This window comes from Pseudophryne corroboree, chromosome 1 (assembly GCF_028390025.1).
Source record: "Pseudophryne corroboree isolate aPseCor3 chromosome 1, aPseCor3.hap2, whole genome shotgun sequence".
Classification (NCBI taxonomy): domain Eukaryota; kingdom Metazoa; phylum Chordata; class Amphibia; order Anura; family Myobatrachidae; genus Pseudophryne; species Pseudophryne corroboree.
The window spans coordinates 487,092,405-487,164,493 of record NC_086444.1 but is presented as its reverse complement, the minus strand read 5'-3'; the positions used below and the strand labels follow the sequence as shown (position 1 = coordinate 487,164,493).

Sequence of the window (72,089 nt, the reverse complement as noted above, 5' to 3'; positions counted from 1 at the left end):
GGCGAAAGTATGTGTCTTGGTGTGAGACCAAAAATGCACCTACGGAAGATTTTCATTTGGGTCGTCTTCTCCACTTCCTACAGACAGGAGTGGATATGGGCCTGAAATTAGGCTCGGTTAAGGTACAGATTTTGGCCCTCTCGATTTTCTTTCAGAAGGAATTGGCTTCTCTTCCAGAAGTCCAGACGTTTGTGAAGGGAGTTCTGCACATACAGCCCCCTTTTGTGCCTCCAGTGGCACCATGGGACCTGAACGTGGTGTTGCAGTTCCTAAAATCACACTGGTTTGAACCGCTTAACAAGGTTGAGTTGAAATTTCTTACCTGGAAGGTGGTAATGTTGTTGGCCTTAGCATCAGCAAGGCGAGTGTCAGAATTGGCGGCTCTATCACACAAGAGCCCCTACTTGATTTTTCATGTGGATCGAGCTGAATTGAGGACACGTCCGCAATTTTTGCCTAAAGTGGTTTCATCGTTCCATATGAATCAACCTATTGTGGTGCCTGTGGCTACTGGTGACCTGGAGGATTCCAGATCCCTGGACGTAGTCGAGGCCTTAAAAATTTATGTAGCCAGGACGGCTAAAATTAGGAAAACAGAGGCTCTGTTTGTCCTGTATGCGGCCGATAAGATTGGCGCGCCTGCTTCAAAGCAGACTATTGCTCGCTGGATCTGTAATACGATTCAGCAGGCTCACTCTACGGCTGGATTGCCGGTACCAAATTCGGTTAAGGCCCATTCCACTAGGAAGGTGGGCTCTTCTTGGGCGGCTGCCCGAGGCGTCTCGGTTTTACAACTTTGCCGAGCGGCGACGTGGTCGGGGTCAAACACTTTTGCTAAATTCTACAAGTTTGATACCCTGGCTGATGAGGACCTAGCGTTTGCTCAGTCGGTGCTGCAGAGTCATCCGCACTCTCCCGCCCGATTGGATGCTTTGGTATAAACCCCATGGTCCTTACGGAGTCCCCAGCATCCTCTGGGACGTAAGAGAAAATAAGATTTTAAACCTACCGGTAAATCTATTTCTCCTAGTCCGTAGAGGATGCTGGGCGCCCGTCCCAGTGCGGAAACTCTGCAAGACTTGTATATAGTTGTTGCTTACATAAGGGTTATGTCACAGTTGACATCGGTCTTGGACCGTTACTGTTGTTTTTTGTTCATACTGTTAACTGGTTATGTAGGTTCCAGGTTACATGGTATGATTGGTGTGGGCTGGTGTGAATCTTGCCCTTGGATTGCTAAATCCTGCCTTGTATTGTCCATCTCCTCTGGGCACAGTTCTCTAACTGAGGTCTGGAGGAGGGGCATAGAGGGAGGAGCCAGTGCACACCCATAGTCAAAGTTCTTTTTAGGTGCCCTATCTCCTGCGGAGCCCGTCTATACCCCATGGTCCTTACGGAGTCCCCAGCATCCTCTACGGACTAGGAGAAATAGATTTACCGGTAGGTTTAAAATCTTATTGTTTGCCAGGTTGCAATACGTTAAGTTATTGCACATTTTATGTTTGCACTTCTCTATAATGTGAATCTATACAACGTCGGGTAAGAATCTCATTCAAAAGTAAAAGCACGGAGCGCTTGTAATGATGATAATATGCTATTGGGTCAGCATTTGGCCCAATAGCATATTATCATTATTACAAGCGCTCCGTGCTTTTACTTTTAAATATTACCATATCTATATGGAGCTGCTTTAGGAGAGCGCAGCACACTCTTTTGAATAAAGAATCTCATTCAGAAATGTGTATTTGTTTTGTTCTCTTTGGTGGTTATAGAATGTTGTGTTATTATAGCTCATGCCATACAAAGGAAATAGTCTCATTATTAATAAGGAGATCTGTTTAGAACCTCATGTACGTATATCATTCCCAGAGGGCTCTGTCAATTAGAGAAGGAGATGCACAAAGTTACCCTATATTGTGTAATCAGTTATTATCAATTAGAGCAATAACCCATATACTCTTGTCATTCGTAAATATGAATCTGCAAGTTTACTAAAGAAGTGACACTACAGTAAGTTAGTGTCATTATTCATTGTAAATAAAGTTTTGTCAGTAACAATTCTAACTGATCATAAACAGATACAGAATGTGAATGAGAGACTACAGTAAATTGGAGATTTGGCTGTCATTCCATTTGAATCATCTTCAAATGAAGCTACAAGATTACTTGGGCATATATAATGACTCTTAGTAGTGTATATTCTATAATGGAAACTTACCAATTCCTGAGACATATATACAGTTAGACTCTGTATGTAATAAAATAGTAACACTCAGTAATAAAATGTGCAGTAAATATATGCTTGATGAGGAAATGAGGTATCATCCATACAAAGAAAAAAACATCTATAATAATTAGTGTAATGTTGGTATTAATAATAATGTAGTATTGTTTATTTATTAACGGTTTCTTATATAGCGATGCAAATTCCGTTGCGCTTTACAACTTACAATTAGAAGACAAAACTGTGTAAAAACAAACAGTCATCAAGGTAGTAGGGCCCTGCTCGCAAGCTTACAATCTATGGGTTGATTTGTTGTTATTACAGAATGCCCTCATATGGATACATCTGAAATTGCTCAGACCTGTACAAAAGGTCACACGCAACTAGTGATGAGACAATTTGTATGAGGAGGACCTCTCTCATGTGAAATGAAGAATGTAATTAAAGCAGACCATAAGTGTGTGGACTTTGTAAGGGTAAGGCTCATGGAAAGTGTGTTGGTTTGATAAAGTGCTGATGACATAAACATCGTAAATATTAGTGAAGGTACTTAAATCAGTGGTTCTCAAACTTTCTTGAATCACAGCACCCTAGAGTCTAAGAATTTTTTTACACGGCACCCCGATGATAAAAGTTTTCCTATTGATAAATTTGGAAAAAAATATAAAATTAAGTAAATTGTGCCTGTCTGTCATCCTTAGGGTCAGTTATGTTGAGGTGCACAGTTGTGCTTCTGATTGTCCACATGTTTTATGACTGTAAGCCACTAGCACTGGTTTTGTCTATCATTTTGACCATACATAAATTGACTTGGTCGAGGACCACCAACTAAACACACCCCTGCAAGAGCCACTCGGTACCCCAGGGTGCCTAGGCACACAGTTTGGGAACTAATGGCTTAAATGATATATAAACTTGACATATGAGAAAGAGAGTTCAATAAAATAAGAGTAGTTTGGTATCATTGGAGAGTAAGGTAATTCAAAATAATGATTATTCAATATCTGTTCCCCTTGATACAAATTGTTAATGCACTAATGTCAAAATTTCCATGGATGGTGCTAGGCCTACATATGTACAAAAGATGGAGAAAATCCTTATATAATGGAGCACTCAGAGAAAGTGATACAAATATTATTTTAATATTGAGAGTATTAAAGCTGCACATTTTTAAAAGAAACAAGTGGTGAAAATCGAGTTTGAGATAATCCAGTTAATCTTTTTAAAATATGAGTTTTCTGGCTGTTCTGTTTATATACTTTGGTGAGTATTCCCATTCTTTGGTTCCAGGTATGTATTACAATATTCACCTAAAGTTCTAATTACTACCCCAAATGCAGGTGTTAAGGCAGGAATGTTATATCTAGTGATGTGCACCGGAAATTTTTCGGGTTTTGTGTTTTGGTTTTGGATTCGGTTCCGCGGCCGTGTTTTGGATTCGGACGCGTTTTGGCAAAACCTCCTGAAAATTTTTTGTCGGATTCGGGTGTGTTTTGGATTCGGGTGTTTTTTACAAAAAACCCTCAAAAACAGCTTAAATCATAGAATTTGGGGGTCATTTTGATCCCATAGTATTATTAACCTCAATAACCATAAATTCCACTCATTTTCAGTCTATTCTGAACACCTCACAATATTATTTTTAGTCCTAAAATTTGCACCGAGGTTGCTGGATGACTAAGCTAAGCGACCCAAGTGGCCGACACAAACACCTGGCCCATTTAGGACTGGCACTGCAGTGTCAGGCAGGATGGCACTTCAAAAAAATAGTCCCCAAACAGCACATGATGCAAAGAAAAAAAGAGGTGCACCAAGTTCGCTGGATGGCTAAGCTAAGCGACACAAGTGGCCGACACAAACACCTGGCCCATCTAGGAGTGGCACTGCAGTGTCAAGCAGGATGGCACTTCAAAAAAATAGTCCCCAAACAGCACATGATGCAAAGAAAAAAAGAGGCGCAATGAGTTAGCTGTGTGACTAAGCTAAGCGACCCAAGTGGCCGACACAAACACCTGGCCCATCTAGGAGTGGCACTGCAGTGTCAGACAGGATAAAACTAACAGAAATAGTTCCGCAACAGGTTATTGATACAGACAATAACCAAAGTAGGTTCTTGGTCTGTGACCGACTTTAAACAAATAATGTACACTAAGTGTATTAATTACCAGTCGGTGGTGCTCCCAGAGTCAGTGAATTTCAAGCAAAAGAACGGAGAGGAGAAAGACTCTTTGTTGGGGCACTCTTTGTCAAATATTAGACATTTAAAACATAACTTTTAATAATTATATTAAAAATAAAGTGACACAGTTATTAAAGATATGTTTGCAGATAGTGATACATATCAATTATGCTTATCTTAAAAAATTATTAATTAACAAATGTAAAGATAGTGAGCGCCTTGGTGAAAATTATTAGTAATCAATAAATAATTAATTTGAACTGGGAAAAGGTCTGTCTATAATATATGACAGATTATTTTTCTGATCCCAGAAAGAAAAGGATACCTTGGTTTAGTTACCTCCGTGTTTGTGAATGCTTACCATGAAAAGGAGAGTATGTGTGATATGGCAGATTTGAATGTTGCCTATGTGGGTTCTTGAACACCTTCTGCTCTATGTTTAGGCAGACGTGTACCCGGGAAGGCTTTTGCTTAATAAGTATAGTGTCATTCGGCTTTCTACTATGAATAGAAGTCTGAAAGTCCGAATAGTTACTGATTTGGTATGAAATTATACTGATCACACAAATCGTATAATAAGGTAAACAAAGAAGAAATTAATTGGGTATATATGTGATTGTCACTACTGAATTTTTAAGATACAGAAAAGACAGAGTGAAGAAAAAGGTGGAATAATTTAAGGGGGTGTCTTACTTCTGCTGTTCAGCTGGGTTGTTTACTGCACCTGGTGTTCACTGCTGGTCCCCCACACAGTTACTGACCTGGCCTGCCACAGATTTGCTTCCAAGATCGACCGGGATCAGGCGTATCCTGTGGAGTATGGCCGTAATCTGCTGAATGAGAGAGTATGACTACCAAAGTGCTTCTGCTGTCCAGTTTAGTGGATGAGAGAGCATGAAATTTAAAGGCTGTGTATCAGAAGGAGCACATTGGCTGTATAACAGAAAGAACATATATCAGAAAGAGCATAGGACAATCTTCAATAATATTAGCCTATACAGGTTTGATACCAAAAAAAGGAGAAATCCTTACTCCACCTTGTAAATAAGATTTTTTTACTTTTTACTGAAAAAAGAGTTTTTTTTCCCGTCCCTAGTGCAGAGCAACCTTCTGTGCACTGTTGTAACCAAATTTAAATATCAAATTAAATTGTAAAAAAAAGTAACAGGAAATCAACAAAACAAACACACACTGATTTTCTATTTAAAAGAAACAGGATAAAGTATTATGTAAATTGCTGCTTTGAGAATAAAGACTGGTGATATGTTTAGATTGCATAGATATAACCATCACAGTTTTGCTCCTCTAACAAATTAAAGCACATGAACAAAAGGAGGTCCCTAGATAGAAAAAAAAAAAAAAAAAAAAAAGGAAAATGAAAAAATGAAATGATAATAAAAAGGATATGGTATATCTTGTTGCCCTAAATGGGCTCTTACTAAACCGTAGTATTCCTTCTCTGGGAGTGGGCTGCGCAGTCCCACTAGATCCCACTGAACCAAACGGACCGTTTCACCATAGAATAGGCTTGTTCACTGGTGATTAGCGTGGCTCATAATAAGGGCATATATAAGGTAAAACAAATTACCTAAGTGGCTGCCGGTGATTAGAGGGAATGCGCCGTGTGTAGCCGGCGGTTCCGGAAATGACGTTGAGGCTAGGACTGGAGTCATGGGAACGCAATGCGTTCCAGGGACGCTATGCGTTCCACAGCTTTGGCGGAAGTGACGTTGGAACGCTATGCGTTCCACAGCTTTGCGTTTCACAGCCATTACATTCGGCTGTTTGTAAAGAGAAAGCTCCCCGTGGCGTCTGACGTATGACGTATGTTGGGGGGCGGGGAGACTGAGGCTGGCGGTGGTTATAGAGACATAGATGCTGCTGGCTGATTGTATTAGGAAAGGGGGAATGACTCTTTCGGTCTATGATCATGGAGGTGTGGTCATTAGAATAAGCAGAAGCTAATGAAGATATGGGGAGAAATTTAATGATAATGCCCAGCCTGATGTTAATTACAAATACATATCAATGGTCTGTACTAAAGTATAGGCATACTGAGGAATATTAGTGTTAAGATACAGACAAATAGAAAAATGAATAAGAGAAGAATAAGGAGGATGTATAGTGATATATACTCCTTCTAAAATAAGAGATATGATATATATTGTAGCAGACACAAAAGTAAAAATGAGATTAAAAAAAAAATTATTAAAAATGGTCATAGTGTATTAAAAGAACAAGGTTTGTGAGAGCAAAATTTAAAAAAAAAAAAAAGAAAAAAAAAATTATTAAAAATTGGGAATAAAGGTGATAATAATAAAAATGATGCTCAATAATGTATAAGAATAATAATAGGAAACTAAGAACTAAATTTATTTATTTATTATATTATTGATTGATGCTTACGAGAAGGATAGCCTAATGTGTATATATGGGGCTGTATTAGGGAATAAAATAAACAATTGATGAGTGATAATAATAAAGAATTATTAATTAGATGAAAAGGTGAAAAGAGTGAAAGCGTGAGTACAATACGAGTGAGAAAGAAGAAATAACTCTAAGTGGAAAAATTGGACTAATATCTGAAAAGGGATAATTAATAAATGTGCTGAGAGTGTTGCCCAAAGTGAGAACTGTTAGTATATATTAAGTATAGACTGGTGATCAAGAAAAAAGAGGGGATGAGGAATTGTTAATAAATGTCCTGTGAGTGTGTGTTATGTCCTAAAAGAAAAAGGGGAGGTGAGGAGTGATTGATGAGTGTCAAGGGGGTGTGTGTAAAGTCCTAAGGCACCTTGCTGCGCTTGGTGCCTAAGGGTCCTGAATGATTTGAAAGACAGGGGGCCCAGGGTTTGAAATGGTGTAACGTGAGGAAGAGATGTGTGATGGGACCTGAGTCCGCTGACAACAAAGATAGAGAGAAATATCAAGATTTTTAATTAATATTTAGAATTGTTGCTTATATATAAATTAATTATAAATTAATATAGTGCTCTAACTCAATAGTGAATATATTCTCATAAAAAATATATATGTATATAAAAAATATATGTAATCTGAATAATTTATATGGTATAAAAGAATAATAAATAAATAAATAAATAAATAAATAGATAGATAGATAAAGTGATGCCAAGAGAGATATAACAGAAGAAACCAAAAAGTATGAGACTGTTGAGGTTTGTATGAATATTATTGATATATTTATATAAAGATCCCATAATTGATGTATTCATTGAGACCGTGGGGTGTCAAACTGTTGAGGTTATAGGTCCATTCTGATTCTCTTTTAAGAAGTTCCCGGGTTAAGTCTCCTCCTCTTATCCCTAGTTTGATTTGTTCTAGACCAAAGGCTGTCATTTCCCTGGGGTTGCTCTTGTGATGGTGGTGGAAATGTCTGGCCACTGATGTTAATTTCCTCATTTTGGCTAGATCCGTGGCACTGTTCCTTATGGTGCCAGCATGCTCTAGGATGCGAAGTTTCAATTTTCTGGTTGTCATCCCTACGTAGCGAAGTCCACATGTACAGACAAGGCAATAGACCACCCCTGTTGAGTTGCAGTTGAGAAATTGGTTAATATTTCTTGTGTTCCCATATCTGTCTCTGACACTGGTGGTTTTTATCATATGAGTGCATGCTTTGCATTCTCCGCATGGATAGGATCCATTGATAGCCGGTGGTCGTGTAGGATGGCTGAAGAAATGACTTGAAACTAGATGATCTTTTAAATTACTTGAGCGTCTCCAGCTCATGGAGGGTTTGGTCTCGAGATTTTTCGACAGATCATCATCTAGAAAGAGTACGGGCCAATGTTTTTCAATGGAGTCTCTGATTTCCTTCCATTCTCTGCAGAATGTTCCTACAAATCTCAATTTGTTGTCCGATGTTGGTTTCTCTCCTTTCTGTCTGCTGGAAAAAATTAAGGAATTCCTTGTAGTTGATAAAGTTTGTTGTTTTGCTCTTTTGATAGACCTACCGCTGTATCCTCTTTCTTTAAGTCTCGATGAAAGGTCATCACATTTTTCCTTGAAGATGGTGGTGTCCGAACAGTTTCGCCTTAGGCGTAAAAACTCCCCTTTGGGGATGTTTTCAACTGTCGGTGGAAAATGAGCACTAGTTTGATGGAGTACACTGTTAGAGGCTGTGGCTTTGCGGTATAGTTTTGTGTGCACCTGTCCTGTCACGTCTTTGTACACAGTGAGATCCAGAAAGGGAATAGAGGATTCACTTATGTGGTGGGTTAGTTTTAAATTCAAGTTATTATGATTTAATATATCGATGAATTTATACGCCTGATCCCGGTCGATCTTGGAAGCAAATCTGTGGCAGGCCTGGTCAGTAACTGTGTGGGGGACCAGCAGTGAACACCAGGTGCAGTAAACAACCCAGCTGAACAGCAGAAGTAAGACACCCCCTTAAATTATTCCACCTTTTTCTTCACTCTGTCTTTTCTGTATCTTAAAAATTCAGTAGTGACAATCACATATATACCCAATTAATTTCTTCTTTGTTTACCTTATTATACGATTTGTGTGATCAGTATAATTTCATACCAAATCAGTAACTATTCGGACTTTCAGACTTCTATTCATAGTAGAAAGCCGAATGACACTATACTTATTAAGCAAAAGCCTTCCCGGGTACACGTCTGCCTAAACATAGAGCAGAAGGTGTTCAAGAACCCACATAGGCAACATTCAAATCTGCCATATCACACATACTCTCCTTTTCATGGTAAGCATTCACAAACACGGAGGTAACTAAACCAAGGTATCCTTTTCTTTCTGGGATCAGAAAAATAATCTGTCATATATTATAGACAGACCTTTTCCCAGTTCAAATTAATTATTTATTGATTACTAATAATTTTCACCAAGGCGCTCACTATCTTTACATTTGTTAATTAATAATTTTTTAAGATAAGCATAATTGATATGTATCACTATTTGCAAACATATCTTTAATAACTGTGTCACTTTATTTTTAATATAATTATTAAAAGTTATGTTTTAAGTGTCAGACAGGATGGCAGATTTAAAAAATAGTCCCCAAACAGCACATGATGCAAAGAAAAAGAGGCGCAATGAGGTAGCTGTGTGACTAAGCTAAGTGACCCAAGTGGCCGACACAAACACCTGGCCCATCTAGGAGTGGCACTGCGGTGTCAGACAGGATGGCAGATTTAAAAAAAAGTCCCCAAACAGCACATGATGCAAAGAAAAAAATAGGTGCACCAAGGTCGCTGGATGGCTAAGCTAAGCATCACAAGTGGCCGACACAAACACCTGGCCCATCTAGGAGTGGCACTGCAGTGTCAGGCAGGATGGCACTTCAAAAAAATAGTCCCCAAACAGCACATGATGCAAAGAAAAATGAAAGAAAAAGAGGTGCAAGATGGAATTGTCCTTGGGCCCTCCCACCCACTCTTATGTTGTATAAACAGGACATGCACACTTTAACGAACCCATAATTTCAGCGACAGGGTCTGTCACACGACTGTGACTGAAATGACTGGTTGGTTTGGGCCCCCACCAAAAAAGAAGCAATCAATCTCTCCTTGCACAAACTGGCTCTACAGAGGCAAGATGTCCACCTCCTCCTCATCGTCCGATTCCTCACCCCTTTCACTGTGTACATCCCCCTCCTCACAGATTATTAATTTGTCCCCACTGGAATCCACCATCTCAGGTCCCTGTGTACTTTCTGGAGGCAATTGCTGCTGGTGAATGTCTCCATGGAGGAATTGATTATAATATATTTTGATGAACATCATCTTCTCCACATTTTCTGGAAGTAACCTCGTACGCCGATTGCTGACAAGGTGAGCGGTTGCACTAAACACTCTTTCGGAGTACACACTGGAGGGGGGGCAACTTAGGTAAAATAAAGCCAGTTTGTGCAAGGGCCTCCAAATTGCCTCTTTTTCCTGCCAGTATACGTACGGACTGTCTGACGTGCCTACTTGGATGAGGTCACTCATATAATCCTCCACCATTCTTTCAATGGTGACAGAATCATATGCAGTGACAGTAGACGACATGTCAGTAATCGTTGGCAGGTCCTTCAGTCCGGACCAGATATCAGCACTCGCTCCAGACTGCCCTGCATCACCGCCAGCGGGTGGGCTCGGAATTCTTAGCCTTTTCCTCGCACCCCCAGTTGTGGGAGAATGTGAAGGAGGAGCTGTTGACGGGTCACGTTCCGCTTGACATGACAATTTTCTCACCAGCAGGTCTTTGAACCTCTGCAGACTTGTGTCTGCCGGAAGAGAGATACAACGTAGGTTTTTAAATCTAGGATCGAGTACAGTGGCCAAAATGTAGTGCTCTGATTTCAACAGATTGACCACCCATGAATCCTGGTTAAGCAAATTAAGGGCTCCATCCACAAGCATGCCTAGCGGAATCGCTCTGTTTTAGCTCCTCCTTCAATGTATCCAGCTTCTTCTGCAAAAGCCTGATTAGGGGAATGACCTGACTCAGGCTGGCAGTGTCTGAACTGACTTCATGTGTGGCAAGTTCAAAGGGTTGCAGAACCTTGCACAACGTTGAAATCATTCTCCACTGTGCTTGAGTCAGGTGCATTCCCCCTCCTTTGCCTATATCGTAGGCAGATGTATAGGCTTGAATGGCCTTTTGCTGCTCCTCCATCCTCTGAAGCATATAGAGGGTTGAATTCCACCTCGTTACCACCTCTTGCTTCAGATGATGGCAGGGCAGGTTCAGGACTGTTTGCTGGTGCTCCAGTCTTCGGCACGCGGTGGCTGAATGCCGAAAGTGGCCCGCAATTCTTCGGGCCACCGACAGCATCTCTTGCACGCCCCTGTCGTTTTTTAAATAATTCTGCACCACCAAATTCAATGTATGTGCAAAACATGGGACGTGCTGGAATTTGCCCAGATGTAATGCACGCACAATATTGGTGGCGTTGTCCAATGTCGCAAATCCCCAGGAGAGTCCAATTGGGGTAAGCCATTCTGCGATGATGTTCCTCAGTTTCCGTAAGAGGTTGTCAGCTGTGTGCCTCTTATGGAAAGCGGTGATACAAAGCGTAGCCTGCCTAGGAACGAGTTGGCGTTTGCGAGATGCTGCAACTGGTGCCGCCGCTGCTGTTCTTGCTGCGGGAGGCAATACATCTACCCAGTGGACTGTCACAGTCATATAGTCCTGAATCTGCCCTGCTCCACTTGTCCACATGTCCGTGGTTAAGTGGACATTGGGTACAACTGCATTTTTTAGGACACTGGTGACTCTTTTTCTGACGTCTGTGTACATTTTCGGTATCGCCTGCCTAGAGAAATGGAACCTAGATGGTATTTGGTACCGGGGACACAGTACCTCCATCAAGTCTGTAGTTGCCTGTGAATTAACGGTGGATACCGGAAACACGTTTCTCACCACCCAGGCTGCCAAGGCCTGAGTTATCCGCTTTGCAGCAGGATGACTGCTGTGATATTTCATCTTCCTCGCAAAGGACTGTTGGACAGTCAATTGCTTACTGGAAGTAGTACAAGTGGTCTTCCGACTTCCCCTCTGGGATGACGATCGACTCCCAGCAGCAACAACAGCAGCGCCAGCAGCAGTAGGCTTTACACTCAAGGATGCATCGGAGGAATCCCAGGCAGGAGAGGACTCGTCAGACTTGACAGTGACATGGCCTGCAGGACTATTGGCTTTCCTGTGTAAGGAGGAAATTGACACTGAGGGAGTTGGTGGTGTGGTTTGCAGGAGCTTGGTTACAAGAGGAAGGGATTTAGTGGTCAGTGGACTGCTTCCGCTGTCATCCAAAGTTTTTGAACTTGTCACTGACTTCTGATGAATGCGGTCTAGGTGACGTATAAGGGAGGATGTTCCTAGGTGGTTAACGTCCTTACCCCTGCTTATTACAGCTTGACAAAGGAAACACACGGCTTGACACCAGTTGTCCGCATTTCTGTTGAAATAATTCCACACCGAAGAGGTGATTTTTTTTGTATTTTGACCAGGCATGTCAATGGCCATATTCGTCCCACGGACAACAGGTGTCTCCCCAGGTGCCTGACTTAAACAAACCACCTCACCATCAGAATCCTCCTTGTCAATTTCCTCCCCAGCGCCAGCAACACCCATATCCTCATCCTGGTGTACTTCAACAGTGACATCTTCAATTTGACTATCAGGAACTGGACTGCGGGTGCTCCTTCCAGCACTTGCAGGGGGCGTGCAAATGGTGGAAGGCGCAACCTCTTCCCGTCCAGTGTTGGGAAGGTCAGGCATCGCAACTGTAAAAGCCTAATATATATCCTATATTAAACACTCTAAAAGGTTAATGAACACAGTACGCAATTGGCGTATGGAATACCGTAAGAGTACGCACGTAGCGTAACAAACGCTTAGCCGTGGACGAGACGCACGAGCGGCACGTTCGCTCACGGCTTAAAACGTAAAGGCAAGCACGCTATAGGCTGCCGGTTACCGTAATGATACGCTATCAGCGTAGCGGACGCTCGAGACCACGAGGAGATCACGAGCGGCGCTGACGCTCACAGAGTTAAACCTTTGTAACAGTGATAAGGTGTAAATGCAACACAGTGTAACCTTGTTAGTTTAAAAGCTGTATGAGCGACTCTTACAGCTCTGAGAACCCTTTTAGCAATATAATAAACACTCAAATACCGGTCTAAGGGTCTAACACCTTTTAAGGGAATGAATGAACGTTTAATCGCAAAAGGATACACAATACAAGTTATACACTACCAAACTAACATAAAATACCTAACCAAGTTACTACACGTTAAAAATACAACAAAGACACAATTACATTTAAAGGGGGAAAGGAGAGAGAGAATGGCTTACAACAAATAGGAGATAAATATGGTTGCAGAGAACTTACGCACAAGGGGAACAATCGCAAGCGCCTTTCTGGATATCCAGCTCCCGATTATCAGTGATGAGAACCGTTGAGAAGAGTAGAGAGCTGGCCCAGATCGGCTTGTCTTTATATACACTTACACACAGTACAGTACAATGGTCCCTACATTCTTATTGTTCATTGGACACAGGAATTCGTCTCTGCATTATAACAAAAGGTCATAGGTTGGTTCATACAGGTGGGCTGTGACTATTTCAAACTGCTCAGGTGGGAGGGAAACTGGGTTTCCCGCCGCATGGGTAATAAAGTGCAAATATAGTAAATGTCCATAAACTTCTTATGTCCATAACTATACGCACGAGCGAGTAATCCGCTTCAAACCAACACCGGAATATTGCTAATTATATTCTCTTCCGATGGATACTAAACACCACTGTGTAACCCCTGTTTGACTCTTCGTATCAAATAAAGAGGAATCTCTTTGTCCCCGAACATGCTATATTAACTAAACTTTCAGATTCTATCAAAGGGACCATAATCTACAAAATACATCATATGACTAAAATATGTTACGATTGAGTCGCCCGCTAGACGCACACAAACTCTACCGTAAATGCGCATACCGCGCGCCTGCGAGTGCACGCGACCGCGAGTGTACGCACGCACGGGAGAGCTCATGCTCGTGCAGCGGGCACACGCATGAGGTGCATATATGGCAATGTGCAGCGTGATATTTTTCTGACTTTGACAGTCCACCCTTTGGCAGTCACCAATAACTGCCACTTCCTAAAACAGTTCAAAAAGAGAAAAATATATGTCATGTATAATACATTTCTATGATTGGGTAGGGGAGAAGGGGAGAAGGTGGGAAAACGGTATGACCTAGTGAGATAGTAGAAGCATGTATGTATGAGTCCATGTTTGAGGGGTCATGTATCATCGTGCCATACGTGTTTTAAATCAAGCTTCGAGGTATTGCGAAGTATACATTTGAATTCCTTCTTATCCCGTGGTACGGGTCTGTGGATGGGCTGTCAAACTTTACTGAGCTCTTTTCGGCTTTTGGTTGCAACAAAATGGGGGAGCACATTTTAGTTGATGATACATGAATGGGGGGGATATGTGAGTGCTGATATCTGTGCCTATATTCCCTATCGACTATGTGTGTTATTACCTGAAGGTTGTAGAGATGAAGATAAGGAGCAATTATGGTAAATGCAGTCATAAACTATGTGAGTTTAATATACATTTGCCGATTGGGGTCTTGTCTTGTGTCTTGTCTTGTCTAGTCTCGATGTACATGTTGACTGTAGTCTCCCGATGCTTTTGCTATAAACGGTGTGCAAAAAGCTTTTTCAATGTCCATAAACTTACAAAAAGTGTTGGGCTAGCGTAAAGTTAAAGTTACTAGGGATATGGGGGTCTATGGCATAGTCCATCAGTTGTCTGTGTAAAAGGTTGTCAAATTCTTCTTCCAAGCGGATGTCTTTGTACCTTGGAGGAAAACAAAGGAGAAACGGGTGAAAGAAACGGACCGTGGAATCACATTTTCATCACAACATTGTCTCAATGATTGGGTCGTAAATCAAATCAGTCGTTGTTATTACAGTATCTTCACTACTTAAACTCATCACTCGGGCGCTACGTTTACACTTTGTTAAAACCCGAACGCATCTAAATATCAGACCGACCAATATGATGACACCCAGAATACACAAAAGAAATTTCCCTACATCCATGATAATTCCTTGAGTCCATTCTCCTAAACCAGAGAACCAATTTCGTGGGTTCAACCCTGACACCCAACCGGTCAGCTCATTACCCACAGCGGCAAGGGTGAGATTGTGTTTCCTTCGGAACTCCCATTTTAATTGCAAAATGTCATCCATCTTTTGGTCTATGACCTCGGTCGGGTCCTCGGTGCTGTTTGTAATATACGTGCAGCACTTTATTCCATACTGAGTCGCTAGGGTAACACAATACCCGCCTGTCACAGCTGTGAGATAATTGAGAATCATCCTATGCTGAACCAGTTCTGTTTTATAAGCTTGAAGCTCCCTTCCGGTATACCTGAATGTGTCATCATACATTTCAGTAATATTGTCTAATAAATTTGCAAGCGCAGATATATATTTATAATTTATCACTCCTCTGGCGGTGCGAGTGATATCTAACGCGATTAGGAATTGAATCCCGGTGGATTCATGGATCAGGTCAGAGGCCGGATGCTCTGTTCTTTCTATCAGGTGCCGTTTAACGATGTGCTCGTAATGAGTGTGAGTATAAGGAGCTTGGGCACTGCGGTGAATATCCCTCATTTTAGTGTGGGATACGGTCATTACCTCAGGCAGTACTTTTCCAAAATAACATAACCCTTCTGAGTTTGGGGCAAGCCACTTATACGCCTTCCTCCCGCATATGAAATATGCATCATCGGGGAGAACATATGGGACGGAGTAGGACATAACCATATTACACATTTTCCATATGAAATCTCCTAACCCTAATTCTCCCATCTGTTTAGTACACGTATCAGTTTGTACGATATGTGCACAGTATCCTGGTGATACTTCTCCAACTCTCATGATCCTACTTCCTAGGGTATACCTATATCGGAAATATTTTCCACTACCGGCTATGTGGCGTATAAGTTCTGTATCTGTAGGCATTCTATCGGCTCTGTATGAAAAGGTCATGGTTTGGTTATTCCATGACACTTCCCAATTTCCCGGCTTTCGGGGATTGGAAATGTTAAAACATACTAGGGATCTATCCACATGATATTGGTGGAGCTTCAAACTAGGAGGACTGGAGATATTAAACCTCCTGTCCACCGGCCTCCCACCACTTAGCTCAAGTACCTCCCCTATAGTTAAAGGGAAGGGCACTAATCCTGATTTGCTATGGCCTTGAGGTACTTGAGAGCATACCCAACAATCTGTCTGATTTAACACTTTACCCACTAAGGAGTGATAGTCACTCAATGGATGCCGGTCCATGTGGATATTAAAACTGGATTGGCATTTCTTGATACACCCATCCTCAACTACACTGTCACAGAGTCTACAGATACAGTTCTCTTCAGCAATCAATCCTTCACAATTTCTTCTATTGTCAATGCTACCAGATCGTTTTCTGATACTCGCCTTTATTCGGTGATTATGTTGTTCTTGGAAATCTACGCCTCCATCTCTGTCATCAGAACCCATTCCAGAACCTCTCTCGACCTCCATGGTACTCTCGCCGGAACAGACTGCTCTGGTCAACATCATGGTCAACAGGAAAATCCGGATCACAGTCTCTTGGGGCAAGTCCATCTTATAGGAGGAAATGGAGAAGAATGAGAAGGGGGAAAGAAATAATTGAGGGAGATGGGATGGGAAGTGGAGAAAAACAATAAAAGGGAACAGGGAATCGACAACTGCCTCCGATCTTTGTTATTTTCAATGCTCAGGTGCCGTCTCAGTCCTCCTGAAACAGACACTCCAGTGATACAACTTCCTCTACCGTCTGTTCTTTATCACGGGACCTCTCTGGATCAGCAACCTTCTTACAATGGGACGAATGAACCCAAGTCTCTCTCTCGGCAACCTTCAATGCTGTCGTGCTAATCAATAAGACTTGGTATGGTCCTTCCCATCTGTCAATAAGGCAACCTGAGCGTAGAAAATTCCGTATCATTACATAATCCCCAGGTTCAATGTCATGACAATTACTATCTGGCAGATCAGGAATCACTAACTTCAAATTATCATTCTGATTCCTTAGTTGTTTACTCATCTTAACCAAATATTTTACAGTCACTTCATTGTTACACTTCAAATCATCCTGAGGGTTAATCATAACATGCGGTTGTCGACCGAACAGAATTTCAAAAGGGGACAGATTAAGAGGGGATCTGGGAGTGGTTCTGATGCTGTATAATACAATGGGCAAAGCTTCTGGCCATGTCAATCCTGTTTCTGCCATAACTTTGCTCAATTTATTTTTAATAGTGCTGTTCACTCTTTCTACCTTCGCACTCGCCTGGGGGCGGTACGGAGTGTGCAGCTTACTATCAATTCCCATCAACTTACACATTCCTTGAAAAACATCACCTGTAAAATGGGTACCCCTATCACTTTCAATTATTCTAGGGATACCGTATCTACACACAAATTCCTGCACAATTTTCTTAGCAGTAAACATAGCGGTGTTTGTGGCCGCAGGAAATGCTTCGACCCAATTTGAAAACACATCTATACAAACTAGTACATACTTCAAATTTCGACAAGGGGGTAATTGTATGAAATCAATTTGTATTACCTGAAAAGGGCCGCCTGTAGGTGGGATATGAGATGGTTCTGTTGGTATTGCCTTTCCGATATTCTTCCTCAAGCAGGTGAGGCATGTCATTGCCCTTTTTCCCGCATGGGAAGAAAATCCTGGGGCGCACCAATATGCTCTTACCAACTTGCACATCCCTTCCTTGCCTAGATGAGTCAGCCCATGTGCTGCTTCCGCTAAACTTGGAAGGTATGCTCTGGGTGCCACTGGTTTACCCTGCCCATCTGTCCAGAGTCCTGAGGACTCCTGGCCATATCCTTTTGCCCTCCAAACTGCCTTTTCCTGTGTGGAACACAAATTTTGCATTTCACACAATTTCTGTGTGTTGACGGTATTAAATACCATCAGTTGTGTGGTGTCTGTCTGTCTGGGGGTACCAGCTGCTAACTTAGCAGCTTCGTCTGCTCGGCTGTTACCAAGTGATACCGGGTCTTGGCTATATGTATGTGCTTTACACTTGATAACAGCCACTCTGTCTGGTTCCTGTATCGCTGTTAGAAGCCTTTTGATGTGGGCTGCATGCGCTACCGGTGTACCAGCTGCCGTCATGAAGTTTCTGAGGCGCCATAGGGCTCCGAAATCATGGACTACCCCGAAGGCGTATCTAGAGTCGGTATAGATATTGGCTGTTTTGCCCTTAGCCAATTCACATGCTCTGGTTAGGGCAACAAGTTCAGCAACCTGGGCTGAGTGAGGTGGGCCTAGCGGTTCTGCTTCTATGGTGCCTTGGTCATCTACGACTGCGTATCCAGTACACAAGTCTCCCGAGTCCGTCTGTCTGTGACAACTACCGTCAGTGTAGAAAGTAAGATCTACATCTTCCAGTGGGTTGTCACTGATGTCAGGCCTTGCCGTGAAATTTTGGGTCAAATATTCCATACAATCATGTGAGTCAGTGTCTGTACCAAATCCTCCTTCACCATCACTCTCATCCCCCACCCTTTGTGCCTGACCAGGCACACCTGGGAGATACGTTGCTGGATTTAGTGCACTGCATCTCTTTATGGTGATGTTTACAGGGGCCATTAGTGCTAATTCCCACCTTGTAAACCGTGCAGATGAGACATGTCGGGTTTGGGCAGAATTTAGTAAGGCTGACACTGCATGAGGTGTATGGATTGTGAGGTTGTGTACTAGCACTACATCTTCGCTTTTCGTTACTAGCAATGCTATCGCAGCGACACTTCGCAAGCATGTGGGGAGGGATCGCGCTACCGTATCTAGCTGAGCGCTGTAGTATGCTACCGGCCTGCTGGCATCACCGTGCTTTTGGGTTAGGACGCCTGCCGCGCACCCAGCACTTTCTGTTCCGTACAGCTCAAAGGGTTTCCCATAGTCTGGCATACCTAATGCTGGTGCCTGCGTTAGGCACTGTTTAAGTCTCTCAAATGCCGTCTCGGATTCGTCTGTATGCGAAATCCGATCAGGTTTGTTTGATGAGACCATCTCCTGCAAAGGTAATGCTAGAATGGAAAAACCTGGGATCCAGTTACGGCAATACCCACACATTCCTAAAAATGTTCTGATCTGTTGCTGAGTTTGTGGCAGGGTCATGTCTCGAATTGCTTGAATTCTATCAGCGGTCAGGTGTCTCAGTCCTTGTGTCAGACAGTGTCCCAGATATTTTACTTTAGTCTGGCATAATTGCAACTTGTCTTTGGAAACCTTGTGTCCTGTGTCTGAAAGATGAAACAGGAGCTGTTTCGTATCTTTCAGGGACGCTTCCAGTGAATCTGAACACAGTAGTAAATCATCCACGTACTGGATCAATACTCATCTACTCCCTGGTTGGAAAGACTGTAAACAATCATGCAAAGCCTGTGAAAATATACTTGGACTGTCTATGAAACCTTGTGGTAATCGAGTCCATGTGTATTGGACTCCTCTGTATGTGAATGCAAACAAATATTGGCTGTCAGGGTGCAGAGGTACCGAGAAGAAGGCGGAGCAAAGGTCAATAACAGTGAAAAATTTCGCAGTGGGAGGGATTTGCATAAGGATGACAGCTGGATTTGGCACTACGGGGAACTGACTCTCAACTATTTTGTTAATCCCCCTTAGATCCTGCACTAGCCTGTAACCCCTCCCCCCACTCTTTTTCACAGGGAAGATGGGACTATTGGCAGTGCTGGATGTTCTTACCAGAATGCCCTGTTGTAGCAAGCGCTCTATTACGGGGTATACTCCTAACTCCACCTCTGGCTTCAGAGGGTATTGTGGGATTTTTGGAGCTATCCTACCATCTTTTACTTGCACAACGACTGGAGCTACGTTTGCCATTAATCCAGTGTCTTGTCCATCTTTAGTCCAAAGTGACTCTGGTATTTGGGATGTCATTTCTTCTACCTGGGATGAACTCCTATTTATCATAACGGTATGTGACATTAATTTTGATGGGGAGTCTAGCATGTCTCGTACTTCCTGAGCGTGATTCTCAGGTATGTCTAAGAATACACCTTCAGGAGTACAATAAATGACGCACCCCATTTTACACAATAAATCTCTTCCCAGGAGATTAGTCGGTGCCGATGCAGCCAGCAAAAAGGAATGCTTGGTATGCAAGGGCCCTATTGTAATCTCTGCTGGTTTGCTAACAGGGTAGTGCTGTACTACTCCCGTTACTCCCATGGCTGGAATTGTCTTACCAGTGGTTCTCATGCCCACTGTCGAATTTATCACTGATTTGGCCGCCCCCGTATCTACAAGGAAATTTAATGATTTACCAGCTACATCAATTGTGATCTCGGGTTCACTTACAAGACTTGCAATCAATTTAACTGGCTGCAGATTACAGGTGTGGCCACACCCCTATTGGGTATGGTGCCCTCCCTGAATCGCGCTGGCAGCAATTACTTGTGGTGGGGGTAGATGGGAACTATCAGAGATTTGCCAGTCTCTTCTTGGGGGATACCTTTTTGTTTCCCCTGCATGTGGCTCATAGCTCCGCCCTTTCGGTCCTTGATCCCAATGTCTCGTATCTGGTCGTTGTCTAGGGGATTGATATGATTGTTGTATTTGTCTTGCTTTACAATCACGTGACATGTGTCCCTCTCTGTGACAAGTATAACATTTTATACCTCTTGACTTACCCACAGGGGTCACAGTTCTGGGCTGAGGTGGCCGGGTAGTGAGTGCCTGTATGCTTACAGCCATTAATCTATCACTCTGTGACTCCCTGTGTCTGATGATATTTTCCGATCATGCCCAGCAGCAGCCTCTCCCAATGCATCCACCGACATACCTCTCCAATCAGGCCTAGTGGTTTGTATTCTATTTCTGAAAACCTCCTTTAGACCGTCCATTAATACTGAAACAGCTACTTCCCTGTGGTGTACATTAGTTTTAATGTCATCTATACCAGTGTACCTAGCCATATCCTGCAGAGCCCGGTGAAAATACTCTGGTGTGGATTCACCTTCTTTTTGTTTTATGGTAAAGATTTTATTCCACTTTACAACTGCAGGAAAATATACCCCTAACTGTAAGTTGATTCTCTTTACATTATCCTGATTCTACTCGTCTGTTAGTGGTACTTCCTCATCTAACTTGCAATCAGCGATAAACTTTAACGGATCAACACTGGGGGGTAAACATGCCCTCAAAACTGTCCTCCAATCTTTGTTATTTGGCTCTGCAGAATTTCCTAGCTCCCTAATATACTTTTGACATGCAACTAAATCTTTCCTAGGATCAGGGAATTCAGACATCATTGATCTTAATTCTGCTCGGGAAAAGGGACAGTGCATGGCAATGTTCCTGACAGGAGTTGCTCCTGAAGCTTCAGTTTTCCCATTTGTCACTGCTATTACCCTAACGGGATTAAGTCCAATAACATCATTCTGAGTAGATTCTACAACATGTGGTGAAATGGTTTCAGCATAGTGTATGGTGCCGTACTTACCAGTCGATACGACCTCACCTGTCCCTCCGCTAGGGGCCTTTGATACTAATCTTACGGGTTGGGTCGTGCCCACTGCTGTTTCTGATATGGTGGCTGCTAGGGAGAGTGCTGATATTGTTGTGGGCTTATCCTCTTGGTCACAATCCTGGGGAAAGTTCAAAACAGGGTACAACTTGCATGGATTAGTGTTAGCATTAATTACTTTGGTTACATTATCCTTAACTTCTACACATTTAACATAACCCTGAGTGCCATTCTCTGCAACCAATTTCTCTCCAGGTATGTACGGTGGTGGGGGTGCAGTGGCTATCAGTTTCCTGATAGGGTTAGATCCAGTGGCTTGCGCCAACCCCCTTTGTATTTCACCTTCCTGTTGCCACAATGTTAAATAATCATAATGTTTAATACGCCTTTTTGAACATTCAATCAGGCAAACTCTTCTCCTTAAATTCTGTAACACTTCTGGGTTAAAACTACCTACCCGGGGAAACTTTTCCCCGTCATGCACAGTCATCCTTTCCCATTCATTGCACAACATTTCTGTGTGATGACCATATTTCTCACACATGATATACCTTGCCGACCCGATTGGTCGGTTTACCAAATCAACCTGAACCTGGGTTGATCGCCCCTTACCTGAACAACTGTCCCCCATCTCTGCAGGTGCTGCTTTCACTACCTCTGACTTCAAATCAGGGTCTTCGGCAACCCTTACAAAAACCAAGATGCTCGGGGTAAAGCTGCGGTGGGGGTTTTGCAACGAGGTCCGCCCACTTAACTCCGCCCACGCTGGCCAATACGGTGACCAAAGTTCCCAGAGGTTCCGTACCCAACCTAGGGCACCTAAGTACGTCTACTTGCTCGACGTGTGGGAGTGTCTTACCCTCCCCAGCAAGTATCAGTCGCTGGAATGTCCCTGAGTGATCAGGCTACTTCCCTTAAAATAAAAAAAATTACACAAATCACGTTAACAATGTGCAAGTAGCGTTCTTCTGAATTCAAGACACGCTAATGCACACAATCACATGCGGTACAATCGTATCTGCACATAAGCAACTAATCTTATGTGCGGAACGATCAGTGGAATCGAAAATTTCGGCTGCGAATTCCTTCAGCAATGAGCTTCTTTGGCCTATATGGGTCTCGCACCAACCCTCTTCGGTTGTGCTCTCTACTTTTAGTCTGCTGTACCTGAACCTCCTGGTCCTTGACCTCCTGGTCTGTTATGTACAGCAGACTCTACTGCTCATAAATATGTCGAGATTAACAAGGGACGCCTCCCAAGCCACCCTACGCTATCACTCTCGCTGGTGTACCTCTTTCTACTGGCCTATGGTTCCCACTTCCGTAATAAAAGAAAAATCTTATATATACACACTCTTACATTCGAACACTCTTATTTCTGTACAGAATTCCTTTCATTCAGTAATAGTCTAACCCAGAAGAATTACAACAGAGAAAGTCTTTTTCTTTTAACTTTAAACTTTTGGATTTGAGATAGATTTGTGTTGTTTTCGCGTTACTTCCTTTAACTATTAATAACAACAAATGTCTCAACACGTTATCACTAGTGTGTGGCAATCAGGAGAATGAGGTGCGGACAAATAATGCTAAACACGAAATACAGGTGTGTGTGCTTATGCGTGCGTCGCAAAACAGAAACTAAACAGGTTTTAAAAGACAATAACGTACTGTTCCTACCTTTTGGTTCCGGATTCCTTCAGCACTCCTTACTAAGCGAAGCAGACGCTTATCTGGTCAGCACTAAGAGGAATATTACCTCCCGCCTTTTGCTGACCGATAATGTCTGCTGAAATTACCTAGTGCAGATATGTGAAGAGCGGGCGAGTCCCCAATTGTAAAAGCCTAATATATATCCTATATTAAACACTCTAAAAGGTTAATGAACACAGTACGCAATTGGCGTATGGAATACCGTAAGAGTACGCACGTAGCGTAACAAACGCTTAGCCGTGGACGAGACGCACGAGCGGCACGTTCACTCACGGCTTAAAACGTAAAGGCAAGCACGCTATAGGCTGCCGGTTACCGTAATGATACGCTATCAGCGTAGCGGACGCTCGAGACCACGAGGAGATCACGAGCGGCGCTGACGCTCACAGAGTTAAACCTTTGTAACAGTGATAACTTAAGGTGTAAATGCAACACAGTGTAACCTTGTTAGTTTTAAAGCTGTATGAGCGACTCTTACAGCTCTGAGAACCCTTTTAGCAATATAATAAACACTCAAATACCGGTCTAAGGGTCTAACACCTTTTAAGGGAATGAATGAACGTTCAATCGCAAAAGGATACACAATACAAGTTATACACTACCAAACTAACACAAAATACCTAACCAAGTTACTACACGTTAAAAATACAACAAAGACACAATTACATTTAAAGGGGGAAAGGAGAGAGAGAATGGCTTACAACAAATAGGAGATAAATATGGTTGCAGAGAACTTACGCACAAGGGGAACAATCGCAAGCGCCTTTCTGGATATCCAGCTCCCGATTATCAGTGATGAGAACCGTTGAGAAGAGTAGAGAGCTGGCCCAGATCGGCTTGTCTTTATATACACTTACACACAGTACAGTACAATGGTCCCTACATTCTTATTGTTCATTGGACACAGGAATTCGTCTCTGCATTATAACAAAAGGTCATAGGTTGGTTCATACAGGTGGGCTGTGACTATTTCAAACTGCTCAGGTGGGAGGGAAACTGGGTTTCCCGCCGCATGGGTAATAAAGTGCAAATATAGTAAATGTCCATAAACTTCTTATGTCCATAACTATACGCACGAGCGAGTAATCCGCTTCAAACCAACACCGGAATATTGCTAATTATATTCTCTTCCGATGGATACTAAACACCACTGTGTAACCCCTGTCTGACCCTTCGTATCAAACAAAGAGGAATCTCTTTGTCCCCGAACATGCTATATTAACTAAACTTTCAGATTCTATCAAAGGGACCATAATCTACAAAATACATCATATGACTAAAATATGTTACGATTGAGTCGCCCGCTAGACGCACACAAACTCTACCGTAAATACGCATACCGCGCGCCTGCGAGTATACGCACGCACGGGAGAGCTCATGCTCGTGCAGCGGGCACACGCATGAGGTGCATATATGGCAATGTGCAGCGTGATATTTTTCTGACTTTGACACAACCGACACAATTGGACTCTCCTTGGGGATTTGTGATTTAGAAGAACGCACAGTTCTTTGCTGTGCTTTTGCCATCTTAACTCTTTTAAGTTTTCTAGCAGGAGGATGAGTGCTTCCATCCTCAGGTGAAGCTGAACCACTAGCCTTGAACATAGGCCAGGGCCTCAGCCGTTCCTTGCCACTCCGTGTCATAAATGGCACATTGGCAAGTTTACGCTTCTCCTCAGACGATTTTGATTTAGCTTTTTGGGTCATTTTACTGAGCTTTATTTTTTTGGATTTTACATGCTCTCTACTATGACATTGGGCATCGGCCTTGGCAGACGACGTTGATGGCATTTCATCGTCTCGGCCATGACTAGTGGCAGCAGCTTCAGCACGAGGTGGAAGTGGATCTTGATCTTTCCCTATTTTACCCTCCACATTTTTGTTCTCCATTTTTTAATGTGTGGAATTATATGCCAGTATCAATAGCAATGGCCTACTGCTATATATACTGCGCACAACTGAAATGCACCACAGGTATGGATGGATAGTATACTTGACGACACAGAGGTAGGTAGAGCAGTGGCCTTCTGTACCGTACTGCTATATATTATATACTGGTGGTCAGCAAACTGTGCAAAACTGAAATGCACCACAGGTATGGATGGATAGTATACTTGAGGACACAGAGGTAGGTAGAGCAGTGGCCTTCTGTACCGTACTGCTATATATTATATACTGGTGGTCAGCAAAATTATGCACTGTACTCCTACTATATACTACAATGCAGCACAGATATGTCAGGCAGAGAACGTATAATACTGGTGGTCACTGGTCAGCAAAACTCTGCACTGTACTCCTCCTATATAATACTGGTGGTCCCCAGTCCCCACAATAAAGCAGTGTGAGCACAGATATATGCAGCACACTGAGCACAGATATGGAGCGTTTTTCAGGCAGAGAACGTATAATACTGGTGGTCACTGGTCAGCAAAACTCTGCACTGTACTCCTCCTATATAATACTGGTGGTCCCCAGTCCCCACAATAAAGCAGTGTGAGCACAGATATATGCAGCACACTGAGCACAGATATGGAGCATTTTTCAGGCAGAGAACGTATAATACTGGTGGTCACTGGTCAGCAAAACTCTGCACTGTACTCCTCCTATATAATACTGGTGGTCCCCAGTCCCCACAATAAAGCAGTGTGAGCACAGATATATGCAGCACACTGAGCACAGATATGGAGCGTTTTTCAGGCAGAGAACGTATAATACTGGTGATCACTGGTCAGCAAAACTCTGCACTGTACTCCTCCTATATAATACTGGTGGTCCCCAGTCCCCACAATAAAGCAGTGTGAGCACAGATATATGCAGCACACTGAGCACAGATATGGAGCGTTTTTCAGGCAGAGAACGTATAATACTGGTGGTCACTGGTCAGCAAAACTCTGCACTGTACTCCTCCTATATAATACTGGTGGTCGCCAGTCCCCACAATAAAGCAGTGTGAGCACAGATATATGCAGCACACTGAGCACAGATATGGAGCATTTTTCAGGCAGAGAACGTATAATACTGGTGGTCACTGGTCAGCAAAACTCTGCACTGTACTCCTCCTATATAATACTGGTGGTCCCCAGTCCCCACAATAAAGCAGTGTGAGCACAGATATATGCAGCACACTGAGCACAGATATGGAGCGTTTTTCAGGCAGAGAACGTATAATACTGGTGGTCACTGGTCAGCAAAACTCTGCACTGTACTCCTCCTATATAATACTGGTGGTCCCCAGTCCCCACAATAAAGCAGTGTGAGCACAGATATATGCAGCACACTGAGCACAGATATGGAGCGTTTTTCAGGCAGAGAACGTATAATACTGGTGGTCACTGGTCAGCAAAACTCTGCACTGTACTCCTCCTATATAATACTGCTGGTCCCCAGTCCCCACAATAAAGCAGTGAGCACAGATATTTGCAGCCACCTGAATAAAACTGAGAGGACGCCAGCCACGTCCTCTCACTATCATTTCCAATGCACGAGTGAAAAATGGCGGCGACGCGCGGCTCCTTATATAGAATACGAATCTCGCGAGAATCCGATCGCGGGATGATGACGTTCGGGCGCGCTCGGGTTAACCGAGAAAGGCGGGAAGGTTCGAATCTGCCTCGGACCCGTGTAAAAAGGGTGAAGTTCGGGGGGGTTTGGATTCCGAGGATCTGAACCCGCTCATCACTAGTTATATCACCTTTAAAACCGGCACAAGCTGATTGTAAACTTGGCAATGTGTGTAATTTACTGCATGGCAGCCTTGAGACATCTCAATCTTAGTGTGTGACCAGCTTGTGGACCAGCAGTCAATAGAAAGAGATGGCGGAGGGCTTTTGGATTTGGCACCGCCCACCTAAAAATTATGGTGTGTGGTCTGGCAGCCAGTAGTAAGCAGCTGTGGCGAGTAGACCACATCTCACTTCATAATAAATCTGCCCACTCACAGTGTCTGATGTCAGATGCCACAGAACAAAAGAAACAGTTTGTCGGCGGTTGTCAGAGTAAGAGGACGTCCCATGAAGAGCTCTGGCAGCCGCGGAAGAGGCCGGGCGACGACTGAATGAAGCAAAGACGAAGCGGTGCCTATGTCCAGGATGGGGTAGTGGGCAGAAGACAGAAGCTAAGAACAGGAGAGTGCTGATAGTGGGGGAAGCATACGAGCTAGTTCCCCACTGCAGCTTCTCCCATCAAACTGGTAGGTGGCCTTGGCCACCAGTAATTAACCCCTAACTAGACCACAAGGTATTGATCACTAGGGGTAGTTAGGTCTCAGACCTGTGTGGTATTTAGGCAGTCCACAAGCCTGAGCATCATATATAAAGTTGGGCAGTACGGATGGTGTAATGGTTAGCATTACTGCCTCACAGCACTGAGGTCATGGGTTCGATTCCCACCATGGCCCTATCTGTGTGGAGTTTGTATATTCTCCCCGTACTTGAGTGGGTTTCCTCCGGGTACTCCGGTTTCCTCCCACAATCCAAAAATATACTGGTAGGTTAATTGGCTCCCAACAAAAAATTAACCCTAGCATGAATGTGTGTGTGTGTGTGTGTGTGTGTGTGTGTGTGTGTGTGTGTACATGTACATGTGAAAGGGAATATAGATTGTAAGCTCCACTGGGGCAGGGACTGATGTGAATGGGCAAATATTCTCTGTACAGCGCTGCGGAATATGTGTGTGCTACATAAATAACTGGTAATAAATAAATAATAAAGTTGACCTGGGCATTAGGCCCAGGTCACTAAGCTGTCCGTTGGGGAATGCGCTCACGCACCCCTAGATCCCAGTGAGATACTAAAAGCATCTCAGGGCTGTGATCACCTCTGACTGATTGACAGTTTTGGGGGTGGGCCGCGGTGGCTCCGTGACGTCACACGCTGCCACTGCGACCCAGGACACTGCAAGTAGCGGCCTGCCAGTGTGCAGGAGTTGCGCTGGCAGGGAGCTACTCAGCAGGTACGATACTTTTGCACCCTCGTGGGGTTATGGCCAGACATGTGCTGTTCTATGCTGGGCGTCCCCCTGCATGTCTGAGAAACTGATCGTAGATGTGCTAAATTTAGCATATCTACGATCATATCTGAACTACCCCCTTAATTTAGTACAAATATGTTGCAAGTGTTCATTTCAAAGAATAATTACTATTCAAGGTCATTGTAAAATCAAAAGCAAAGCAAAACCTTCCATTTTAGTAATTAGAGATTTGCAACAATTTCAAAACTGCTTCACAAAATAGTCACCTAATACCAGTATGTAATTTTGTCAGATGGCAAAGCGAACTTAGGGCCTAATTCAGACCTGATTGCAACAGCAAACTTTTTCTCTAATGGGAAAAACCATGGTGGTCATTCCGAGTTGTTCGCTCGGTAATTTTCTTCGCATCGCAGCGAATTTCCGCTAATTGCGCATGCGCAATGTTCGCACTGCGACTGCGCCAAGTAAATTTGCTATGCAGTTAGGAATTTTACGGCATTACGAGGTTTTTTCTTCGTTCTGGTGATCGTAATGTGATTGACAGGAAGTGGGTGTTTCTGGGCGGAAACTGGCCGTTTTATGGGTGTGTGTGAAAAAACGCTGCCGTTTCTGGGAAAAACGCGGGAGTGTCTGAAGAAACGGGGGAGTGTCTGGGCGAACACTGGGTGTGTTTGTGACGTCAAACCAGGAACGAAACTGACTGAACTGATCGCAGTTGCCGAGTAAGTGTGGAGCTACTCAGAAACTGCTAAGAAGTGTCTATTCGCAATTCTGCTAATCTTTCGTTCGCAATTTTACTATGCTAAGATTCACTCCCAGTAGGCAGTGGCTTAGCGTGTGCAATGCTGCTAAAAGCAGCTTGCGAGCGAACAACTCGGAATGAGGGCCATGTGCACTACAGGTGGAGCAGATATAACATGTGCAGAGAGTTAGATTTGGGTGGGGTGTGTTCAAACTGAAATCTAAATTGCAGTGTAAAAATAAAGCAGCCAATATTTACCCTGCACAGAAACAGTATAACCCACCCAAATCTAACTCTCAATGCACATGTTACATTTACCCCACCTGCAGTGCACATGGTTTTGCCCATTGGAGAAAGATTTTGCTTTTACGATCAGGTCTGAATTAGGCCCTTAATTTTGCTGCTGCTAAGTGATCTGTTCCACCACAAAAATCTGATTGCGGGAAACTTTGCAGCATTTTCTCTCTGCAATGCTAATAAGACACCATAATTAAATTGCAAAAAAAACGTACTGTAAGTAAAGGTATGTTCATACAAACATCTTTTAGCATGTTATTATATTATTATGCCACCTTTTTAATTATTATTATTATTATTATTATCCTTTATTTATATGGCGCCACAAGGGTTCCGCAGCGCACAATTACAGAGTACATAAACAAATAATCAAACATGAAAACAGCAACTTACAGTTGACGACAATATAGGACAAGTACAGGGTAAATAAACATAGTTACATCAGCAGATGACACTGGAATAAGTATCAGGTGGCAGAAGACTGCTGGATTTGGTGCAGCTGAAGATTATTAAAGTAAGAAAAGGGTAAGCACATGAGGGAAGAGGGCCCTGCTCGTGAGAGCTTACATTCTAAAGGGGAGGGGTAGACAGACAGGGGTGAGACAGATGGGGTACATAGAGAGCGTGGAACAGAGGTTTAGGATGAGATTTGGCTGGGTTTGGTGAAGAAGTGGGTCTTGAGAGCCCGTTTGAAGTTTTGTAGAGAGGTGGAGAGTCTGAGGGGGAGAGGTAGGGAATTCCAGAGAAGTGGAGCAGCACGTGAAAAATCTTGGAGGTAGGAGTGGGAGGAAGTAATCCGTAGGCAGGAGAGTCGGCGAGCATTAGCAGAGCGAAGAGGACGGGTGGGAGTGTAAAGCGAGATAAGATCAGAGATGTAGATGGGAGAGGAGTGGGTGAGGGCTTTGTAAGCAAGTGTGAGAAGCTTGAAATGGATTCTGAAAGGGAAGGGGAGCCAGTGAAGGTCTAGTAAGAGAGGAGAGGCGGACGTAGTGCGTTTGGTGAGGAAAATGAGCCGGCTAGCAGCATTGAGGATAGATTGGAGTGGAGAGAGGTATTTGTCAGGAATGCCAGTCAGGAGGAGATTACAGTAGTCCAGTCTGGAGATGACCAGTGAGTGGATAAGTCTTAGTAGCATCCTGGGTCAGAAAGGGTCTGATCCTGGAAATATTTTTTAGATGAAAACGGCAGGTTTGTGAGAGGTGCTGAATGTGTGGTTTGAAGGAGAGGGAGAAGTCAAGGATTACTCCAAGACAGCGCACTTGGGGGGTAGAGGAGATAGTAGTGCCATCAATAGATAATGAGATTGTAGGAGGTGAGGTTATGCGGGAGGGAGGGAAGATGATCAGCTCAGTCTTAGACATGTTAAGTTTAAGAAAGCGCTGGGACATCCAGGAGGAGATAGCAGAGAGACAGTTGGAGATATGAGTGAGGAGAGCAGGGGAGAGGTCTGGAGAGGAAAGATAGATTTGAGTGTCATCAGCATAGAGATGATATTGGAAACCAAAAGAACTAATGAGCTTACCTAGTGAGGACGTATAGAGAGAGAAGAGAAGAGGACCAAGGACAGAACCTTGGGGTACCCCTACAGTTAGTGGAAGTGAGGGGGAGGTGGAGTCATGAGAGGAGACAGAGAATGAACGGTCAGAAAGGTAGGACGTTTTTAATACATTTTCATTCCCAGTTCTTTAATACCTGGCTTTGCTGACCCAAATAATTAGTGTTATTTTTAACTTCCTAACTGCATTACACATTTTAATTAGATACAAAACAGATATAAAAAAAAATGATTACACACAACCTTTCATTGTACAGTTACAAGACGCTACTTTATTCGACACAACCAATCAGTTCTAATTGAATCTGTGCTTAAATCGTTATGTTCTTTCATCATTGTGGTGATTCTATTTTATGTACATGATCGGTAGCAATTCCACATCTATCACTTTAAGTATTGGCCAAACTGTCAAATTATCCTGTGTTGTCTGACATTACTACTTGGGTCTACTGAAAATCCTACTCTATCCTCTCTAAATGTAATGGCTTCCAGATTACTGTAGGTAGGTTCAGGAGAAATGTGAGGAAAAATTGCTTCACAGAAAGGGTAGTGGACAAGTTGAATAGCCTCCCATCAGAGGTGGTAGAGACTAATACAGTAGAGCAATTTAAACATGCATGGGATAGATATAAGGATATCCTTACAAAGAATCAAATATGGTTTGAGGTAACAATAAGGTTGAAAAAGGGGCAGACTAGATGGGCCAAGTGGTTCTTATCTGCCGCCACATTCTATGTTTCTATTAAGATTAGCATACTCATCTCCCAAAAATGTCTGCACTGCTTTTAGCTTTCTGATTATTTTTTGTGTCTCCCCATTACTCTATCCCCACCTACCTGTACTTCAAATTGGGAACATGTGTATGAGAACAAAAAGGACCCTAAAATGTCCTACTAAAATAGAATATGATATCAAGTATCATGTAAGCTTAGGCAATCAAATTATCCATTTATTCAAATAACATTTCTAAGCACCGCATAATCCGTAAACAGCAAAAAAAAATACAAGAGCATAAAGTATTTCATGGTGTAGGACAATGCAGTCACAGGGGGCCTCATTCATCATCACATGCTATGTCGATATTCATGCTAAGGGCTGATGTTTTTTCTCCTGTCCATGTGTCCGTGCTTGTAATTCACATTATAGTGCATGGCATCAGCAATGTAATTCCTTAACAGTAAATGGGATGTGACGAGTGAGGTACCATGAGGTCAGTGGCTGGGGAAGCACTGGTTAGTATCAGAGCCAGATTTATACACACATATATAATTTGGTGGTGAGTTTTAACTATAAAAATGATTAGACTTTTACAAAGATATTTATAAGTTATTTTATAAAACTTAATTTTTTTATCAAAAAGTTATAGATGAAAAAACTTAAAGGAGTAGCATTAGTAGAAAATTAATTGAAAGTGTTACATATAGTTCTAAATGACATATTCCAGTGTGCTACCCCAAAGAAGCCCAGCTCCACCAGTCCAGGGAGCACCGCTTCCCAAACCATACTTGCTTAACTTTTTAGTCTCCTCTCCGGGAGAAGCCCAGAGCGGAGAAGCAGCAGGATACTTTGGGGGGTGGGGCTGAACTGTGATGTCATTAGGCCCTGCCCCAAAGATGAGGAGATATCCACTATTCACGGATCCATGGGTAGGGGGCAAGTCTAAATGACGTAATTAGCCCCGCCCTTTCACACGACTGCTGAGAGTGACGGGAATCCACGGGGTGCGGCAGAGTCACCTACCCTTCCAGGGCTGCAGTGGACTACCCAAAAAAATTGGGAGCCTCCTGCAGATTCCAGGAGGGTAGGCAAGTATGCCCCAAACTCATCCCCAATACTAATAACAGCATATAATTGCTTAATATACAGTAGGACCACATGGTAATGGCACATACACAAATATACCTTATTGGGAGCAAGCTTACCTGGAGACATGCCTATGTTCTAATATGGCACTACAGGAACCAGCACACCCTCCAAATGCTGGTCCCATCCATGTCCCCCAGAGCAGCAACAAGAAATTTGGTAACTGCTCCCCGGACTTAGACTTAGCATTAGGGACTCCCAGTACTCAGAGACGCTGTGAAGTTGGCCTGGGGGATTACCATATTTTTGCAAATATATGCAAATGAGATCTCTGATTTATCTACCACCACTTAGGTTTCATATCCTGTTGCTGATGTCATCCTCAGTGCTGGGGGATACTTGTTTTTTTGTTTCATGAAGATGTTGTGTCTTATGGGAATCACTGAAAGCGGTTGTGTACAAAGACACTGAACCGCTCACATAGGAGGCCATACTTGGACAAGAAACTGCACCTGCCCTATGTCAGTTTTGAACCCTAGCCAACACCCCCCCGAGTGCTAGCCCTAAATGTCACCCCTGGAAGGGTTAGGGGAGGGGAAGAGGGGGTAGTAGTACATACCAGTCCTGTGCCTGGCTAGTCTTTGTAATGCTGGAGAAGTGAAACCATTTTTCCTAAAAAAAAATCCCACGCACCCAATTGAATAGCAAAAATCTTACACCTACATATAAACCCAGCATGTGCAAATTTTTTGCTGTTCTCACACCGAATTTAATATGCAACATGGTGTCACCCCCCCCTTTTCCCCCTTGGACCTCCTCCCATATACTGTAAGACCATAGAGAATACTTAGCAATGTTTTTCATACTGTTTCTCAGAAATCGTACTTCCCATACTGTATATCACTGAATGTAATGGCAATAGTAGTGGCATAAAAAAACTAGCAAAATTAAAATTATATATTTTAAATTAAAATATTGCTGTATATACACAGCCTAAATCTATTTATATTTACACACACTCATGTGATTAAAGTGAAACTTTTGTAAGACAACAATAGAATTTGAAGTAAGAATATTTATGAACTACATCAAAATTATGATGCAGCATGTACTAATCATAATTTGACCTTTGTTGCGCAATGTGCCAAGTGTACAGTGGCTCAGGTAGCAAACTGACACACACACGCACACAGTCATGCAATGACATAATAGGTTAACTCAAAGTGCTCTTCATGTCGACTCCTCCAGTCTCCACTAACAAGCACTGGCAGGATCAGTACGAGGTCCCAGCAGTCAGGAGACAGATGCCGGTAGCCCGACAGCTGTGATCCCAGCAGTGAGCACAGCGTGTCCGCTCGCCACGCTTCGGGATCGGTGGCGACCGGGTGGTGCCGTGGACCACCACCCAAGAGGGGTAACCAGCCAGTGGTCAGGACTCCGACCGCCGGTACTTCAGCTGGTGTCAGAATTCCTGCGTCGGTATCCTGACCGCTGGGATCCCGACAGGCAGTCAATTGACTGCTTCCCGCACTGGCAGCCTCATTGAATCACATATTTGATGCTGCAAGGGTTTGGCAGACACAACAGTGGTAGGTGTCAGCAGTGTGCAAATAGAGGTTAGTCCACGCTGCAGATGACTTAATCAGGGAATTGTTTTTTTAACCACGTAGAAATAGGTAGCAAGTAACACAGGGTTAACAGTAATACGGCAGGTACAGGATGCAGAGATATCTCAGTTGCAGGCAGGGTATGCTGGACATTTTGATGCGCCAGTGTATGTGCGCACTCTATGTTGGTTTACGCACAGGAGCGGTTCTTGCCCGGGGCGCCGTGGCCTGGGGGCGCGGCCGCAGTCACCACACAGGTGCCCGCCGCCTACCCGCACCCTACTCCCCGGCTGCAGCAGACGCCGTGGGCTGTGTGGGCGTCCGCTGCAGCTGGCGCACCTGTCAGAAGCTAGAGGTCATTATTGACCTCTAGTGTATGTGCGGCGCTGCTATGGGAGAATCGTCATGACGTCTCTCCCATAGAGTGGAGCCGCGGGCGGCCAGACGGAGCAGCAGCAGCAGCGGTCGGGAAGCAGGAGTAGGGCAGTGGTAAGTATTGTGGGGGATTTTTGTGTGTGTTTGTAAGTTGCTACTAAGGGGCACAGCAACAGGGGGCACAACTACTAGGGCACAGCAACAGGGGGCACAACTACTGGTCGCACAGCAACGGGCACAACTACTGGGTGGCACAGCAACAGAGGGCACAGCGACAGGGGCACAACTACTGGGGCAAATCTACTGGGGACATAGCTATAGGGAGCACAACTACTGGGGCAAATCTACAGGGGGCAAATCTACTGGGGACACAGCTAACGGGGGCATAGCTACAGGGGGCAAATCTACTGGGGGCACAACTACTTGGGGCAAATCTGGGGGCACAGCTACTGGGGGCATAACTGTGGCCACGCCCCTCCCCTATGAAGCCACGCCCCTTTTTACCACCGGGTGCGCCACTGAAAACTTTTGCACTGGGCGCCACAAGGTGTAGAACCGGCCCTGTTTACGCACAGTGGTGGCAGCGGGCTTTATATTATATGCTGCAAAGGTGGCACAGTAGAGTTAAGGGTCTTACTACTTATCTACACTTGGGGACACTCAGTGCATCCGTACCCGTGGCACTAAGGTGCTCCAGTAACAGGGGCAGTGCAGAGTGTGCCTCTAATACCAGGAGCGAGCCAGGGACCCAATAGCACAGGGGTACTGGGACCACAATCCAAGCTGTTCACTGCAGTCTCAGCAACTCCTCAAGGAGTGGGTGTTGAGTGCTGCACTATGATGTTATCATGCAGCGCCCACTGCCAGCTTCCGCCATTTTGGTGTCACCCCTCAGATGGTATCACCCGGTACGGTCTGCACCCCCTATTGACGCCACTGCTTAGGGCTAGGGTTTTGACTTTAGGCTGTAGTTAGTGCCTTACAGTAACTTACAATTGGGTTGTACTTTGTTCATGCTTACCTACTTTTATGGTCTTCTCTCTGGAAGACCCCTCTATACGGAGCTAGACAAGGGGGGATGCGGGAGATTCGGCCACTCTTCGTAGGTTCCAGGGACGGGCCTAAAATCTGGAGTAGGCAAGTACTGTATGGCTTAGTTACAAGGGTAAGACCTTGTGTAGGACTAAGTTTTGAGCTAACTTTGCAATCAAACCATATCCAAAACACACTAAGCTAGGCACAGAAATGTTTCCAATATGAGCAATTATAAACAGGGCGGCACTTGATATACCGGTTGTTGGGATCCCGGCACTCAGCATACCGGCGCCGGAATCCCGACTGCCGGTATACCAACAACTAATCTTCCTCTTGGGGTCTCCACGACACCCTTGGAGGGAGAATAAATAGCGTGCCACCATCCCCGCAGTGTGGCGAGCACAGCAAACCAGCAGGCGGCTCTTTTGCACTCGCACTGCTGCCGGCTTTCCGGCGGTCGGGATCCCGTCGCCGGTATGCTGGGCGCCAGGACCCCTAGAGCCAGCAATTTATACCACACCCTTATAAACATTTTCTCCTGTTTGCCTCCGCAGTTACAGTATTAGCCAAATACAATCAACGTCAAACACTTGTGATACGTTTTAATGGTATGATTTCATTTAGTATTTCTCCAATTCAGACACATTTTATTAATTTCGCCTGTATATCTTGCAGATGCCTATTCAGATTATAGAAAGTGTTCTGTACATAACACTTGTTCATCTATTTCATGTTTTCAATGAAACTACATTGCTTTGACATTGCTGCCCCCTAGTGGTTCTCTTAAAACTTACAGTCTACTGACAAATTTGTGCTGGACAATGCACACTTTAATGGATAGCAATTTTAAAGGAAGCAAAAAGCCAAATACATATTATTTTATGACTGTTATCTTTATAAATCAAACGTTTTTTAAAGTTAAAAGTGCTGCTTAGGCCATTTGGCTAATATCTAGTCTGTCCAATTAAAAGATTTCAGCGCAGTATCACATCCTCATTCTGTGGCTCTTTTCATTAATAGCTCAAGGTCAGATTTGATTTGCAGCTTGAATGACAATGGCAGAAAATCATTTTGAATTGATTGGTATAAAGGATGAACAATGCAGAGTAAACCTCACAGGGGGAAAAAAACAGTTCCCAAATATCTAATACACAACTGGAAAACTTACAAGCAAAGACAAGGGAAAAATGTAGATTAAAACTGTATAGTATTTGTAAAATAATTCTAGAGCAAAGAGACTGAAAGGCTAAAGAGAAAAAAAGGAGGATTTAATAGAGTTACAATTTAAAATGCATTACCCTTACAGCAGAGTGTCCTTAGCTGCCAAACCATGTGTTTGATTATTTCTGGTTGCATTGTGTTATTAATGGCCAGGAGTATACTCATAAATAACAATCTGAAGCCACCTGTGCTGTGCAGTTCTCATCAGCCACAGTAAATGTGCAAACACAACCTTGTTAAAACTCAGATGGGAAACTGAGACACAGGATTGGAAGCAAATAGCCCTTAACCGACCATGATAAAGTGATGTTATCGGAGTATGCAATTTGAAAAATAACATGAAAAATGAGGACCAATTCAAACTTGCTTGTTAAGGACTCCATATTCTCCAGGCTGCTTAAATAAACTGTTTATACTTGTAAAGAAAGAAAAGCAGCATTACAATGGATCAACTGCATTTCTTTATTTAGCTTGTTTTTGCTGCGCTGCATACAGTTTCCTTGTAAAAGAAATTAGTGGTTTGTACAACAATAAGGTACTTTTGCTAAATTTTTGTGTGCTTACATGCTAACTTAATTCCTTGTCAAAGTAAGATAACACTCTACATCTGCTTTTCACACTTATTTTCAAACTGCAAACGCCTGGGATGAGCTAATTCACTGTAATGTGTGTTTTTTGCAGCCCTGCAGTCAGATAGTCACCGCCTACAGGGGGAGGGGAAAAGCCTGTGCAAGTGTGCGTTCGCTTCTCTTGTAGAGCTGAACATCAGTTTGTGCAGTCTCTGCTCAGCCCAGGACTTACTCAGCCGCTGTGATGGATTCCGGGTGATCGGGGCCGGAGCTGACATCACACACCCTCACTCCAAACGCCTGAGCCTGCCTGCGTTTTTCTGGACACTCCTGCAAAACAGTCAGTTTGACACCCACAAACGGCCACTTCCTGTCAATCACCTTGCGATCGCCAGTGGCAAACGTAGGATTTTTACAGGGAGGTATCCAAAAAAAAATTATATATATTCTTTCTGTTTGTTCACCTTGACAAAGGGGCGGTTGCGCCCCGAAACGTTGGAATGCAATTTTGGACACATTAAAGCACATGATGGTTTCATAGTCCTGACGTTTGTCCAGTCTCTGAGTGCCGCTGATTGGAGGTTGCTACCACATGGATAGATATATATCTGGACGGAGCGGAGGCTGCTTCTCCACGTGGGGGTGAGTCTATTTAAATGTTGTACCACTGTTTTATATTCATGTCTTGATAAAGGGGAGCACGGTCCCCGAAACGTTGACTTTACATACTTTGGTGTATGTGTGTCTTTTTTTGCTGAAAGTCCGGAGTGACAATTCTGCTGCTTGCATATATATATATATATATATATACAAAATAAATTATATATATATATATATATATATATATATATAATGTGTGTGTTCCCTGAAGAAGGGTAATAAACGTTGGATATGGCTTCTTGAAAGATTTTTACACATAATTCCCAGACCGTGGAGTGCCATCATTGCTTTATATATACACGAGTACATATATATATATATATATATATACAACAATACCCTTAATTCGCGCTGTACCAAGGATAGGGCAGCACCTCTTGAAAAGTCTCCCTGCTAGTGGGAGACAATAGATAAAATATAACACAAATATTCAGAGTGCGCACAGATACAATGGCATAATTAAAATTGAAATAATTACTCAAAGTAAAATCCAACCAGCATAACCGGAATGATAGAAAGATTATTTTTAATACACGTTAAAATTTGTCATACACGTTGTTCCATAAGCACAATACACATTTATGCAGAAACAGTGTATGCTATATATATCTCATAAAACCCAACGCGTTTCGTCCATTATGGACTTCATCAGGGGTATAAGTCACAGCTGGTAGGGTAAATAGAGGAGAGAAGAGGAGAAAAAAGAGCAAATGAGATACATCAAAACAGTAACATATCTTCATCAACCAGTTCACTTCATAGATTCATTTCACAATATATCAAAAAACAAGAGGGATATGGGAAATACCTCATGGTGTGACATTAAAGTTGATAAACGTATCTTTACAATCAAGAGAACTAGATGTTGAGGAAAGAGGGATATTCTCAAATCTATTCTTAGGTATATAATATCATACTTACTGGAATAATGCTTTAGCAAATTTCCTACAAGATGATCTCACTGTGAAGAGTGTTAAAACGTGATATATATCTCTAATGGAGAGAGAGTGTTAATTAGATTTAATCAAGCTAACTATATACCAGCTAGAGGGTTGATTATTACTTACATAATGATACTAAAAACTCTCGTGAACTTCTAATCAGCTGCTCCTTAATTGTGGTTCCTTGTAGGTACTTTCTATGGAACACACAGATTTTTTGCTACTGATAAGGATTTAACCCATTGCAGCCAAATTTTGTATTTAAGGTATATTCAGATACTTACATTTAATTATGGGGCAAATGACCAATTAGATTGTGTCCTCCAAGATTAATGAAAGTTCACAAGGGATCTAAATAGATTAAATAATGTTCATGGTAATTTCTAACAATAATATTATAATCGGACAGTGGACTGGGATAGTGAATCTACTTACTTTAAAGTCAAGCCAATAACACCAAACAAAATGTCCAGTGAGGAAAGCAGCTGTAATAAATAGAAATAATCAGATCTTTACCTCACAATCAATTAGGTGAGAGGTTGATCAATTTAATTTAAGGTCGTAAAGTAGTACTTACACTAAAAGGTTCTGGATGTGTGTCAGCCTCCTCTCCTGGATGGTAAGTGAACTGGAGAGGCTATATCTGGCCTATTTATACCTAGGAGTGAATTACCTCACTTCCTATGCTCTAATGATTGGTTGATCGAATAGATCTAAATAAGTGTATATCCAAGGTGTAGCATGGGAAATCTACCCTATGCTCTGTACAGCATGAAATTGTCATCCATATAGGTCTTAAAAAATGACCTTAATGTTCATATAACAACTTAAATAGCAGGCTTTCGTCCTGCGTTCCACCTAGATCATGGTGGAACGCATGGACTTCCGCCTAGTGCGTACTTCCTGTAACTGAGATGAATGTATATAACATCATCAGTTAACCTAATGGGATTGATTAAGCCCAGAGAGGGGGAATGTATGTTAAGCCCAGGGAGAGACGTATTGGGGCTGGGAAGTTTTAAGATCTCATTCGGCACGTCTGCCGCGGATCTCCCCGCTTTGCGTTCCAACCGCATCACCTGTGGAGCGCACCGCGTCATTACCGGATGTTGTCATGCGTTCCACCCATAAGCGATACTGGAACGCATATCTACCTACTCAGTTTGCACGTTAATGCTGGGCTCAATGGTGTATTCCATTATCGGACAAATCAAACGCACTGCAGATGGAAAAATTATGTAATTTATAGTTGTTATTTTGCGAATAGGACCCTATTTCCTCAATACCTTTACAAGGGTTCACAATTTACACACAGTATGACATCCATACAATACAGTGCAATATTATGGATACCACCAATACTACATATGACTTTATAAAGAGAATAATAATATATGATCAGACATAAGTTGTAATATACAGTCGAATAGACAGACCCTCTATAATAAGTATAGCAATATGATAAAGATGTGCCATAATTGTGTAATATCATATATCAGCATGGCCAAAAATATGTTTTAAAAATTGTTAGATAGATAATCTAGTATACGATAGGGAAACTTTATAATGATAACAGTATATACCCTAGGTGAACGTTTTCATATCTTAAATAGGACACCTAGGTCTGTTCTAGGTCAATATAAGATCAGAACCATTCATACCACGATGTTTACATATCAAAATGACTGTTGATCTCTAACAACCTAAAAAAGAGACTATATCAATGTTTTCATTGAGACCTAACGGATAAAGAGTGTTCAGTGTATAAATCCAATAGGATTCTTGCTTTGCTAGTGTTAAGTCTCTATCACCTCCTCGTCTGTCAATTTTGATGTGTTCTAAGACGGTGAAGGTTAGACCTGTTACTGATGAATTATGGACCTCGGCGAAATGCCGGGGTAAACTATGCGACATCATTTTGTTTTTAATGTTTCGTAGATGTTCCTGGATCCTAATTTTTATTTTTCGTTTAGTCTTCCCTATATATGAGAGGCCGCATGGACAAGTTATTTTATATATTACGTATTCCGTAATGCAGGTGACCCGATCTTTCAAAACGTGGAATCTACCATTGTCCATTCTCAATTTGACGGAGGCCTTTTGCATATGTTTACAACAAATACACTGATTGCATGGAAAACATCCCCCTTTATTACTTAAAAATTGATCAGGCAATGGGTTCTGAGATTTTTCCATTTTTAAAGAGCTCGGTGCTATTAAGCTTTTGAGGTTCCGCGCTTTTTTGAAAATTAACACAGGTTTGTCTGGCAGTGTGGGTCCTAAAATCGGATCCTTCTGTAATATATTCCAATGTTTGGTCACAATTTTTTTAACTTTGATAGCATCTTTACTAAATTGAGTGACAAAAGATCTAGATTTGTCAACACCAATGGAGGAAGTGGGTTGTTTGACACTAATAAGTTCAGTCCTAGATCTTTTCGATGCCTTTGATCTTGCTTCGTTCAGGCGTTTCCTATTATAACCTCGTTCTAAAAATCTATTAAATATAATAGTAGATTGTTCCCAATAGTCTGAGATGTTACTACAATTTTTTCTCAGTCTGACAAATTGGGAATAAGGTACCCCATTCTTCCAAATAGAGTGGTGACAGCTGTCTTGAGGTATATAACTATTGGCGTCCACTGACTTAAAAAAAGTCTTAGTGGTCACCCCTCCTATGCTGCATCCTTTCAGTTCTAAATCAAGATAATCTATTGTTATGGGGTCTGTTTTAAATGTGAACTTAAGGTTATAATCGTTCTTATTTAGATGATCCATAAAATTCTCGATACTTTTCACATCTCCCTGCCAGATGAAGATCAAATCATCTATATATCTTCTATACAGCCTTATAAAAGTGTTTTCAAACTCTGTGTCATACACATATTCGCTTTCCCACTTGCCCATTAATAAGTTAGCATACGATGGGGCGAATTTAGTCCCCATCGCTGTGCCTTGTTTCTGCAATAGGTAAGTACCATCAAATGGTGCTGCCCTATCCTTGGTACAGCGCGAATTAAGGGTATTGTTGTATATTGTTTGAGTTTTTTGCTAGTTACCCTAGATTTGCTGCAGTACATTATGCCTGTTTTTAAGAATAGACTCAATAGATCACAGAGGATCAAACAAATGTTCACAGAGGATGAGGATTTAGTCCTTATGGAGGAGAATGAGGAGGATTATTATGAGCATTTGAATCTAATGGAAAGACTCTCCACTAAGGAGATCAAGGGGTGGTTTGATGTAATCACACTTGAGAAATATGTTGAAGTAGAGAGAGTCCCAAGAGGTCTGAGACTATCAAAAACACCTACCCTAGGAATTAATAACGAGAATTTCATGTCAGAGTGGAATACGGTCCTCACAGACTGCTCCATGAAATTAATGGGTCTAATTATCAAAGAACGAAAAAGGGAACTGATAAAATTAGATGAGGAGATCACTAAAGTAGAATCCCTTATGGTGAAATTTGAAACAAGTGATGAATATAAAAAAGATGTAGAGGATTTATTATCGAAGCTAGATAAACTAGAAAATGAAATTGTAACCAGGAAACAAAGAAAATATGTGAGAGATAAAAATGACTATAAAAATGGGAACGTATATAATTGGTCTAAAATAGATACTCAGCCAGCAAGAGGTAGACAGCAAGAATATATAAGAAAAGACTGGCAGGAGACAAATTACAAACAAAGAGGGAGACAAACTAGAAATGACTGGCAAGAAGTGAGTTATAAACAACAAAGGAGACAAATTTATCGATCTCCATATGGGAATAAAAGATTTCCCAATTACTATCAAAACTACAGGGAAAGAATACCTTCATACCCTCGTAGACAACAGGATAGATACCAATCCAATGATGAAAGATATTATGATAATATACCATTACATTCAAATAGATTCGATAGGCTAAGATCACCCCCTCCCCCTACCCACAGGACCGTTCGGGATTACTCGCCCCGCTGGTCCGAACAGAATCGTTATTTTTTGGGGGAACGTACCAATCCACACCATCGATTAAAACAGAAGTCAGTAGAGCCAGCCAAGAGCGAGGCCCCACAGGGTACAAAAAGAGGATTGCGAGAGGAAGAAGAGGAAGAAGAGGTAATAGAGGAAGTAGAAAACACCCCGAAAAAGTTAAAAGCGTACCTACCACTTCAGAAACAGGAATCATCAACTTATCAACGAAGGAACTTTCTATTGCCGAAAAATCGGTACTAGCAAAGGGCCTAAAATTTGCTCCGAATGAGAAAACGGACAAATTTAACCTGTTTATTGATTTAAATCGATATGTTAGGAACTTAACGGTACAAAGACACTTTTTAAAAAATCCCGTCCCCAAATTATCCTACGAGCCCAAAGAAAAACCTCTCGTCTCTCTTCCCTCAAAATTCTATCCCGTGGAGTCCCGCGGGAGCCATGTGGATATCTTTTATGAGTCCGTCAGAGATGACTTTAGGAAAATGAAAACCTATAACCCTAAATATAATAACAATATTACCCCATTAGAAAGAAATGCTATTAAGAATCTAGCAAAAGATTCAAGCATAATTATTAAATCGGCCGATAAAGGGGGTGCGGTAGTGTTACAAGATAGAACCTTGTATCTAAAAGAATCATATAATATACTGGATGATGAAACAACATATGTCAAATTAGATAAAGATCCGACTGCTGAATTTCAAAACTCATTGTATGAACTCTTGAATAATGCCAAAAGGAACAACTTAATCTGCAAAGAAGAGTTTGACTACCTTTATAAAAAATCTCCCACTATGCCTCTATTCTATCAATTACCGAAAGTTCACAAAAATAGAGAGTTACCACCAGGACGTCCTATTATTGCAGGAGTAAACTCCCTGACATCAAATCTTTCGCATTATATAGACTTGAAGTTGCAACCTTATGTCCTGTTGAATAAATCTCATATTAAAGATTCTACAAGTCTTCTGAGACTTGTTGAGGATTATGATTGGTCTACCGATAATAGATGGCTAACAGTGGATGTAAAAGCGCTCTACTCTTCTATCCCACACGATAAGGGGATAGAAGCAGTTAGACATGTCTTGGAACAAGATCCCAATAATACCCCTTTGGAGATTGCATTTATTGTGGACTGTATTAGGTTCATCTTGGATCACAACTTTTTTGAATTTGATGGTACTTACCTATTGCAGAAACAAGGCACAGCGATGGGGACTAAATTCGCCCCATCGTATGCTAACTTATTAATGGGCAAGTGGGAAAGCGAATATGTGTATGACACAGAGTTTGAAAACACTTTTATAAGGCTGTATAGAAGATATATAGATGATTTGATCTTCATCTGGCAGGGAGATGTGAAAAGTATCGAGAATTTTATGGATCATCTAAATAAGAACGATTATAACCTTAAGTTCACATTTAAAACAGACCCCATAACAATGGATTATCTTGATTTAGAACTGAAAGGATGCAGCATAGGAGGGGTGACCACTAAGACTTTTTTTAAGTCAGTGGACGCCAATAGTTATATACCTCAAGACAGCTGTCACCACTCTATTTGGAAGAATGGGGTACCTTATTCCCAATTTGTCAGACTGAGAAAAAATTGTAGTAACATCTCAGACTATTGGGAACAATCTACTATTATATTTAATAGATTTTTAGAACGAGGTTATAATAGGAAACGCCTGAACGAAGCAAGATCAAAGGCATCGAAAAGATCTAGGACTGAACTTATTAGTGTCAAACAACCCACTTCCTCCATTGGTGTTGACAAATCTAGATCTTTTGTCACTCAATTTAGTAAAGATGCTATCAAAGTTAAAAAAATTGTGACCAAACATTGGAATATATTACAGAAGGATCCGATTTTAGGACCCACACTGCCAGACAAACCTGTGTTAATTTTCAAAAAAGCGCGGAACCTCAAAAGCTTAATAGCACCGAGCTCTTTAAAAATGGAAAAATCTCAGAACCCATTGCCTGATCAATTTTTAAGTAATAAAGGGGGATGTTTTCCATGCAATCAGTGTATTTGTTGTAAACATATGCAAAAGGCCTCCGTCAAATTGAGAATGGACAATGGTAGATTCCACGTTTTGAAAGATCGGGTCACCTGCATTACGGAATACGTAATATATAAAATAACTTGTCCATGCGGCCTCTCATATATAGGGAAGACTAAACGAAAAATAAAAATTAGGATCCAGGAACATCTACGAAACATTAAAAACAAAATGATGTCGCATAGTTTACCCCGGCATTTCGCCGAGGTCCATAATTCATCAGTAACAGGTCTAACCTTCACCGTCTTAGAACACATCAAAATTGACAGACGAGGAGGTGATAGAGACTTAACACTAGCAAAGCAAGAATCCTATTGGATTTATACACTGAACACTCTTTATCCGTTAGGTCTCAATGAAAACATTGATATAGTCTCTTTTTTAGGTTGTTAGAGATCAACAGTCATTTTGATATGTAAACATCGTGGTATGAATGGTTCTGATCTTATATTGACCTAGAACAGACCTAGGTGTCCTATTTAAGATATGAAAACGTTCACCTAGGGTATATACTGTTATCATTATAAAGTTTCCCTATCGTATACTAGATTATCTATCTAACAATTTTTAAAACATATTTTTGGCCATGCTGATATATGATATTACACAATTATGGCACATCTTTATCATATTGCTATACTTATTATAGAGGGTCTGTCTATTCGACTGTATATTACAACTTATGTCTGATCATATATTATTATTCTCTTTATAAAGTCATATGTAGTATTGGTGGTATCCATAATATTGCACTGTATTGTATGGATGTCATACTGTGTGTAAATTGTGAACCCTTGTAAAGGTATTGAGGAAATAGGGTCCTATTCGCAAAATAACAACTATAAATTACATAATTTTTCCATCTGCAGTGCGTTTGATTTGTCCGATAATGGAATACACCATTGAGCCCAGCATTAACGTGCAAACTGAGTAGGTAGATATGCGTTCCAGTATCGCTTATGGGTGGAACGCATGACAACATCCGGTAATGACGCGGTGCGCTCCACAGGTGATGCGGTTGGAACGCAAAGCGGGGAGATCCGCGGCAGACGTGCCGAATGAGATCTTAAAACTTCCCAGCCCCAATACGTCTCTCCCTGGGCTTAACATACATTCCCCCTCTCTGGGCTTAATCAATCCCATTAGGTTAACTGATGATGTTATATACATTCATCTCAGTTACAGGAAGTACGCACTAGGCGGAAGTCCATGCGTTCCACCATGATCTAGGTGGAACGCAGGACGAAAGCCTGCTATTTAAGTTGTTATATGAACATTAAGGTCATTTTTTAAGACCTATATGGATGACAATTTCATGCTGTACAGAGCATAGGGTAGATTTCCCATGCTACACCTTGGATATACACTTATTTAGATCTATTCGATCAACCAATCATTAGAGCATAGGAAGTGAGGTAATTCACTCCTAGGTATAAATAGGCCAGATATAGCCTCTCCAGTTCACTTACCATCCAGGAGAGGAGGCTGACACACATCCAGAACCTTTTAGTGTAAGTACTACTTTACGACCTTAAATTAAATTGATCAACCTCTCACCTAATTGATTGTGAGGTAAAGATCTGATTATTTCTATTTATTACAGCTGCTTTCCTCACTGGACATTTTGTTTGGTGTTATTGGCTTGACTTTAAAGTAAGTAGATTCACTATCCCAGTCCACTGTCCGATTATAATATTATTGTTAGAAATTACCATGAACATTATTTAATCTATTTAGATCCCTTGTGAACTTTCATTAATCTTGGAGGACACAATCTAATTGGTCATTTGCCCCATAATTAAATGTAAGTATCTGAATATACCTTAAATACAAAATTTGGCTGCAATGGGTTAAATCCTTATCAGTAGCAAAAAATCTGTGTGTTCCATAGAAAGTACCTACAAGGAACCACAATTAAGGAGCAGCTGATTAGAAGTTCACGAGAGTTTTTAGTATCATTATGTAAGTAATAATCAACCCTCTAGCTGGTATATAGTTAGCTTGATTAAATCTAATTAACACTCTCTCTCCATTAGAGATATATATCACGTTTTAACACTCTTCACAGTGAGATCATCTTGTAGGAAATTTGCTAAAGCATTATTCCAGTAAGTATGATATTATATACCTAAGAATAGATTTGAGAATATCCCTCTTTCCTCAACATCTAGTTCTCTTGATTGTAAAGATACGTTTATCAACTTTAATGTCACACCATGAGGTATTTCCCATATCCCTCTTGTTTTTTGATATATTGTGAAATGAATCTATGAAGTGAACTGGTTGATGAAGATATGTTACTGTTTTGATGTATCTCATTTGCTCTTTTTTCTCCTCTTCTCTCCTCTATTTACCCTACCAGCTGTGACTTATACCCCTGATGAAGTCCATAATGGACGAAACGCGTTGGGTTTTATGAGATATATATAGCATACACTGTTTCTGCATAAATGTGTATTGTGCTTATGGAACAACGTGTATGACAAATTTTAACGTGTATTAAAAATAATCTTTCTATCATTCCGGTTATGCTGGTTGGATTTTACTTTGAGTAATTATTTAAATTTTAATTATGCCATTGTATCTGTGCGCACTCTGAATATTTGTGTTATATATATATATATATATATATATATATATACATATATATGTGTATATATATACAGCTATATAGATATAGCGCACATGTATGTCTAACACACAGACATACAGCTGTATATTTGGTACACATGTATGTCACAAACATACACACATAGCAATATATGGCACACATGTATGTCATACATACATACACACACACACACACAGTTACAGTATATAGCACACATGTATGTCACAAACATACACACAGTTACAGTATATAGCACACATGTGTCATACACATACAAACAGTTACAGTATATAGCACACATGTGTCACACACACACACACAGTTACAGTTTATAGCACACATGTATGTGTCTCACATACACACACACACACACTATATAGCACACATGTATGACACACACACACTTACAGTATATACAGTAGCACACATGTATGTCTCACACACACACACACACACACACACACACAGTTACAGCATATAGCACACTTTCACTGTTACACACACAGCTTTTTCACAATAAAATAAAATAAAACAGCCATGTAAAGCAAGAAAATAGTAAATAAGCCACCATCATTTATGAAAGCACCCCCCTACCTACCCATATACCCAGGCATGCAAGTCAGACACACTCCTGCAGTTGGAATATAACAACTGACCCAGCCAACGTCAAAGACACCCACCCATCACTTTCCCAGCCTGACTCCCCCGACAGGAGAGACACACACCTTTTGGCTGCTGCAGAGTCCGTGGAGCCTAACTAGCTCTCCCCAAGGGAAATTCCTGAGAGGAGCTCCCTCTACTGTTCATTCAGGCAGCCTCCAGCTCTCAGAAAATATGTGCAGACAGCTGCCGCGTTATACACACACGCCGCGGAGCTCCTTCATCTCAATAAAAAAAGGTGAATCGTTCAGTTGTGCGATGGATCGGCAGACGGGGGGTTTCCAGGTACTCGGAATCCCCCCCCTGCGTGCGCGTATGATCGCCCATGCGATCGTTTTTTTTTCGCACCATCCCGCCGCTAGGCACCGAAGCCCAGTGCTGTTGTGCGACGCGATGGCTCAAACGCTGAATTACCCTCATTATTGTCAGGTTATCAGGTATATCTGTGTGCACAATTGTTCCAAGCTTGTACCCTTTCAATAGTGCGCTGCACAATGTTTCCTGGGTTTGCCAGTCTGACTGCAAGTACCCATGGTGGAAACAGTAAAATATAATTGGAATATACATCCTGTATCCTAATAGAAGCCCTTTACTCATTTCATCATTTCCATTATATACCTAACAATCTGCTTATTCCAACTTCATGTCTAAATTTAATCATGAGAGTGAGGGGACACCAGGACCATATATAGGTCACTTTTTTATTGTAAATGTTTAATAGTATTTATCAAAGTAGATAGAAATCCACTTTCCCATATAAAAACCATCTGGAAAGTGCACAAGGCATTTCATTGAAAGTATCTCATACATAAGTTCAAAATACATTGACGTTTTGTTTTTTTGTGATTATAGCTAGGGGACTGGGAGGTTATAGTGGCATTACTGCACCACTGAGCCCAGGAATGAGTTGCTGCACTAATGGTTCTCTCTACCAATTGAATTCCATAAAACAATAATTTCCTGGTAAATTAATTCTCACTTTGCCATATATGTGCACAACTACACAGCTGGGCACCAGTCAGCACCTTTCTCCCATAGACACTGACCTTGTCTAAAAGCTACATCTATTGCACACAATCAGTATAGACAGAGAATTGGGTACAAATATCATCTTTTATTTTCATAAACTACCATGGATCTGGCTAGGGCATAGGTCTGCAAACTCGGTCCTCATTACCCCCACACAGTGCATGTTTTGCAGGTAACCCAGCAGGTGCACAGGTGTATTAATTACTCACAGACACATTTTAAAAGGTCCGCAGGTGGAATTAATTATTCCACTTGTGATTCTGTGAGGAGACCTGCAAAACATGCACTGTGTGGGGTCCTGCGGACCGAGTTTGCAGACCTATTGGCTAGGGCATTGTTCTTTAGTTCCAATGTGTCTCATTTCGCAAAGACAGTGGAAGCTGCTCAATCTATCTGGCAGCACTTATCAGGTGCATGAAAGGGAGGGGTCACAGCAAACAGAAAACAAAAAAGGGGCCTTTTCCCTCCCGGTATCCCCCCAGGTATGCACACTAAATAGTACTTCCAGCAATACTTGAAAACTATATGGTAATAGAAATTCAGAGATATTTGTTGCATGTATTTGCAAATACATGGTAAGCTGCCAGGCCCCTTAACAGCTTTTCTGATTACTGGCAGTTCCTACACTGCATGATAACAGTACCCACTTAAGGCCATGTAATTGTCTATTGTAAGGCCTCATGAAAAAGGCACATACAGAAATACACCCAAATTAAGGACTAGCTTATCTCAGCCACCCCTGAGATCTCCAAGTAGCACCACAGGAACCAGCATACCTTACAAATGCTGATCCTATACAATGCCTCGCACAACTGCAAACAGTGGAAGCTGCTCAATCAGTCTGGCTGCACCTATCAGGTGCATGAAAGGTGGGGAGGGTATGCCAGTGTTGGTTTTCTGACCACCAGCATCCCAAATGCTGGTATCCCAAACACCAGTATCCAAAATGGCAGGTATCCCGTATATATATAAATATATATATATATATATATATATATATATATATATATATATATATATATACAGTTTGTGTATGTATATGTATATATATATATAATGAAAGTGAATTTAATACTTCACATTGCGACACAAAGGACAACTGCCTTTGTGCCACAATGTGAAGTATTAAATTCACTTTCATCATTATTGTTGTGAAGCCTGGAGAGTGCCCTCTGTTCAATTGGATATATTTGGCCTATGGTGGACTCCACTCAGAAAGCCTGAGATGTATAGCACCCCAGCAACATTGTGTAAAGAATATCGCAAGTGCCACTATGATCTATGGACTATATATATATATAAATATATATATATATATATATATATATTGTGGTTGGTTTTTGGGGGAGCGCCCTTTTGTTATTGAATGATATTAAACCTCGTGAGAAGGAATGGGGGCAGATGCACTATGCAGCCATTACTGTAAATTACAATATATAATAAGAGGTTGTTAGCATATGATTGACCAATGATATGGGTTTGCCCAGCGTGCCGAGATCACCTCTATCGAGCAAGTCCCTAACACTTTGGAATTCATATCGGGGTGAAGGGCACCCCAAAATTAGCCCAGCCACATACCCCCCCAGGGCATCACACTAGTAGAAAATAGTGAGGTGTAATAAAGTATAGGATATGCAAAGGTAGTTACTGAGTGTAGAAAGTGTTTTAAAAATAGATATAAAGCATGTGAAAAAAATATACATGGATAAAAAACACACATAGAGGTAATGAAAAAATAGGGAATATAAGTGTTAGGGTGTGATGCCCCGGAGTGGCCCAGACAGAACAGTTCAGGGGACCCCACACCCCAATGCTTACCCCAAAATAAACTGACACTATATGAAAATAATAGGATTTACTTTATATTATGCCTGAATAATTGATGTGCAGTCAGATGTAAGTCCCTGCTTAAAACCAGTTTTGAAGGTGGGGACAGGTGCTAGTCAAGAATGATGTAATCTCAGACTTCAGGTGTGTATTTATACACATAGTATGGACTATACCGGGGGAATGGGTCTAGACTGCACACCCTAGTGGTTGTAATAAGAGGTGCTATCTGCTGAGATTTTATGGTACTACATAAGAAGGAATGGGTGCAGATGCACTATGCAATCATTACTGTAAATTACAATATATACTAAGAGTTTGTTAGCATATGATTGGCCAATGATATGGGCTTGCAGACTGTGTCGAGGTCATCTCTATCGAGCAAGTCCCTAACACTTTGGGGTTCACATCGGAGTGCAGGGCACCCCCAAATCAGCCCAAGGAGAGAAGAACTTTATCAAAGGATAGATTCCCCACAAGGTATAAAAAGGAGATTATACAACAGAGAAGATGAAAGAGGGGCATTGCAAGGTTCTCCGATAAAGAAAAGAAAGGCCTAATTCAACCAACAAGAAGGTAACAGACAGGAATCTTCAATATCTCAAACAGTTATCCGAACCACAAAGTAAGATTTAAGAGAAGGGATTTAAATTTGCCCCTGTCTCACATTTTAATAAATTTTACTTATTTATAGATCTGAACAAGTTTGTTCATAATTTAACCTTACAACGGCATTTCTTGAAAAATCCTGTACAAAAAGTAGCATACGAACCGTTTCACTCCTCTGAAAATACTATCCAGTAAAATCTAAAGGGAGCCATATAGATATTTTCTATGATTCTGTAGAAAAGGAATTTAGAAAAATAAAGGTTGAGTCAAATAGATATAACTGTAATCTCAAACCACTAGAAAAACAAGTAGTAAAACAACTATGTACAGGTAACACACTAGTTATAAAATAGGCTTTGACAAAGATGGGCAGTAGTAGTCCAAAATTGAGAGCAATATCTTCTGGAGGCATATAAAATTCTGAGCGATATAACTACATATGACCAAGGATCCCACTATTGAATTTCAGAAAAAAGTATTCACATTATTGAACGCAGCCAAATCCGATGGTATGATATGTGCAAAATAATTTGATAATTATACATGAGAAATCCACGCCTGGCAAAATTTGATCATATACCAAAAGTCCACAAAGATAAAAACTGACCCCCCTGGTAGACTCATCATATCAGGTATCAATTCCCATACAGCAAACTTTTTACATTTTGTAGATCTTAAGTTGCAAAAAATATGTAAAAATACTTAAATCTTACCTAAAGGACTCTACTAGTGTAATGAACTCATCAATTCCTCATGGAGCAGGACTAAAAGTTGTTGAGAAAAAAACTTCAACAGGATATTGATATGACCAGTAAAGAAAGAGATTTCCTTATCAACAGTATAAAATACATTTTAGAACATAATTATTTTAAAATTGAAGTTTTTCTGTCAACGTCACGGTACCGCAATGGGTGCTACATTTGCACTTGCGTATGCAAACCTACTGATGGGAGAGTGGGAAAATGCAGATTTTGAATTAAACTGTATAATATTTTTTAGGAGATATATAGACAAATTGAGTTTAATTTGAAATGGTAACCAAAGTAGTATTGAAACGTTTATCAAGTACATCAACGACAACGCCTATAATCAAAAATTCACCTTTAACAGTTATACCAACAATGCAGACTTTCTAGAGTTGAAATTAGAAGGTTTGTCATCAGGAATCGTAGAAACTTCAACTTTGTTTAAAGAAACGGATGCTAACAGCAACATCGAGCAGACATCTGTCACCTTCTAATTTGGAAAGTGAATGTCCCTGATAAGGGGTCATGATAAGGGGTATACTTTTTCCTTCTCTATTCCCCTCCTTTTCTCTGTCTGATTCTATTGCTTGTATTATATAACTATATTTCTTATCTTTGAAGCAAATGTATAATTTTAACCCTTTAATGATTTATAATAATACATCACTAATTGTGTACCTTTTGTAAGCAAACCCGCAGAGGTTGCATCTAGACATATATATCTTTAAATCATTAGGAATATTCTGTTCATATAAGAATGCACGCCAGTCATATAGAATGTAAATCATAAGAATGTATTTCAACAAACAATTGCTACTCATAGAATTCACTTTTATCATTAAACAGTATTGGTCAAATACAATGCAAGTCACCATATAATAGTTTCACAGATTCAAAGTATATAAGAAACAAATAGGATGAAAGAAGTGTGGGAGATGTATGTACTGTACTGTATGTGTGTATTAATTACTGGGGAGATATTACTCAAAGCACTCGGCTAAATCCTAGATTTATTGATATATATTGGACAATATATATCTTAAAGAAATACCTTAGGGGATTGGATTTGGTATATGTATGTGTGTGTTTGTGTGTGTGTGGGGGAGGGGCAGCATGTGGCTGCATTGTCCACAGACCGCATGGGACAGAAGCTAGACTCCATTTTGGGAAAACTCCCATGATTCCAAAGTCTGTAACATATGGTTCAAAAGGGAATGCCAGCAGCCATTTTAGATTTGCAAGTCCAAACACATGGCATTCTTTGCTACACCATAATCACATAGCAGAAGCCATAAGACTCCACTATATTCCAAAATGTATCACAATTCCAAGCATCTAATCACCTTTCACAATTCCAAGCCATCTAATCACCTTTCACAATTCCAAGCCATCTAATCACCTTTCACAATTCCAAGCCATCTAATCACCTTTCACAATTCCAAGCCAACACAGTATCTCAATAACCAGAGCATATTGTATGCTGTCCATATTATATGAACCATCACAAGACCAGATCACCAGGTAACCACAAGTATCAGCCTGCCATTGCTACAAGCACATGCTATATTTCAGCAAGATGCACTATATAAAACCACTACAATCTGTTATAAATCACCATCCACAAATGTATACCAGAGATGCTATTCTACAGATTGTCTACTGTTCCAATTCATTACAGATTTCATAGAGTATTATCACCAACACATAACTATCACATGCTTGCACAAGTACCATTAACCTTAAGCCATTTGTATCTCCAAATTAACTATTCTATGCCAATCATTTCACAACTACTTTACCACAAACACATATTTAACTATTCTATGCTATTTATCTATGAGATATTGAGTATGATACTTAGCCTTAGTAAGGAGATCGGTCCTGGTGATGAGCAAGCCATGCTTCTGAGAGCTTTGTAGCTGTGTGCAGCTACTGTACATCTGCCTCAGTGGTTTTGGGAGAGTGGGGGTATGATTTCAAGTGTGCAGGTATACAACCTGTGGGTGTGTCTTTCACAGCATGTGGGCTAGCTGTATCAGTGGGCTGAGCTGGCCGTATGCTGGTTATTTAAATGCTAATTGGCCAAGGCTACAGTGTAGGGATGTTAATTCGGCTTCAGGTTACAGAAGCCAATATTATCATTCATTCTTTGTATCTCTAAAATGGATATATGGAATTACTCTGTAACAGTCCCATATGGACAATTTCTGAGGATTACAAGAAAATGCAGTAATAATGTCCAGTATTGGAATCAATCAAAAGCATTAGCAAACAGGTTCATTGAAAAATGTTATATTAATAAAATAGTAGAAGCCAAATCTAGAGCCTCCAATACTAATAGAACATACTACATCCTTCCCTTCATACTCCCTCCGGCCCCTATGGTTGGCCAATGACCGTCGCCTCTCCTCTGCCCTGGTCACTGCTTCCCATGCTCGAGTTCAAGATTTTGCCTGTGCTGCACCCTTTCAGTGGAACATGCTCCCCCGCTTCATTAGACTCTCCACGACCTTGCAAAGCTTCAAATGGGCACTAAAAACCCACCTATTCATCAAAGCATACCCTTCCGATGCATAACCTAGTCTTGAGGCTGCTCCTCCATCCCCCTGCCTCATGCCTTGAACATCTCTGCTTTGCTTACATACTGCCATCAGGCTACCTCCTGCTTGCTTGCACCTCATGTCATCTGTCTGTCGCTCCTTCCCACTAGATTGTAAGCTCTTCAGAGCAGGGCCCTCTTTTCTCTTGTTGTCAAAGCCCTCTTCTCAACACATTCCACTCACAGTTCTCTCCTACTCAGCGATCAGCTTTTTCTCTTGCTGGTAAGATCTCCATCTATGGCCACCAGCCCCAAGTAGTACATTGATTACTCCCTGGCTACTTACATATTAGCTGTATTATGTTTTGAGAATTGTGGTGCTTTGTTACCTGTACTCTATTTTTGTTATTTATTTTACTGTAATGCTAAGTTTTGTCTCCCTGTACTGTTCTTTGTACGGCGCTGCGAAACAATTGTGGCACCTTAGAAATAAAATGTAATAATAATAATAACAACCGTATAATTGAGCCCCAAGCCCAAAAACATAAAAGAAATCCAAAGAGGCAGGCCAGTCATTACACAATATAACAAAGAGAATAAACAAATTAATAAAGTATTAGAAAGGAATTGGCCCATTCTGTTAATGGATCCTATACTAGGCCCACACCACCCACAAAGACCAACCATTACTTTTCATAAAGCTTCTAACTTTAAGAACATTCTAGCCCCCAGCACATTAAGACCCATAGAAAAATAAATCTCCAATCATACAGTAAGTTTTTTTAAACAATCAGGATGTTTCCCATACACTAAGTACATATGTTGTCAATTTATTGAAAAATCCCTGCTTATTTATGTCAAAGAGAATAAAAAACATTACAAACTTAAGGGGACGCAGTTTGTCATTTATAGAATCACTTGTGATTGCGGGTTATTGTACATTGGCAAAACTAAACGCACAGTTAAACTTCAATACAGGAACATTTGAGGAAAATTTAAAATAAGATAAAAACCCACAGCCTGCTGAGACATTTTTCTAAATTCCATAACTCCAGTACCAGTGATTTAAAATTTACCATACATATTAAAGAAAATGAAAATGGAGGTAGCAGAGAAATCCAACTATTAAAAAGAGAGTCTTTTTGGATTTTCACACTGAACACACTTGCCCCCCATGATATTAATGAAGGGATAGATATTGTGTCTTTCTGTAATAACCAATTTGTGTAACCTTTTTGTACTGTACACATATTTTCATATAAAATGTTGCTTATTGTCATGTAGATGTATTCCTGGTCTCTGTAAAATGTTGTCTATTTTTATATAGATGACATTTCTGTATACAATCATTTTCTTTTATTGTTGTCAACTGTTAGGGAATATTGTAAAATGATGGTCAATTGAAAGACTGTGAGACCTTGTAAATCTCTTTTATTTAAGGATTGTTTTATTCTGAAGGGTATTACCTCTTATGCAATTGTCACCTAATTTAACTTATAACATAACCTTTATAAATATTATGGTTGTAAGCGGGCCATTATGAAACTACATATTAATTAGGTCCAATAGGTTTGATACCATCACCTACTGAAATTCTAACATCTTTTCCAATGTCCTATATAATGACTAACTGTCTGCCACTCACGCTGGTATTGTTAATAGACTTATGTATATCTTTTAAACCCCATTGTTTAACAAATTCCCACACCTCTTTAACCATAATCAATTAAAACTATTAAAGATGAGGTTCACAAACAGCTAGTTTATTAGTTCACGGGCACGGAGCTGCAGGGTGACATCACGCTGCTATGACAACCTCCTTAAACATTCCCGGCCAGGCACACACACTCGATTCCCACTGGATGTGTCACGAAAGTGATGATGTTGCACAGCTTGGTACGAGGCTTGGCATTACTATCAGCTTTAAGTAAGTACTTCAATTGAACAATATAGACACTTATTTCCAATGTATTACTCTTTTATATTTACTACTCTTTTATTTTAATTTTCACTTCACTTAACATTTTAAATAATAATAATTATTATTATTATTATTATTATTATCTAAACAGGCACAGCATTATGTCTTTAGAAGAAGTTGATTTAGAGATGTTTTGATGAAGTGTCCATTATCATCTTTATTAGGGCACTAATTTGTAGTAAAATATATAAATCAAATACATTAATTCTCTATATATAGGAGTCCAAGTAACCCCAGATATAGGGGGTAATTCAGATCTGATTGCAGCAACAAATTTGTTAGCTAATGGGAAAAACTATGTGCACTGCAGGAGGGGGGGGCAGATATAACATATGCAGAGAGAGTTAGATTTGGCTGGGTAACTTTGTTTCTGTGCAGGGTAAATACTGGCTGCTTTATTTTTACACTGCAATTTAGATTTCAGTTTGAACATACCCCACCCAAATCTAACTCTCTCTGCACATGTTATATCTGCCCCCCCCCCCTTCCCAGCAGTGCACATGGTTTTGTTCATAAGCTAACAAATTTTGCTGCTGCGATCAGGTCTGAATTAGGCCCATAGTCTCTTAAGGCCCATACACACTGGGTGATTTTGAACTGAAAGCAGCTCACTTTTGGTGTTTTGAGCTGCTTTCAGCTCAAAACCGCCCATTGTGTATGCCCCGGCGATGAACGATGAGCGCTGATCACCGGCGCCCGCCGTTCATCTGCTGGCATTACCAGTAGATGAATGGCGAGGTGAGCGGCTTTCCATAGCGTCCATGTAAGCGTCCTGCAATGGAAAGCCGTTTAACCTCACTGACATCGCTGGGCAGGGGGGAAAAGCGCTCAGTGTGCATGCACTGAGCGATTTTCTGCCCAGCGATGTCAGCCATCATCGCTGTGCAAAAACGCCCAGTGTGTACGCACCTTTAGACTTGCACATCTTGAAGAACACTCTATATCACTTATAGTAAGTATCAACTACTATATCTTTAGTTATATCAGTACACCAAATCTGGTTATAAACTTATCCCCGAATGTCATCTAGATACAGGAGTCCCAATTACCTTGGTTTTTCAGACTTGTACGTCTTGAGGAACATCTAACTTTCACTTCTAGTAAGTACTTAACATGAATGTTTTTAATGAATAAGAAACCCAGCATTATTTATATTATTTATATTATATACAGTATATGCTATCTCTAGTAGCCTGTGGGTAAATAGTAAAATTAAAGTGTATCATTCGGATACAGGAGTCCTAGTGACTCTAGATTGGTCCTTTATATCTATATGGCTTGAAGAAAGCACTTATGAGAAAACCTCAATAACCACTTATAGCAAGTACCAAAAATTAAAAAGAGTTTATATATATTATGATTGTGTCAAAATTGAATATTGAATATTATGTAACAGGATAACCCTATAGTTAACCAACAACTTCAACCGATTATGTAATATCTGGTTATGCAAAATAAGTGAGTATCCCTATATGGGTTAACATATACTTAATAAATATTTGTTCATACTATTCAGAGTCTTTCAACAGACCACCATTAATTTAATTTATATGAGTATATACTGGTTTCTAGTTGTCGACCATACCAATGATCCTGTGACTGTTAATACTAACCCACTATAAACATCAGATAGAGAAATGTATAAAGCAGAATGTGAAGTTAATGGTGGTTGCACATAACAATACTGTAGCTTCCAAATTATCTATAGATTTTTTTCCTATATAACTATTACGATGTTACTGTAGAAAAATGATGAGATTATTGAGACACCCTTTATTATTTTTTTTATTCCTAAACACACCCCTGATAAAGTCAAGGTGCTATGCTATTGATTTCACAGCGTAGGACCTTGAGAAAAACACCAGCAGGGCGTTGAAACGTCGGTGGATTGAACTATGCATGTTTTTGTTTGATCACATGTCTGCTTAATACAGTCTTTTCATAATTTGCTAAAGCCAAGTAGTGCAGCCTGTTCTTTTAAAGCTTGGAGGGGACATGCTACCCCAGTATTAAGAACCCATCACCACTTATGTGCACGGAGGAAGGCACCCTGGTGGATACTATACCGGAATGGGAGTGTCATTAGTATATATGGATATATATACAGTATATACTGTGTGTGTATGTATATATATATATATATATATATATATATATATATATACAGTGTATATATAGTACTGTTCAAAAGTTTTAGGCAGGTGTGGAAAAAATGCGGCAAAGTACTAAGGATGCTTTCAAAATTAGAAATGTTTATAGTTTTTTTATCAATTAACTAAATGCAGAGTGAAACTCTTTCATCTGATGCACTAAGTTTCCTTGGCCGACAACTACGTCTACCTTTCTGAATGTTGACCAATTCTTTGTGCTTCAATGCTGAGAAATACAGGCAGGCACTTATCCATCATGGAATACCATCAGGGAGGCATCTGATTGGCTCCAAATTTATTCTGCAGTTGTACATACAGCCAATGTCATTAAGAACTGTCTTCAGTGTAAAGAAGAACAATGAGTCCAGGAAGTAATTATTATATGACCCCCACAGAGCCCTGATTTCAACATCATCAAGTCTGTCTGGGATTACAGGAAGAGACAGAAGGATTTGACAAGCCACATAAGATTTGTGGTTAGCTCTCCAAGATGTTTTGAACAACCTCCCTGCTGAGTTTCTTCAAAAACTGTGTGCAAGTGTACCTAGAAGATTTGAGGCTCTATTGAAGGCAAAGGGTGCTCACATCAAATATTGATTTGATTTAGGTTTTATTCCTGTTCTTTCACTTTGCATTTTGTTAATTGATAAAAAATAAACTATTAACACCTCTTTTTTTGAAAGCATTCTTACTTTGCAGCATTTTTCCACACCTGCCTGAAACTTTTGCATACTGTACATACATACTAAATTAATTTGTGGATTACCTTGCAAGATATACTGTATGTGGATATTTGTGTGTAACCCTCCCTTATGTCCCAGGGAATGGATATCTAAATAATGTGCCTCCACCCAAGCCAATGTTATAATAATAAGGCTGCTTGGGTAGCCTAATATTTATTACTTTTAATTAACAACAGCTTCTATGTATAGGTGTAAATATATGTGCATATTATTCATATACCTGTTCTTCTTTTGCAGATCTCACCAAGTGGCTTCCAGAAAAGCAGATAGTCGGTAAGTAAACAGTTTTAATGCATACTATAAGCAGAACATACATAAAATAATGCTATCATTCTCTAAATTCCCACAAATACCTATACATATAGATATATTGCATGCAGTACAAATATATATATATCATGAAATTTACTGCGTCTGAGTGAACCGGGTACTCATAAACCTGAAAATGTGCGCAAGATGGGGCCCATACACCTTCTAGCAACTAATCCTGATAGTCCTCCTGGTTTATATGGAAAGTTAGGTTACTAAATTGAAGAATTTCCTGAAGTTGCTGACAGTTTTTCAGTAAGTAGTTACAGTTTCTTTGTGAAGATACTGTTGTTTAATGTTAGGAACAAATTACATTACTTTGTATCCACCATGTTGCAGTCCACTGACCTAGCTGAATAGTTAAATTAAATGGACACATAAAATCTCTTCTGTGGCTTAGAGTCTATATGTAGCCTTTAAAGAGAAAGTTAACTCTTCTCATCCTGAGAATTTGGTTATAGCTTACATGGCTGAGCTTACAGCAATAATGTCTCTCTGATGTAGGTCTATATCACTATAATTCAAGGTATGATATCCATAGACCTGCTCAGCTGCATAGGTAGTTTCATCTCCCTTTTATATATATATATATATATATATATACATATTTGATGTTTATTTCCATCTCTATGAAACAGTTTAATTAGGGAAGGTATAACCCCCTCTATAGGGTTAAGGAAATAATCACAGGCTAATCACATACCATATTAATAAACCAGTAACCGGTTAGTTGTTAGAAATACTTTTCTGAGTTGGCGCTGTATCATCCATACTATTAATATACGTAGAGTCCATTCAATGTCCACTCCTCAGCATATACTACCATTACCAACCAAGGGCTGACTATGCTATTTTCAGTTTTGATAAGACTTTAAGGGGTGTACATTTATAGTTATAAGTTTCTTTTAAAACCCCTTTAGTGACTTAGCTGTCTCCTTTTTGACTGACTTGAACTCCTAGTGTGTAGCTCCTCCCCTGACTCTCTGGTGCTCAGCTTAATAAATCCAATCCTGTAATATACTATAGGATCACTGCTTCCAATATGTTGTGCCCTTGTGTTAATGAATAGGGTCACAGTGACTTAGTTCTGGCTTATTGCCACATGCCATTACTATAAACTGCTGTCCCTCCCCAATTAATTATATTAAAGTGTCACTCCAATCTCTGGTGCAGGGTGCAGTGTAAGAGCTGGGTACTTTCACTTACGCCTTCTGGCGACACTGCTGCGGCTGTGCGGTGCTCCCCGACTCCTCCCCTGGCTTTCTGACAGGCTCTGACAGGCTAACAAGTATGGCTGCAGGAGGTGCTTCTAATCTGCACTGCCCCCGCTTCAGCTTACTGGATGCGGCGTGGCTAAGGCTTCCCCTCTGTTGCTAGGGAGCTGCTCACCAGCTTCTGGCCGCTTCCGCTCCTCTCAGCGCTACACGCCACCGCTGCAGACCGTCCTCCGCTCATCCGTCAGCGGCTCGCCTCACTCTGCTTCAGCTTCTATCAGCAGGTATGCCCGGTGCCGGTATGCTATACGACCACCGCCGCTCCTTTAGCGATGCGTCGAAGACCATATGCACACACTACCCGGGGGAACAGCAGACTGTCTAATAGCCGGCGAGGAGCTATATTTATACTCCTCTGAATCCCGGCTCGTGCTGTTCCCTTCCTGCCTAAGCCGCACGCTGCTCTCCCCTGGTTAGCAGCCAACATAGCGCTCGCGTGGGCGCTTGCGACTCCTCCAGAAGTTTCTGTCAGGGCTGTCAGGGCCTCACATAATGGTCACTGACAGCAGCCACTGATCCCATATAGCCCCCCTCTCTCCATTTTCTATGCTGCTCAACCATAGGCCACAATGTAAATCACCCCTGCACCTAGTCCACATCTACTATATATATTCCAATAAATTCTAAACATGTAATTTCATAAAATATACATTAAGCCCTGCCTGTACTTACATATCATACATACCATTTATTTCATATATTTACACTTACTTTCCCATATAATATATATTATATTAATATTCTGCAGGTCTAGTGAAGTAATATATTAAGGTTATGAACTCTTATATTATGAATTTTTATATAATAAAATACACACACATATATATATATATATATATATATATATCAAAATATCCAACAATTCATGGCTAAATATAATAACTGGAATCCATGTTACATGTGGATTACCTTGCAAGATATATGTCAACAAATTGACAAATTTACATATTCTAGCACCTATTGTTAGTTGCTTGGTGTTTCTCATCAGAATTAAAATACCAGACATAACGACTTTCAATTTTTTATTCAAAAAAAGAAAAAGTTTTAAATATAAATAGATCTTCATTAGGAAACATTGGCTCCCAGAGCGAGGTATTTACACATAGACAGTTGCTTGGTGACATTGCAAAATGTAAACATTTTTTATTATTTCCATAGTTACTGTTCTGGTAAAGTTACAGTTTCCTTTTTATTTCCATTTACAAAAAGCACTGGGGAATCAATGATTTGATATTAAAATGGAAAAAAAAATTTTTAACATAATAATTTTGCCAGCGTCAATACTCACCTTATACAAAAAAAGTATTTATCTCCATAAAAACAAGTTGTTATTATTATTATTTGTATTATTATTATTATTATTATTATTATTTACAATAAATAGTATATCAGTTCCCTCATTGTAAACCATAAAATCATAAATAACAGGTAAACTTGTATATACTCATTAGTTATCATTAAAAATGTCTTAGCTGTGATAGTTCTATAAACCTTTATTCTTTACATAAATTATATTCATGACTATTCCTATATCACCTTATTTAAATAAAGTAGCACACATATATTACACAGTACTTTCTAGCAAATTTCTAGCAAATATTTAGCCATGCATACATTATCGAACCTCCCCCAGTGGAGCTTACAATCTATGGGAGAGATTTATAAAAGCCAACCAACCAGCTTCTAACTGTTATTTTACAGGCTGTGTTTGAAAAATGACAGGAGCTGATTGGTTGGTACTTTATCTTTTTCCACTTTATATCCAAGCTTTGATAAATATACCCTACCACATGGTCAAACATAAACACTATGGGTACATTTTTATACTTTTCTCATTAATAATTATCAGCTTACAGTATGTTATATAAAATAAATATGTAAATGCCTAACTTATTATCACTATCATTTATTTATATGAACCACAGTTTCTGTAGTTCCTGATATGTATATCATATATGAGAACAGTAACAATAATAACAAATAACAAATAATGTTGCATCAGACATGACATAAGGCAAAATGTCACTTCAATACTATTCCTAACTCAAAATTCTGAACACATTTACTGTAGGAGCCTAACTGTAAATAAAAAAATAGAAAATATATTGATTATATTCAGCAGAATTTTTTTTAAATTATGTTAATTAATTGTTAGAGCAAATTTTCATCAATGGAAGAGTTTATGGTATAGTACTGATTCAATTACAATGACATATTGTATCTTATTTAAATTTGGCAGAAAGCTGTACCCCTGAGAACCTTTAATAGGTACCAGTTATTTAATTCTACCACTCCTTTACGTGCACACTCCCCTTTTCAGTGGGATCAGAGACCGATGAGAGTGAGATAAACCGTAATCAAAAAATCATTATTCCAAAAATAAAGAATAAAAAAACTAAACGAGGAAAAAGGGCCGGTAAAAAGAAAGTCCAAGTAAAAACCAAAATACTAAATAAAGAAAATGAATCCAAACAGACAGAATGTGTAGGAAAAATTTTCAACTTGAGCAGTAGAATTCTAACTCCTATAGAAATAAGGGTGTTACAGAAGGGACTCAAGTTTGCCCCTACTGGACAAACTGATCCTTTTAATCTATACATTGATACCCAGAAATACATTAGAAAAATTACCTTAAAAAAGTTTTTCTTGAATAAAGAAAGCAGCGTAGATACCAACTGCCATTCGGGTAGGGATAAATTTAAAAATAAATCAAATTTTAACCCCACTTATGAAAGGGGAAAATTCATCAACTGCTTTAATGAAATTATTAATGATGAAATTGAAAAATTATTAAAAAGAAAGAAAAGGGTTAAATGTAATTTATCAAAAAAAGAATATGAAGCAGTTCGGGCTTTGAAAGAAGATAAAAACATCATTATAAAACCGGCGGATAAGGGTGGGGGGGTGGTCCTTATGAATAAATCAGAATATGTGGATGAGATTATGAAACCGTTAAAAACAGGCAATACTTATAGGAAATTAAAATCTGACCCAACACAAAAAATTAGTGATGCATTATTAATGTTAACTACCAATGCATTACAAAATGGGGTAATAAATGAAAAGGAACATGAATTCCTCAATATAAAAGAACCCTCTGTTCCAACTATATACGTTTTGCCCAAAATTCATAAGGACCCCCTCCACCCTCCCGGTCGCCCCATCATATCGGGCTGTAATAGCCTGACTTCTAATCTATCAGCGCTAATTGATTTCTTTTTACAACCCTTAGTTCTAGAGACTCCAGCCTACTCAAAAGACACTGGTGATGCCTTAAGAGTCATTAATGAGGGGGGCGTGGCCTGACTGGAGGGACGGCTGGAGGCAAGAAAGCAGAGCTCCTGCTAAAAACACCTAAATCTCCAGCTAAAACCAACTTTGCTGACCCATTCCTGCCTCTGCAGTTCCCCCTGTTGCTCTGGTTACCTGGGCGCTCGGTCGCGGAGCCGGGAGACCGTTTTTACGGTCTTTGCGGGTTGCGGCCTGTGCCGGGTGCCGGAGCCGCGGGCTAAATTTTCAGCCAAAGCCCGACGAGAAGCTCCGTAGACAGTGCGGGAACCGGAGCGATCTGCGGCAGCCGGAACGTCGGGACCCCCTCACCCCTGTGTCCTGCGAGACCTCTGGGACCCCCTCGGAGACAGGGCTGGTGCGCCGTCCAGGGCCTGCTGATACTCGGCGTGGAGAGGAGACGGAGGGACACACGAGGCCGCACTTCCGGTCCTGCAGCAACGCGGCTCTCTCTCCCTGCCAGACGCGGACTCTCAGTGAGGTGAGGTGAGAGTCTCCTCTCTTCACCCTTCTCCCCCTGATATTATAAGCTGCTGCAGTTAGCAAAGGATGAGGAAATCTGTGCAATTGGGGAGACCTATATGCACCACAGTTTAAGGGGAAGGCTGGAGGAGATTAACTGACACACTAACATCACAGACCTACTAAGCCTTACTTCCCTTTATCCCCAGCTGGTCACATCCTTTCACTGGGCTGGCCATCTCCCAGACTACGCTGCAGAAAAAAGGGAATATAATTCATAATATTACTATTGATTCTCAGAAGAGGTGCTGTTTCCCCAGTCTGCTACCACATAGTGAATTACACCTACTACCCCCTCCTGTCGCCACGTATGTGGGAGGTGAAAACGATTAATCCATTGCTTACTGATTATTCTTTCGTGGGCGTGCTTATACGACGATGCCGCTGGCCGGATTGCCGTTATAATTGATATATCCCACCATTGCATATATCTACCACGCTCTCTAAATCAACCTGCTCGCCCTCCCGCATGGACTGGCGACATCAAATTTATACCCGGTAGACCCAGTTACATACCGTTGATACCTTGGTAAACTGCGCCCACCCTCAGTTTACCCGAAGTCGACCCACCTGGCAGCATTATGTGAACTTGCACCACCTGCAGCTGTGATGTAGAATTCTTCACCCTTGCATGACCAAAGGCATACCATCCCACCTATCCGACCCTCATGAGCTCATAACTACTAATATGGACAAATTCTTAAGTTCTTCTACACCAAAACCACAAAGAAATAGAAGTGGAAATAAACGTGGGGAGCCGTGCCCCGTCTCTCCGCCGCTGTCTTTCAACCCTGACGGTTTAAACGAAGAAGTTGAATCATCACCTATCATGGCTCCAAAAGCCCCCCCCGCTCCTCCTTCCTATTTGGAAATAGTGAAAGCAATCAAGGAAACCGTGGAACCGCTACTACAAACACAGGCGGACAAATTTATGACTGCGGTGTCAGATCTTAAATCAGAGCTTGGGTCGATGACCCGCAGAATCTCCGTGAATGAAAATAGGATTGGAGCCAATTTCAAAGAAATCGAAGACCTCAAGGAACAGGTCGTATCTTTAACATCGTCACGCCAACATATGATGATGAAGATAGACGACCTGGAAAATCGCTCGAGACATAACAATCTGAGAATTGTGGGCCTCAAAGAATCACTGAAAGGCCCTGATCTTCTAAAGTTTTTACTCTCCGATCTCCCAGGCCTCCTAGGCATACCGGAAGACCTGTCTTCGATGGAGATTGAACGAGCTCATAGACTGGGTCCGCCACGCGACTCTAACCAAACCAGACCCCGCCCGGTTATCTTTAAATGCTTAAACTTTAAACATAAAGAACTGATGTGGTCTGCGGCGCGAAGCCAGGGCCCACTTCACTGGGATGGACAACGCCTATTTCTCTTTCAGGATTATTCCGCAGAAGTCTCTAGAGCCAGAAGAGAAATGTCTCCATTATGCTCCCACCTGGTGAAAAGCGGTATCCGATTTGCCCTCCTTTATCCTGCGCGGCTGCGCATTTTCACTCCGCAAGGTCCGAAAGATTTCACCTCAGTTGACTCAGCTAAGGAATTTATGACGGAGCTTGAAGGACCCCCGCGATCACCCTCAGCCTCACACTCGTCACCTACCGGCAGAGAAACTTGATTTCAGGTCTTAGTTCATATTATGATTATGTAGATCGACACAGCTGATGTCTCTCATATATTGTGAGGTAGATCTGATTTGATCTGATTTAACTGCTACCGGGTTAGTTTAGTTATTACTCCGTTCCCTTTATATAAGGGTCATAAAGATGTTTCTAAAGTTCATTTTAGGTATTGCCTGTTGGTTATGCTGTTATTCTCTTTCTTTGTATCGATGTTCTACATTGCAGCGAACCCATGCAGATAGTATATACTGATGTATACTGGTGGGAACGCTCCCATATATTGTTATTGTCTTAACCTCTATGTTTACTTTCTTTTCTATTTTCTGACTTTTTCTTTTTTCTTCTCTACTCCTCCTTCCCTGGAGATGCCTAGCTGGTGGGGGTGGGAACAGTCTATGTCCATGATATTCCGGACTACTTATATAAGAAGGCTTATTGTCTCAGGACCTGATAAGGCCCTTAGGTGTTCTTTTACTGGTGATATAAATGTCACAACTTAACATAATATCGTGGAATGTCAGGGGTATTAATTCTCCTATTAAACGGAGGCGTATCCTCACCTATTTAAATAAAATAAAATCGGATGTCTCTATGCTTCAGGAGACACACCAGACCCCCGCTGAACACGCTAAACTCACCATGCTTAGACAAGAAGTGGTTGCCTCTTCTTCATTCACCTCTAAGGCGAGAGGGGTTGTGATCCTTATACGTAAGGGGGTGGCCTTTGACGTACACCATCAGATTATTGACCCTATGGGTAGATACATTGTCCTAGATATAACTTTGGAGGGCACCAGACTGACCTTGTGCAACATTTATGCCCCGGCGGTCTATGATAAATCATTCTATTTAGATATAACAAATATTCTACGCCCATATTCGCACACCTCCCTTATTGTTGGAGGAGATATGAATATGGTGTCCTCTCTGGTCTTGGACAGGAAAGGTGCCTCGTCTCAGAGGACCCGACTTCCCAAGATCAACTTGGATTACATGTCTGCACAACTGGGACTGATTGATATATGGCGTCTTCATAATCCCGTAGAATTGGAATATACTTACTACTCTTCAACCCATAATTCCTTTTCACGTATTGATTATTTCTTCATCTCCACTGATCTGTCCACCAGGATCACTGAGGCAACTATCAAACCCATAACCATTTCAGACCATGCCCCTATATCGATAGCACTACAGGGTAGACTCACCTTAGGTACTAACTCCCATTGGAGATTCCCTGCTAAGATGGCGGCCTCCCCAGACTTTAAAACTATGCTGACGACATCCTGGGAATCTTACGCACTCAATAATTCCACCCACGCGTCTGATCCCGCATTATTTTGGCAGACAGCCAAGGCTGTCTTACGTGGAGACATAATTGCATACATGGCAAAATATAGACGTGAACAAGACGCCGCATACAAGACAGCACAGTCTGAACTCACTTCCTCATTTCAAAAGTTTAAATCTTCACCCACGCTATCTAATAAACAGAAATATAGAGACGCTAAGACTCAATTTGATCACACTCTGACACAAATGGACAAAAAGGCGGTCTGAGTATGCCCAATGTGACGATGTTTGCTAGAGCAGCACTATTTAAATTCGCCTCAGATTGGCTGCTCCGGTCAGATTTATTTACGAACCTGGAATTGGAGGAAGCATTATTTTATCCTTACTCCCCTGCAGCGTTACTTCACACACCATTATCCAAACTACCCCAGAAACTAAAGACTAACATTCTGTTTTGGGACACTTATAGGGCCTGGATCTCCACTCATAAATTACTCCATACTGACCCTTTTGAGTCACCATATATTCCCTTATGGGGCAACCCTAATTTCCCCTCTTCTTTAGATAATCGCCACTTTTACACGTGGAAGTGTAGAGGAATACATTCTATCAGGGATGTCTTTGATCCTGGTGGACAGATGCTCTCCTTTCAGCAATTACGTGATAGATTTTCTTTGCCCCACACTAACTTCTTTATGTATCTCCAAGCGCGCCATTACATTAACTCCCTAGGTGACCCCCTGGGTAAGAAGGCCTCTACTCGAACAATACTCGACACTCTCACGTTTTGCAGACATAACCCATTCAAAATTCGCTACCTTTATAGTGACCTGACTGAGGCGTCAGCGCCATCTTGGTCCCCTCTCTTTGCTTCATGGCGGCGGGAACTCCCGGAGGCACCCGCGATGGACGAGAGGTCTAAGAACACTGAACTGGTCCTCAAAGCTCTAAAATCCGCCACATTACAGGAAATACATTTAAGAACTTTAAACAGGATGTATATAGCCCCTTCTCAAAGACAACACTTCCGCCCAGGTGAGACAGGTAGTTGCCCTAAATGTGGAGGGAGTGGAGCATCCCTCACGCACAATTTCTGGTTATGTGGGAAAATCAAACGGTTCTGGCGTAAGATTCTCCAATATCTATCCCGTTTACTTAAGTTACCCCTTCCAGAAGAGGTGGGGCCGTTGCTGTTTGCGGACTTTTCATCCTGGTTGTCTCGGTTTGACCTTGCTCCTATGATCCCACTACTGACTGTGATGGTCACGGTGGCGAGACAGGTGATGCTGAGACACTGGATATATAAAACTGCTCCATCATTGGGAGAATGGGAATCTGCCTTACTAGATATATTGTTTTGCGAGAGGCGAATGGCCACTTTTCAAATTGAAAATGGAGTGAAGCTTTTCCACAAAAAATGGGGAACTTATATAGAGACTTTACCCCTAGACAGGCGTGAATGTATCTGGAAGGTATTTCGCGACACTACATGGTATTGGAATAGTCGGATAGTGGGAATCATCACCTGACCACAGGGGGGAGGAAAGATGGATTTAACTGGGATGCCTAGCTCACAGCGACAATCCTCATTAGGGATTAACATGGCATAACATTCACCCCAAATTCATGAACTACTCTCCTTGCTTAAGATAAGGATTTGACCCCCCCCCGGCATTGAACGCTAACCATTTATGGTACCTCGGTACTAAGGATTTCTCTTTGCTCTCTAATATAACTTTTTCTCCTTTATTTCCTTTCTTTTTTTCTTTCTTCCTTTCTCTTTTCTATCCCTACTTTCCCTCAACTGATGTGATATTTAACTCATCTGCTTGGTCTGTTACTTATTATTGGAGGAGGGGGTGCACGTGTGTTAAGCATCCCCCCCCACTGGTACCATTACTACCATTATTACTAGACAGCTGAGTTTGCATTATCTGCTGTGAATTGCATCTATTTTTTCTCCTTCTCTTACAAAAAAACAAAAAACTGTACAGCCTTCAATCCTCTGTATTTTATTCATACTAGAATTTGAATGTATGTCACTGCTGAATAACCTTGTACTTTAACATCTGACAATGTATGTTGTGACTTTATGGCTGTCTAATAAAGAAATATATTAAAAAAAAAAAAAGAGTCATTAATGAATTTACCCACACAAACTCAAGTATTATATGTAGTGCTGATGTCAGCACACTATATACAATTATTAGCAAAGAAAAGGGCATTCAAGCTGTGTCTTATTTTCTTAATAAAAGCAATTATGATGAACCAACTAAGAAATTCATTTTAGATGGCATTACCTTTATTTTAGATAATAATTATTTCTATTTCGATGGAACCTATTACGTTCAACAGGTGGGCACTGCCATGGGTACCAGATTCGCCCCCAGTTATGCCAATCTTTATATGGCATATTGGGAGGATCTCACGATCTTCAAAGAAGATCACCTGGGGGCGAATCTGGTATCCTGGCATCGATACATCGATGATATTTTGTTTTTATGGAATGGCAGTGAGGAAAGTCTCGCTACCTTTTCGGATAAACTAAACATAAATGACTATGATATTCACCTAACCTTCAATAAGAGTGTGGAAGAAATTGCTTTTTTAGATTTATGTATTTATGTAGAAAATAGTGTTTTTAAAACAAAGACCTTTAGAAAAGTAACTGATTCGAACAGTTACATAGAAAGAGCAAGTTCCCATCATCATAATTGGTTAGAAGGTATCCCCTTCAGCCAGTACATGAGAATAAAAAGAAATTGTACTGACTCAGCAGTATGTGAGAATCAAATAAAAGAGACCACTGAGAGATTCCTTTCTAAAGGATACCCTGAGAAATTACTCGACAGGGCACAAAGTAAAGTTGGAAACATAAAGAGAGAGGACCTTCTTATACAAAAGCCTAAACAAATAAGTGCTGATGAGAATAAGTCCAATTGGGCATTCATAAGTCAATATAACCCTTTGTTTAAGGATATTGAAAACATCTTTAAGAAAAATTGGCATCTTTTAAAAAAGGACCCCGTTCTGGGGAAGATAATACCTGAAGGCCCAACATTCATATATAGAAAAGCTCCATCTCTGAAAGATAAATTAGTTAGAAGCACTTTAGATGATGGAACCAGAGTCAGCACTAGAATGAAGGGATTTCATAGGTGTGGACAATGCCTAATGTGTCGAACAGTCAAAAGTCCACTAAATAAATTCACCAACTTTACTGTAAATGGTGAAACCCATAACATTCAGGATTTCATCACTTGCCACTCTAAAAATATAATTTATATTATTGAGTGTATTTGTGGCCTTGCCTATGTCTGCAAGATGAGTAGAAATTTAAAAACATGTCTTGCCGAACATATATTTAATATACGCAAGGGCTTGGAGTCTCACTCACTCTCTAACCATTTTAAGAATTTTCATGATAAGAAAGAGTGTCAAATAAAAAGCTTTTTAGGGGTCCAACAAATTAAGCCGACCTGGAAAACAAGAGATATGGAGAGTAGGTTGGCAAAGTCAGAAATGAGATGGATTTTTAATTTAGGTACCCTTCAACCAAAGGGTCTGAACACAGATTTTGAAATGAAGTGGTTTTTAACTTAGCTTTTTATTTTTTCATTCTTTCTAAAAAATTCCATCTGCTATTTTTATCTGCTAATATTTTATCATTTATCTGTTAATTTTATTAGCCAATTTCTTTATTTGCTAATTATTATTATTTATCATTTTCTTTTGGGTATCATTTATTTGGATTCATTGGACTTCTAAAAAACCTTTGTTGGAGACATATGAATTTCACCGCTAATACTGCTCAGCTATCCGTTTGG

At 41.0% G+C, this 72,089-nt stretch overlaps 2 long non-coding RNA genes across 2 annotated transcripts; one reads left to right on the top strand and one right to left on the bottom strand.

Annotated features, from left to right (window-relative positions):
• Window positions 1-38,810: 38,810 nt before the first annotated feature.
• Window positions 38,811-39,927, bottom strand: LOC134909278 (uncharacterized). The gene is made up of 5 exons (XR_010175879.1): window positions 39,566-39,927; window positions 39,424-39,473; window positions 39,273-39,339; window positions 39,115-39,185; window positions 38,811-39,040 (listed from the first exon to the last, which is right to left on the bottom strand). It is a non-coding gene; the product is annotated as an uncharacterized LOC134909278 (long non-coding RNA).
• A 6,263-nt stretch (window positions 39,928-46,190) lies between these two features.
• Window positions 46,191-47,307, top strand: LOC134909230 (uncharacterized). Its single transcript, XR_010175873.1, has 5 exons — window positions 46,191-46,552; window positions 46,645-46,694; window positions 46,779-46,845; window positions 46,933-47,003; window positions 47,078-47,307. It is a non-coding gene; the product is annotated as an uncharacterized LOC134909230 (long non-coding RNA).
• Window positions 47,308-72,089: the final 24,782 nt, after the last annotated feature.